The 72,089-nt window shown below is 35.8% G+C and overlaps 2 protein-coding genes across 6 annotated transcripts; one reads left to right on the top strand and one right to left on the bottom strand.

Moving 5' to 3' along the window:
- The first annotated feature begins 21,156 nt into the window (after positions 1 to 21,156).
- LOC110869470 (zinc finger protein ZAT4) lies at positions 21,157 to 23,335 on the top strand. The gene has a single exon (XM_022118723.2). It carries the CDS (start codon positions 21,981 to 21,983, stop codon positions 23,154 to 23,156), a length of 1,176 nt encoding a protein of 391 aa, XP_021974415.1. The 5' UTR covers positions 21,157 to 21,980; the 3' UTR covers positions 23,157 to 23,335.
- A 30,740-nt stretch (positions 23,336 to 54,075) lies between these two features.
- On the bottom strand, positions 54,076 to 61,920 carry LOC110871889 (probable WRKY transcription factor 57). Of its 5 annotated transcripts, none has more exons than XR_004864601.1 (5): positions 61,437 to 61,920; positions 60,372 to 60,515; positions 59,650 to 60,039; positions 55,010 to 55,074; positions 54,076 to 54,404 (listed from the first exon to the last, which is right to left on the bottom strand). XR_004864601.1 is itself a non-coding variant. In XM_022120642.2 (4 exons), the coding sequence occupies exons 1-3, from the start codon at positions 61,820 to 61,822 to the stop codon at positions 59,664 to 59,666; spliced, it is 906 nt and encodes a 301-aa protein (XP_021976334.1). In that variant the 5' UTR covers positions 61,823 to 61,920; the 3' UTR covers positions 54,670 to 55,074; positions 59,650 to 59,663. The 5 variants fall into 5 exon arrangements, 2 of the variants coding, with proteins under 2 accessions (XP_021976334.1, XP_021976335.1); XR_004864602.1 differs by lacking the exon at positions 54,076 to 54,404 and adding an exon at positions 55,364 to 55,601 and having other exon boundaries at positions 54,670 to 55,074; XR_004864603.1 differs by lacking the exon at positions 54,076 to 54,404 and adding an exon at positions 55,364 to 55,592 and having other exon boundaries at positions 54,670 to 55,074.
- Positions 61,921 to 72,089: the final 10,169 nt, after the last annotated feature.

Raw genomic sequence — 72,089 nt, 5'->3', positions numbered from 1 at the left:
TTTGGATGAAAATGGCAAAATATCCCAAAAGTGAATAACTATATGGTACCAAAAAGTTGTTTTGGATGAAAATGGTAAACATACCCAAACCTCAGGGATAATTTTGGCAATTTACTCTAAAATTAAATAAAACAAGTTTATCACAATTATAATACAAGGAACTAAGAAAAACAGTAAATTACAGTACAAATACAACTGAAATAAAAGAAAATACAAGAATAGTAGATGAAAAAGAATGGGTAAATGACTAAGGGTTTAGTTTGACACACGACCCTTAAAAAAGTTCTGAGTCTTCACTAAGAACTCGTTTTTTTCTCTCAAAGTACAACAACCAGAGCAGTAGTACTGGTGGAATTGGCTCAAGGACCTGAATAATACCTTGAAACAAGTAGCAGAAAGAAAGATCAGAGAGAAGAAGATAGTGTTTTGCATGTGCTGTTGGTTTTTCTGGTGTGTCTTGCAACTAGGTCTCACCTGGTATTTATACAGTAGGTTGAGTTGAAACAACAAAAGCTAATTAAAGGAAAAAAATAAACTACATTGAACGCCTTCAATGCATTTTAACTCATCATTTCATTCTCAGTCAATGCTCTTGACTCGTCTATTTTAGTTGTAGATTCGAAAATACTGATGTCTGCAAAGTTGCTGAAAGACACGCACGCCTAGAACTAGTGTGCTAGTCTGCAGGTGTCCGCCACTCAAGTACGCACACGCCACACAGTTGCGCCATATGGACTCCTCTTCATACGCTACGTGTGTGCCACCTATCTGTACTTTAGAAACCACCACACAGACAAGATACTACCTTGTTATGCATCATGTACTCGCGCCACCTAGTCCACACAGCCTCTGTACTGTACCACGCGCATGCGGTTAAAAATACAAAGGCGGAGTGTGCGAAGTGCGAAGTGCAAAGTGCGCCCATCGCCCATGCCACTGTCGTGTGCGGGTGCGAAGCACCCTTCGAGGCTACACTGGTGTGTACTTTCATGGAACAATAAGGAAGGAGAGTTACCACTTATATATCACCCAAAGTTTTGTCTCTACTCCTATGTGTGACAAGATGTCACTTTCTAATTCCACTTCAATATTTCAACATTGTTTGTTTCAATATCTCATTCATCTTAGCTCCGTTTTGGACGCGTTTTGGCTCGTTGCGAAGCTCTCTCAACATAGAATACAAACCCACAAAGAAATATGTATATTAACCTCTGTTTCTTATATATATTTATAGTCCAAAATTAGGAAAAATGCATTTTATATATTTATGAAAATATCATTTTCACAAATTTCCAACAAACAATGATAAATACTAAATAATTTTAAATATTTTTAAATATTTTTTATTTTTTCTTAGCTAAAAGACTAGAATTTGTATATTGTATTTTGTCGCTTTTATTATCGTATTTTGTAAAAGGGACAAGACACAGTGATTAATTTATGGCGGGAAACACCGTTTCACATGGTTTGATCATGGCTAAGTGATGAATTGGCGTGTACACCATCACACTTAGATACAGAAAAATGGAGAAGTAAATGTGGAGGAATTTATTGGGAAGTGTCAAGTGATCAAGTGATGGCGTGAAACACCTCCCCAACCCATCTGATCACTTGAACCCATGATTCAAGGAGATGGGGTGGCATAGCTTGATTTGTTGGTGCCAAGTGATCAAGTGATGGTTTCGGGGAGTGCTTTGCCCCCTAACACCGTAAGTAAATTAAATATCAATCATGGGAAGGAAAAATGTGGGATTCATAAGGAATAATCTGGCTCAAATACCACTAACGTGTTTTGAGTACAATGGTTGCAAAGAAGATGCAAACTCCACAGTATGCTCTCGTTTCCACCCAATCAACCAAAAACAAATACGTGAGCTCAATAAGCAAACCAAACAATATTAATGATAGGAGAGTCCGGATGTTACATATCTTGTCATGTTATATGACAAACGATAGAGTATCATTCGTTAGAGCATTCACATTTGATCCTCTATAATTATGTGAGTATGTCCTCTATATATATAGAGTGGTGGTTATAAGTGGTTGGAAGTGGAGAAAAAGAGAAAATGTTACTGTTCATGAGTAAATTTAGAGAAAACATTGTTAACTCTCTATAATTTTTTAATATTTTTGAAAGTGGTTGTGAGTAGAGAAGAGAGAAAATGTAATGATAAAAGTATTAAAAAACTCTTATTTATTTGAAAATAGGAGGAAAAAGATAATGATTTTTAGTATAATTATAAAGATAAAGATAAAGAATCAATTGTGAATACTCTTAGCGATGTGTAATTAATTACTTGATTCTTTATAAGAACCGTTGAACCAAAATCCACCAATTGATATTCTACATTTTTTAGCAGCTCTTTAATGTATATTTTATTATTATTGAGTTTTCCTTTATATCTAGAAACAACTATTATTCCCTGTGGTAATCTACTCGCAAAAAGTTACTTTTTGGATGCTATAGAATATTTCATATTGTTTGAACATATATAAAACATGATTTCATACACCTTTTAGAAAATTATATTTTTTGAAAGATAATGTTACTGAGTTTTGAATCTCTGATCTCCCACTTAACACTTTTGCAATCGGACTTTTAGAAGATGGACCAGGATCATTTTAGAACCATAAATATTCACAGAACTCGCAGAACTCCTAATAAACAATCTTTTTATTTATATATTTTTATGTTTAGGATAATTTTATCATTTATTATGTGTATTTTTACAATTAAATACATGTTAAGAGTAAGTTTATCATTTTTTATATGTAATTTTATCATTACACATTTGTAAACTAGTTTTTTACATATATGTAATTAGTTATGACACATATATTGGTAATTAAACATATGTGAACTACTTTTAACATTTATGTAATCAAAGAAATACATATAATAGATGATAAAAAGATCATAAATACAAAAACTTATATATAAAATAATTGTTTATTAGGAGTTCTAAAAGTTCTGTAGTTATTTAGAGTTCTGAAATGAACTCAACCCTTTAGAAGATTATATAATCAAGTGTGTGGTTATTATAGTAGTATACCTTGAAAGAATTACCAAAATATGCACTTAATTAAGTATATATCAAATTTGATCCAAGTTTTCTCTAAATTGGCCACCTTAATTTTAAAAAGTGCATCTAGATTAGTTATCCTCTCCTAAAATTTTGCCTTTTCTGAGATTTTCTAAAACTTGCACCAAATCCGTAACATGCTTTTGACCATTTTAGGATGTTACATATTATTCATGTTAATATAATTCTCATAAACAACACCATTGAACCCATCATAAAAATCTAATCTGGCTGCAAAAGCTCGACAACGGACAACCACCACCACCATTAGTCGTTGAAGTGATGACCATGCTACTCACACCTGCGGCAGATGGTGACAACGTTGAATATTAGGCTTCCAACAATCACATCAAAGTTTCATGATGAGGTTGATTTTGAAATAAGACGTACTTCGAACACAAAAATGTAGACTAGATAATCATGAAAGTAGTAAAAACATGTCATAAATTTCTTACATGTTACCAATAACTTAAAAAAGGTGCAAGTCAAAGTACTTGTTGAATTTAGATCAGCAGTTTGAAACCTTAATAAAATGAGTTATTTGGTACGATGGCTTGATCAAAATTGTTATATTCCGATTTTCTTTATTACTTTTCACCATCACACAGGATTGATATTATATATTTACTATATTATAAGACAAAATTACAGAAAACGTCGTTTATGCTTGCCTCAACTTTCAAGTTTTAGCCTTTAGGTTTAAAAAACACATGAGCATCCTTTATGTTTATTTTTTGTTGCAAGTTACATCCTTTAACACCAACTTATTATTTTTGTTGTTAAATCATGCAATGTGCATAACATGTGAGATTGTGAGGGCAAAAATATCCTTTTAATAAGAAATCATCATCTTCCCTATAATCCAAAACTTGACCGACGATTGTAGGCATCAAAGACGGCACCACGATGAAGGCTGTTAAAACGAGGGAGGATGGACTTTTAGGGTTGTTTAAATCGATGGACTTGTTCCACACAAAATCACTAACGCAACACTTTTCACCACTTATAGAACACAACCGACACCACCCTTTTCCTTGAGTTCCACCATTATTGTGCCGACAATTTAATAACTTCAGATGGTGTCGGTAGTTATTTTTTTCTTTTCACAATTGTAGGTATAGATAACAATTCACCTTATCGTTAGTAAACTTTTCAAGTTATCAGAACTCCACTTCATTAGAAGATTCACGAACCACTTATCAAGTGCAGTATTAGAATGAGAACAAGCTTCATTAAATATCGAATTCTTCATCCTAAATCCACCATCTCTATCTTCAAAATTTGTTATTCTATCTCCTTTTGCTAACTTCATCTACTTCGCCTTCATAGATATAGGGTCTCAGATGTTATCTTTGGTTGGAGTTGTTCCAATCTCCTCAATTTTCCGATCAAAAGCACAGGCTTGAGTGGGGCTTTAATCTCTCCTTCTTAAATTTAAGATCTAAACCTCGCATGAAGTCTTTAGCTCAAATTGTAAATAAATTAAAAATCCACTCTAGTTGACGAAACCCTGGAAACTCATTGAAAATAAAAATGTTTTTTTGTGAAAAAAATTAACACGTGTAATATACATGCTTTTAAGCATTTAAACAAAAAAAAGTGCATAGCATCTTTTGTTTAAAACAAAATACGTATGTTAGTATGTTACACATGTAACATCATAGTTACATAAACAACAGGAATTTTTACACAGGTAACGGAAAAAAGTTTATTTATTAAAAAAGTATTAGGAGCTTTTTTATTTAGTTTTTTTGCTTCAAATTTTAAAAACATATATATTATATGTGTTAATTTTTTTATTAAAAAAAATATTTTTTGTGTGTAACAAAAAGTTTTCATCATTACCTTAGCTTAATGGATTTCCTATTTATAATTCACACACTCACATATATGATCTGGTTTAAATGAGAACCCCTCGAGTTGTGAGAACCAAAAGAACTCCCCGACAAACACGACCTTCCATGCAACTTTTTAAACATTTTTCCAAAACATGTATCAATGATTAACTAAGAAATATGTAAGAAAAGTGACGTAAGATAAATCTCCGTCAGTTCGCACATAAGTTACACATGTGTAATTCTTCTTTTACACTGCTGTAATTTTTAGCATACAATTTTTTTTTAATTTTTGTAACAATGAGATAATTCTAAGATATTATGTCATTTTCTTAAAAAGAATTGTTACATGGAGTTCTTATCGACTATTATGCTATATTGCTATGACTTCTAAATTACAAGGCAATTGACTTTTGTCAAATTGACCAGTCAATTGAATGTTATGATCCTAAAACATGATCCTCAAATAGACTACAATGCAATTGAATGCTATCATCTTCAAATACATTATGTGTGCAATTGACTAATGTATAGTTGCCTATCAAACTTCCTAACATTAAACATCAAAATTCCTAATATACTATGTATGCAATTGATTATGCGGTTGACTACTGTTTAGTCAAACATTAAACTTCTTAACATCAAACACTCAATGTCATTCAGTATTATCATCCTACAATAAATTTTTATGCTATGACTTCTAAATTGACTATGCAACATGATCTTGCCACTAATACGGTCAAACATCAAACATCCTAATGCATATAGAGGATCATAACAGTCAATGCCACTATGTACATCAAATAGTTAATACATATAGAGAATCATAACAGTCAAACATCAAACATAAAGGATCAAACACTATGTATATTGCAACTATGTATATATAGAGAATCATAACAGTCCTGCACTATGATCCTAATGCCACTATGTACATCAAATATCCTGCCTGCCACTACACAATAACATTGCAACTACACTATGATCATGCACATTAGCATTATAACAATCACTATGATCCTACACATTAGCATTATAACAGTCACTATGATCCTACCACTATAATTCAAACAAAACCGTATGTACATATAGAGAATCATAACACTCCCGCACTAAGATCCTAATGCCACTATGTACATCAAATACTATGATCCTGTCACTACACAGTAGCATTGCAACTACAATATGATCATGCACATTAGCATTATAACAATCACTATGATCCTACACATTAGCATTATAACAGACACTATGATCCTACCACTATAATTCAAACAGAACCATTAATTTACATCAGTTAAGCAGATCCATTAAAACAGAGCCATTTAAACATGAACAAAACTACAATTCCAACACCCAATATACCGCCAAATTCAAACAGATGTGAAACATAACTCAAACAATCATCCATTAAATACCATTCTTACTTAATGGTTAGCTACATACAACATATGGGTCACCTTGATCATCAATGATTAATCCCAAAAAATGATCAAGCAAAAAAACACATTACATCGTTCTAGTTAGATTATACTTAGGCATCACTAATATTTACGAAAATCAAGTTCAAGCTAATTTATATGATCATTGTCCCAACCCATGTAGAACCTCAGCTCCACGTTGGCATTTCCCAGGAACCATATCACCATACGATTGTGGATCAGGAGACGCCAGGAGGTGGCTTGCAGCCTGAATCTGACTACAATTTCACGTAAAACCAACCACATTTCAAAATTATTACAAGAGCCGTATCACATTCACATGGTATTTAAGTAAAATTGAACTAATGTGGTACATGTAACATGTTCGTTATCAATGATCGTGCCAAACTACAACATTTTCAGTTGATCGGAGGTGGGCTTTGAATGACGGAGTTGATCGGAGGTGCGTTTTGAACGACGACGGTGGGTTTTATGGTGAACAGAGATGAATAAGATTCTTAATGAAGAAGAATGGGGGATTATAATGGTGTGTAGGTGTGACTTTTGGGTGAAGCGACAAAAAAAAAACTTCACACCATTATCTATTTAAATGGTTGGGTAACGGACGTTAGGCTGAGGGACTTGATTGATTCAAATTAACCACCATATGGACTTGATTAGTCAAATTAGAGCAGCAGGAATTGGTGCTGCCATTTGGTGTCAACCACATGAACTCAAATTGTATATAACGAACGAAATTCCAACTTAAAAACAAGAAAAAAAAAAAACAAATCGTCGAATCATAACCAACTTCCAGAACATTCATTTTTAGTAAGTAGTAGTAATTTTTTTAATTTTGTCTTGTAACTGCATTTTCTCATTATTTGATTAGGGCCGACTTTGAGGGAGGGTCGGGTGGACGACGACGAAAGGCCCAGATTTTTAATTTTTTTTTTATGTCAAGTACATATATAATTCCAAATAATATAAGGTCTAACTAGTTTAAACAATTTAACCGCGTACTCAAACTTTTAACCTGTTAAAACTCATTACAATTTATAATAATTATTTTGCTGTATTAGAGTTATTTTTTTTTTATTTCTGCTGTACTAGAGTTATTTTTATATATATATTTATTGAGTTTATATTATAGGGCACACTTGTTTTTACTCGTTCCGCACCTAAAACATTTTTAGTATTCTTGGTGACGACATAGATTACGCATATACATCATCATTACTGCGTATGGCCCATACTATAAAATTGTTAAATGTTTATAATATTTTTTAACAATAGTTCAATAGGGTGGGGTTCTAAAGTGAACACTAGTGTATTTGTGAACTGAGTGAACAAATCCTGGCCATTGATCTACACATGTGTATGGCCAGGATCTCATCATCAAATCGTAAAATACACTAGTGTATTTCAACATCAAATCCTGGCCATTGATCTACACACGTGTATGGCCAGGATTAGTTCACTCAGTTCACAAGCTATACTAGTGTTCACTCTTAAACCTAAACTTAGTTGAATATACTTTTAATTCCACAATCATTGATCACAACATAAGTTGGGTGCTTGACCTATATGACGAAGCATCATTGTTACATATTATTACCGCTAGGCCAAAACCTATGGTGAATGTTTTTGTAAATAACAATTTAAATTCGAATTCAAACAGATACAATAATCAAATGATTTAAAATATAAATTGTTTTCTAAGATATATATTATCAATCTAAATTCTCATTTTAATATTTTAATTGGTAGAAATTCTTTGGTTTGTTTGATTGCAAAATGTGAACAGTGTTTGCCGAATGCCCGAATCATCATGTTTTAGTCAAAAGCTACATATCTTACCACATAGTCTTTGACCTTTCTGTTTAAGAGAAAAATAAAAAATACAACCATCTTTGTGGGGCAGTCCAAAAAAAAAAAGAAAAGAAATATTTTATCTTTATAATAAGTATTTTTCTCAAGTTCACTTTTCTATTTTTTAGTCATCACTACTTGATATTCGTAACTTTAATGCTCAAAATTGCATTTACTTTAATAAAATTCGTAGTTACATAATGGGAAAAGTCTAATAACAAAATTTCTAATGTATTCTACCAAAGTTATATATATTTTTTAAACCTTTCAACTTTTTTTAGAATTGTTGTAGTGTCTTTGTGTTGCCGAGGGTCCTTGTTTTGAGGTCCGTTCGTGCTTTTTTGAATGAAATTTACCTTAAAAAAAAAAATCTTTTCGTAGAAAACCAATCTAAATGAAACATATATAAATTCTAGTTGGTATTTAGTGATTATTGTTTTCAAATTAACTTGAACTATGTTGTAACAGTAAATAAAATAAAAATCATTTATATACTTTCATAAGTGTCCAATCTAAGTTAAATTAAAAAAAAAACAGTAAATATTATTAATTAACCAAATTTCATATACATTTGATTTAGGTCACTTAATTTTATTTTTTTAACATTTAAAAAAATAATTACAAGATTAAAACACCTATTGAAAATTGTATGAATTTGTAATAACCTAAACTTTTTAAAAAACTTTAGTAAAACAATTTAAAAAAGTAGTTACTTTTTTAACAATAAATTTCTTTTAATCCCTGTCATTTGTTATACTTGAACCCAAGACCTCTCCTTCCAAAGTCAGGTGTTTAAAGACTTTATTTTTACCAATAAACTACCACCTCATTTGTATTATAATAATAATAATAATAATAATAATAATAATAATAATAATAATAATAATAATAATAAATAGTTACTTGTTGAGACACTCACTTGTAAAAGTAATATAATCTTATTTAATACGATGTTCACTTGTAAAAATTATATAATCTTATTTAATACAAAAAAGGTCGTCGTGAATGGAAAACTCATACAAATAACAATGGGATTTTCAGTAGACCAAAGAGTAGGGGTGTAAATTTCCGACACGACCTGAAAATACGACACGAACCTAATACGAAATTCATGGGTTTAGGTTTGGAATAAACGGGTTCGGGTCAGTTTCAGGTTGAACCCGCGAACCCGTTTAGCTAAACGGGTCGGATTCGAGTCAACCCGGTCGGGTTGGCGGGTTAACTCGTTTAACCTTTTTATATTACATTATAATTTTTTTTTACAATATATTTTATGAAATACATTAAATTGGGTATCTATTTTATGTCATAATTATAACTTAAAAAGAGAAATTCACATAAAATTTTATAATTTAAATGTAACTAGAATTAAGACCCGCCGCAATGCGGCGGGGATTCTTTAGTGATAACTATGTAACACTCTAGTTATTATTTTAAAGGTTTTCGTATAAATTACGAATACAGACATGTATTTAGTGTTAAGTATCCTTAGAAAATACGAGTTAATTAAAACTTTCACAATTTCCAAGTACACCGCCTAATGTGACAAAATTCGTCGTTTAAAAATATCGATTTACAATGTGCGGAAGCGTGAATCTTTATAGTGTTCGGTTCTTCGATGATGCTTGATCGTCTTCCGGCATCCAAAATGTACCTACATTTCATAAACATGAAATGCTTTAGTCATACAGGACTTAAAACGCGTCTAAACGAGTTCGAGAAACAATTGATAACAAAAACAAAGTTTTCAACCTGACCTCCACCGTAAATTACGGTGGCACCGTAATTTACGGTGGCCACTGGTAGTACAGGCCCCTACCGTAAACCAGGAGGGATCCACCGTAGCATTTTTCAACTCCACCGTAAATTACGGTGGACACCGTAATTTACGGTGGCCCCTGCATCAGCAGGTCTGCAGCTTAGTTCAGCTATGCTAGTTTTTACGGAAACGGCCATAACTTCTTCGTTATTGATCCGTTTTACCCGATTCCTTTTCCCACGCGTCCGTAATTTAATCCTCCATCTTATGAGGTTAAAATCCGACATTCGACTTAACAAATTTTAAGACTTCTAAGTCTTCGGCTTATTTCCCCTTTTTGCCAATTTTGACTCGTTTGTGATTTCACCATCAAACATGTTTATTTGGTCCTTATATCACATATACTTCTTAGACTTAATGTTGCCTATCATATTAGATTTTAATCGCCGGTTTAATTACTCAAATTAAACCCATTTTTACTCGGATGTTTATTTTGACCCGTTAAGGGTATTTAAGCATTTTCAAGCCTAAAAACGCTTTCGATTTCTTCTAGTATTCCATCACCACATTTCTTACCCTATAATACCCCACCTCGACTGCATTTAAGGTGAGTTTGTTATGGTGATCTTATATAACCCAAATTTTACCTCTAAAATCAATGTTTTACGGCAAAACTCAATAGTGCCGTTTAACTAAAAACAATACCTCCTTCAACTTCTATACTTATTCTAAGTATTTATCTTATCGCAAAACTCGTTTCCAAACAACCTTTAAAGGTTGTTTGTTCAATTTAGCCTACAAGGGCATTTTGGTCGATTTTGGTCCTTCTTTTACAATGAAGGGCTATCACCAATTATTCGACCAAATTAGTATTTTTACATACATCATAAATAAGCGTACCTGACTCGGGTCAACAAATAGACCCGATCTTAATACCTTGCTTTATATTCGCTAATTAAGAACGGTGCGAATATCCATTGGATATCTATTCCTGTAAGCATATGACTCGACAAAAGAATCATTAGTCTATATAGTCAAAAGGTGTTATCTACACCTTTTGACCCGTTTGGCCGAATTGACCATTTATCTTTGATTTTCTTGTTCCGTTCGATTATACGACGGAACATCATATTTCAATTGTTTAGACACCTCATTCATAATTTATATGATAAGAAAAACATTCCACAATTTAAGACTAGTGTAAGTTATACTTACCTTTCATCCGAATTATGCTTTTCCGCCATTCTTGCTTCGTTTGACCCGCTTCCTTTCCAAGCCTCCACCTAGCTTGTCAAGCGTCAAACTATCATCATAATTCGTAAGACGGTTATATTAGTCATCATTAATTATGACTATTCCATCTTACATATTTTCTATCACAATTATCATTCGATCTTATTAATGGTCGGTTTGACCATTAAAAGTCAAATCACCAATTAACACATATGATTGCACTATCAAGTTCACAAGACTCAATTAGGCACATTATCAACGCTTAGTTCTCATTTAGGCATTTTAACAAACACCTAATGTGCATGATTTTACATATTTACTAACTAGTTCCTAACTAGTTATTATTATTATTTTTTTTACCAAGATTAACATCCAAAATTCATCACTATCACTTATGATCAATTACTCAAACTTGCAAGTTGTTCAAGTATCTTGCATCAACTATCAACTATGATGATTTCTTGCATAAACATATCATCATCTTCGCTACACAATCAAAACCCACTTAGCACATAAGAGGGTAATTATCAAATTCCTAGTTTTAGTACTAATTCTTCAAGTTTTCAACTAGGGTTTGTTTCTAAGCATGAATCTCATCCTAGTTTCACCCAAACACCAATCATTCAAGCTTCAATTTCGATCTTCACAAGTTCATCAAAAATCTTAACTTCATAAACATCAAAAATTTGACATACCTTACGATCCCCACGACTAGGTGATCGTTTCTACATATTCATGCATCGATTTTGACCTTGAATCAGGCTTCAATTTGATGATTTGTTGAGTTCTAGGGTTTTGGCTCCCTTTTCCTTTCCCCTGGTCGCCCCACGCACACACACACACACTAAGTGTGTGTTGTGTTTTATTTATTTGATTTTATTAAACCTAGTTTGCTCACTTGACAACTTTGGCCCCTTGTGTTTGGTTAGTTATTAATTAGGTCACAACCTAATTATTTTCAATAATATTCCCACTTATTAACTCGTTTTAATATTCCTAGTTAACTTAACGGGTTCGGGAGGTCATAACCCGTTTTTATTTTAAGTCCCGTTACTCGGACTTTTACAAATTTCATTTCATTAAAAGCTTTTACTCACTTCTTATTTAATATTAGGATTAATTATTTAAAATCCTAATATTTACCGGGTAAGTTTTACCGCTAACGGTATTTTATCCGTCTTTTAGTGCTAACAGGGTTTGATTACCAAACCCGTTTTCGGGGTGTTACAAGTCTACCCCCCTTAAAGAGGTTTCGTCCTCGAAACCTTTTCTTACATAATTTATCGAGTTTAACTCCATGCATTTGCTCTCGATAATCAATTAAGCATTTCTCCTATCTTAACCGATTGTTAGTATTACCAGAAAAGTATGGTAATACTCTTTTGGTTATTAATCATCTATGTATCTTACATGACATAATGCGACTGGGAATAACGTAATCTCGTTATTTCCACTAGTTTAATTAACTTAGCGATATTCCTTGCTTTCATATCCTATCGAATTCTTTGTGAATCCGTTACTTTGACCCGTTTAAAGGTCTTTAGTGAAATATTTCACTTTTAGCAACAAATTCTTTTGTTTTCAAATTTATCTATTCGGTTCAGCTATACCGATCCCATCGTTTTCGAGCAAACCAAATTTCTTGACTTGAATTGTTGACCTTAACTGGTCTCACTAACTAGGCTTATTTGTCCAGTTCCTTTTTACCGCTTGCTTGGTCATATTGTGATTTTACTTCACATTACATTTCTTGACCGTGATTGTGTTACATCATGTTTAATTTATATCAACCTTTCATTTTTGAGAATATCACCTTTCGAATATATCATCTTGCGCCTATCAGTGTCAAGACTTGTATCTTTCATGCTTACTATTTAAATTCCTATCAGAATTTATGTTTGTAAGAACATTATTTCTTACTAAAACCGAAGTTTTAGTTTTAGGATCTTTTCTTTATCTTGTGTCAATCATCCATACCGGGATATTGACAGTCCGTAATTTAATCCTTTACAGTCTTAGTTTTTTTTTATGCGGGGATTCTTAACTGATTTCCTTGCTTTATTCCATCTAACCCGTAGGTTTATCACTTAGCCTTATGGGCTATTATATATATTATTTTTTTTTATTAGACATTCACCTCTTTAAGGCGAAGTCCTTATAACTTCTTTCCAATCATGACCCGTGGGTCGTTTTGGCCCCGTAGACCTTTTGCTCTAATTAATACCTCGTAGGTTATGATGATCCCGTAGATCATCTTTTATTCGAGTCTTCCTTCAAATGTGTATACATTTATATACGCATACGGCGTTAAGGCACCATGTTTTTGCTTAACATCATTTATTATCGTTTTGATATTATCTTTAACCTTGACCGTAGTCTAAGGCTACATTCGTTTCTTTTTGGGCACATTTTCCGACTTTATGATTTCTCACGTCATTTATGCGTCGGTTTATCTTATGCTCACCATTATCCAGTTTACATACATTCGTGTTTGATTATGTCCCATTGCTGGGCTCATTATTCTCTTGCATTTAACACTACCTTTATCTGGCTAGTGCTCATTTGTGCCATTCGGCGTTATATTGTATTCAACATGTTTGACCTATTAATGCGAAATCCATCACTTATAAACAATCAACTTTATTCTTTATTCGACCCATTCGACTTCGAATAGTTGAACATATTTACTCACAATTTCTATATACGAGATTTTATAGTCATAACTCGTAATCCACGTTACTTTGATCTTTCAACCCGCGTTCACGTCTCTTGGTTTACGCATGTGTTCAATTCTTACCCATCCACCGGGTGTTTTACCGAAATTGTTATTATTGCAACCCTCCCGGTATGCATTAAGACCTCGCTTCGGTTTTTATATTCTGACTTTATCTTTAAGTTCGACGTTTTACAAAAATGACCCGTTAAGGAACATATTTGCATTTTCCGGGTTCGAGTGTAAGTACACCCCCTCCCAATGCATATCTAACTCATCTTACATGTTTACATTCTCCGGGTTCTAGTGTAAGTATCACTCCCTCCCAATATTTGTCTAAATCGTTTTACATGCTTGATGTTTTCTGGGTTCGAGTGTAAATACACTCCCTCCCAATACTTGTCTAAATCATTTTACATGCTTGATGTTTTCTGGGTTCAAGTGTAAGTACACTCCCTCCCAATACTTGTCTAAATCATTTTACATGCTTGATGTTTTCTAGGTTCGAGTGTAAGTACACTCCCTCCCAATACTTGTCTAAATCATTTTACATGCTTGTTTGTCCCTTCACCCGGGCTCATTATCCTAATGTAATACGCTCCCGTCACTTGGTTGTGCGTTTACATTATTATCAAATATTTTGCTTATCTGATTCATTTGGGTACTTTTTAATTAGTCCCATTCACCCTGCCCTTACTACATCGGATGTAAACGTGTCCGCCATAAGAAGTTCATGGTATCATATGCTGCTACTTACTTGGCCAGAGTAAGCGATTAACACATGACACGCATGACCTTTTTACAGTTTTCACATCACGCCCTATGTAAGTAATACCTCTATCTGTTTTTTTTTTTTTTTTTTTTTTTTTTTTTTTTTTGGAAACAATATCCCGGATAGGTTTTCTATTCAGGTCTTTCCAAGTTTTCAATCTACATATGCAACTTTCAATCTCTACATATCTGTTGCATATTACTATTTATGCAATGATTTAAAACGTGCACCTGATAATGCTTGCCCTAACGGGCTTCTCTTGCCATTAGCCTTGTTCGCGGTCGTTACGCGATTTAGTCCTTGATGGGCATGTTCCTCTTGTCATGCCTCGGACTGTTCCTCTATCACATCTTGCATTTGTTTAACCTTTGCCATCTTTAAATGTAAGTGTCCTTCAATCAAGACATTCACAAAGTTAGTAATGTCAACTTTACTAAATGCCCGTATCATAGTACAAGGCTTTTGTACTATATGTGTCAACGCACGAAATGTTGTTAACCATATCTATCATTTAATTTGGGGTAACGTGTATTTCACGATAACCCTATGTGTTGTTTACAACACTTTAATACGCTAAACGATTAACATACATACACTTACCGGATTTGCGATCAAGCCTCGAACCGAACACACCTTACTCTTTAACCATGAGCTCTGATTACCAACTTGTAACACTCTAGTTATTATTTTAAAGGTTTTCGTATAAATTACAAATACAGACATGTATTTAGTGTTAAGTATCCTTAGAAAATACGAGTTAATTAAAACTTTCACAATTTCTAAGTACACCGCCTAATGTGACAAAATTCGTCGTTTAAAAATATCGATTTACAATGTGCGGAAGCGTGAATCTTTATAGTGTTCGGTTCTTCGATGATGCTTGATCGTCTTCCGGCATCCAAAATGTACCTACATTTCATAAACATGAAATGCTTTAGTCATACAGGACTTAAAACGCGTCTAAACGAGTTCGAGAAACAATTGATAACAAAAACAAAGTTTTCAACCTGACCTCCACCGTAAATTACGGTGGCACCGTAATTTACGGTGGCCACTGGTAGTACAGGCCCCTACCGTAAACCAGGAGGGATCCACCGTAGCATTTTTCAACTCCACCGTAAATTACGGTGGACACTGTAATTTACGGTGGCCCCTGCATCAGCAGGTCTGCAGCTTAGTTCAGCTATGCTAGTTTTTACGGAAACGGCCATAACTTCTTCGTTATTGATCCGTTTTACCCGATTCCTTTTCCTACGCGTCCGTAATTTAATCCTCCATCTTATGAGGTTAAAATCCGACATTCGACTTAACAAATTTTAAGACTTCTAAGTCTTCGGCTTATTTCCCCTTTTTGCCAATTTTGACCCGTTTGTGATTTCACCATCAAACATGTTTATTTGGTCCTTATATCACATATACTTCTTCGACTTAATGTTGCCTATCATATTAGATTTTAATCGCCGGTTTAATTACTCAAATTAAACCCATTTTTACTCGGATGTTTATTTTGACCCGTTAAGGGTATTTAAGCATTTTCAAGCCTAAAAACGCTTTCGATTTCTTCTAGTATTCCATCACCACATTTCTTACCCTATAATACCCCACCTCGACTGCATTTAAGGTGAGTTTATTATGGTGATCTTATATAACCCAAATTTTACCTCTAAAATCAATGTTTTACGGCAAAACTCAATAGTGCCGTTTGACTAAAAACAATACCTCCTTCAACTTCTATACTTATTCTAAGTATTTATCTTATCGCAAAACTCGTTTCCAGACAACCTTTAAAGGTTGTTTGTTCAATTTAGCCTACAAGGGCATTTTGGTCGATTTTGGTCCTTCTTTTACAATGAAGGGCTATCACCAATTATTCGACCAAATTAGTATTTTTACATACATCATAAATAAGCGTACCTGACTCGGGTCAACAAATAGACCCGATCTTAATACCTTGCTTTATATTCGCTAATTAAGAACGGTGCGAATATCCATTGGATATCTATTCCTGTAAGCATATGACTCGACAAAAGAATCATTAGTCTATATAGTCAAAAGGTGTTATCTACACCTTTTGACCCGTTTGGCCGAATTGACCATTTATCTTTGATTTTCTTGTTCCGTTCGATTATACGACGGAACATCATATTTCAATTGTTTAGACACCTCATTCATAATTTATATGATAAGAAAAACATTCCACAATTTAAGACTAGTGTAAGTTATACTTACCTTGCATCCGAATTATGCTTTTCCGCCATTCTTGCTTCGTTTGACCCGCTTCCTTTCCAAGCCTCCACCTAGCTTGTCAAGCGTCAAACTATCATCATAATTCGTAAGACGGTTATATTAGTCATCATTAATTATGACTATTCCATCTTACATATTTTCTATCACAATTATCATTCGATCTTATTAATGGTCGGTTTGACCATTAAAAGTCAAATCACCAATTAACACATATGATTGCACTATCAAGTTCACAAGACTCAATTAGGCACATTATCAACGCTTAGTTCTCATTTAGGCATTTTAACAAACACCTAATGTGCATGATTTTACATATTTACTAACTAGTTCCTAACTAGTTATTATTATTATTTTTTTTTACCAAGATTAACATCCAAAATTCACCACTATCACTTATGATCAATTACTCAAACTTGCAAGTTGTTCAAGTATCTTTCATCAACTATCAACTATGATGATTTCTTGCATAAACATATCATCATCTTCGCTACACAATCAAAACCCACTTAGCACATAAGAGGGTAATTATCAAATTCCTAGTTTTAGTACTAATTCTTCAAGTTTTCAACTAGGGTTTGTTTCTAAGCATGAATCTCATCCTAGTTTCACCCAAACACCAATCATTCAAGCTTCAATTTCGATCTTCACAAGTTCATCAAAAATCTCAACTTCATAAACATCAAAAATTTGACATACCTTACGATTCCCACGACTAGGTGATCGTTTCTACATATTCATGCATCGATTTTGACCTTGAATCAGGCTTCAATTTGATGATTTGTTGAGTTCTAGGGTTTTGGCTCCCTTTTCCTTTCCCCTGGTCGCCCCACGCACACACACACACACTAAGTGTGTGTTGTGTTTTATTTATTTGATTTTATTAAACCTAGTTTGCTCACTTGACAACTTTGGCCCCTTGTGTTTGGTTAGTTATTAATTAGGTCACAACCTAATTATTTTCAATAATATTCCCACTTATTAACTCGTTTTAATATTCCTAGTTAACTTAACGGGTTCGGGAGGTCATAACCCGCTTTTATTTTAAGTCCCGTTACTCGGACTTTTACAAATTTCATTTCATTAAAAGCTTTTACTCACTTCTTATTTAATATTAGGATTAATTATTTAAAATCCTAATATTTACCGGGTAAGTTTTACCGCTAACGGTATTTTATCTGTCTTTTAGTGCTAACGGGGTTTGATTACCAAACCCGTTTTCGGGGTGTTACAAACTAAGTCGATTTTGTGCGCGCACGTTTTGTTGAACCTATCAAACAGGAAAAAATAGACGATGTAAAAACGTTCACCCGCAAAATTTAGAACGAAACGTAAAAACGTTAAACCAAAGACGCACGTTGTGGTGTGTTAAGTCACAAAATTTTGAACGAATGATAAAGCTAAAAATTTGCAGAAAATGAAAAATATAAAGGACCAAAGTTGAAAGTAAAAAAAGTTGTGAGGATAAATTACAACAGATTAAAAGTTTTGTGTTAAAAGTAAAAAAAAAAAACAAATAGTTTTGGGTTAAAAGTAATTTATAAAATACTTTTGGGTGAAAAGTAAAACATCAATTTTTTTTTTGAAAAACCTCCAAAGCCAAGGTTACAACAACCATATGCATAACCATTTTTTCTTTGAAAAACCCCCAAAGCCAATATTACAACACATAAGTAAAAGAAAATCAAAGTGGTTAAATCGCAAAAGATGGAAACTTTTGAATTAGGAGTGAAAAAATCAAATTAATCAAAGGGGTTAAATTACCAAAGATTAAAACTTTAAACTTAAATTGTCAAAGATTAAAACTTTAGGGTTAAAAAGGAAACAAAGATTAAAATTTGAAACTTAAATTGCCAAATATTAAAACTTTAGGGTAAATTGTCAAAGATTAAAACCTTAGGGTTTAAAAGGAAACAAAAATTAAAACTTTAAACTTAAATTATCAAAAAATTAAAAGTTTAGGGTTAGAAAGGAAAATTTCCATTTTTTTTGAAAGCCTCCCAAAGCTAAAGTTACAACATATATATGCACATATAAGTTGCTTCTTTATAAGGTTTTAATTGTATTATATACGTTTGTGTTTTTTTAAGTAAATTTTAAATTGAATATATTAATTTATGGAAAAAATTAAAAAAAATAAAAAGATTCGGGTTGAACGGGTCGTGTTCGGGTCAACCCACGAATATTCGGGTTGGGTTCGGGTTCATATGTAAGACACAATTTTCGGGTTCGTGTCGAGTTTGGGTTCGTATAAAATTTTCGGGTTTGGGTCGGGTTAAACCCGCCAACCCGCGAACACGACCCGTTAGCACCCCTACCAAAGAGGGTGAAAACAAGCCTATATTTAATATTTGGTCAACTCAAAAAAATTGTTTAAAAATGAAAAGGAATTACAAATATTTAATAGAGGATTTGAAAATTTGTAACACATAAATATTAATATTTAATCTAAATGTTTATATAAAGAGGAGGATAAACTCTATATACATTTACACAATGGGAGGTTCCATAGGGTACATTTAAAAAAAAGGAAACTAGAGAACAGTGCATTTTAAATGTTAAATATATCATAGAAAATTAATTTAAAATATTAAAAGTTATATTTTAAAAAAATCAGAGATTTTGCATATAAAAATATGTAGAAGCTATTTCAATAAAAAAATTTATTTTTGTAACTCTTTTTTTACCTTTTAACTGTTTTTGAGCATTTTTATTTATTTTTTTTATTTTTGAATTTTTTTATTAAAAAGGCTTTTATATGTATTTATATGTAAAAGCTTCAAAAAAATTATAAAAAAATATTTTCAACATGTTAAATTGATTTTATGAAATATTTAACATGTTAAAATGTTAAACACACTGTTTCTTGGTTACCCATTTTTTGGTGTTCCTCATTGAATCCAACCACATAAAATACATAAACTATTTAAGAAAAAATAAAAGAGTTGACACCGAACTTGAAAACTACTCCCAAGCCAAACTCTAACTTTAAAAATAGAGCTTAAAAAGAGCCAAAAACAAACCTAATCAAGCTTTGCTCAACTCAATTTAACTCGTTCTCACCTTAACACAAAGATAGTTAATTCTCATTGGCTTTTAATACGTGGCATACCACGTTATATGGCCATTTATATTACAAATATTACATAAGATAACGTAATTTTTCTAATGTTAGTATTGAAATTTACTTATCTAAGTTGTAATTTATTATCGAACATATCTTGTGATATTTAAATATCAACTCAAGTAATTTGATTATTTTAGTCCCTAATGTTTAGTTCAAAGTGCTATTTTAGTTCAAATAGTTTTTTTTCTTCTATAAGTTACTCCTAATCAAGCCTTACACAACTCAATTTAACTCGTTCACACCTTAACACAAAGATAGTTAATTCTCATTGGCTTTTAATACGTGGCATACCACGTTATATGGCCATTTATATTACAAATATTACATAAGATAACGTAATTTTTCTAATGTTGTATTGAAATTTACTTATCTAAGTTGTAATTTATTATCGAACATATCTTGTCATATTTAAATATCAACTCAAGTAATTTGATTATTTTAGTCCCTGATGTTTGATCCAAATTGCTATTTTAGTTCAAATAGTTTTTTTTCTTCTATGGGTTACTGACTTTTCCATTTTCTTGTCATTTTAATCACATTGTCTAACTCAGTCTAAAAATCTGGTTATAACCAGGGGTATTTTTGACATAACTGTTGTGTAGTGATAACCAGGGGTAGTTTATAAACCTCATAATAATTTAACCCGAAAATACCCCTGATTATAACCTGGTTATTAAACTAAGTTAGGCAATGTGATCAAAATGACAAAAAAAAAGGAAAAATCAGGAACCCAGAAGAGGAAAAAAAAACTATTTTGACTAAAATGACAATTTGGACAAAAACTCAGGTACTAAAATGGCAATTTACTGTTTGTTTTATAAAATCCGAAATACAAATATTTGAAATATGATAGGATTTAGTATATTATTAACCATAATAATAATAAAGATTAAATTAATCTAAACAACCATTCATCCACCACATTAAAGCGGATTAACTTTAACAATGTGAAGTATATCTAAAAAAGAACCAAATAAATAAATGATAAATCAACATTCTTGAAAGGTGAAACATGCGTTACATCATATTATTTATTATTAAGATTAATTCACAATAATAATAAAGTGGAATAATTCATTAATTTGTTCTTCAATCTTCACTCAACAAATCCTCTGTTCTGCAAAAACCAACCTTATGAAACCCTGGATCCTCCAATTTCGATCCAACTCAATTACCGACCGTCAGATCAGTTCAACGAGCTTCTCTCTCTTGATTACACGTGCCACCCCCTCTCTCTCTCTCCTCTTCTTTTAGTACTTTGCTTCCATGCATGAAATTCTCCCCTACAACTCATATATAGAGAGAGAAACAACAACACACATATGAAACAGTCATGGAGTCTTTTTTCAGTTTTTCATCTGTTAATTGCTTAAAAATTTAATCTTTTTCACAAAGTTTTGATTTTTATTTTCTGGGTATTCAATTTTCATTAATTTTTACCAATTTTGAGTGTTACAAGAAGCATAGTGTTGTGTTTTTTGTGTTTTTCATTCCATTTGTGTATATGTGTTTTGAAGTTTTGGTACCAGATTTGTTAAAGTTATGTGTTGCTTTCTTTCTTTCTTGATTTTTCTTTTTTTGGGTTGATCTTGAAGTTCCCCCAAATTGAAATAAATAAAAAAAAAAGGTTTGATCTTTTTGTTTCTGACACATGATCTGCTTTGAGAAGTTCAAAAGTTGCTGAATTTGATGACCTTTTGATCTGTTTTAAAGGTGTGTGTTCTTGGGATTTGTGCCCTAAAGATGTTGGTTCAGGTTCAGGTTCAGGTTCAAGAATCAGCAAATGTAGTAACCTTCAACAGTTGAACAGCTGAATTACATCTTTTTTTTTTTTTTTTTTTTTTTTTTTTTTTTTTTTTTTTTTTTTTTACAATTTGGGTATTTCTAAAAATCTGATCTTGCAACAAGAAGTTGAATAAAGATGGAAGAAGATCATGATGGAAATGATAATGTGAATTCAAGTTCATATGGGTTGAGAGAGAACCCTAAAAAGAGTTGGAGAGCATCTTCATCTTCAACTGCAACTGCAGCTTTACCTTTCGAAAATGCGAAAATTTGCAAACAATGTGGCAAAGGGTTTAAATCTTTGAAAGCTTTATGTGGTCACATGGCTTTTCATTCCGAAAAAGATAGGGGTTTGAAGGGTTATGATGATTCATGGACAAGTGAAAGTGATTCCGATACCGATGATACCGATGATGATACCGATGAAAACGAGCTGCAAGATCCGGTTTGTGTGACAAGATCCGAATCGAAAAGGTACAAGAAGGTAGTAACTATACCATCTTCTTTGTCTTTAACCAATACTAATAGTACTAATAGCAATTACAATTATGGGTCTTCGTCGGTTTCCGAAATTGATGAGTTTGAACAAGAAGATGTAGCAATGTGGTTGATGATGTTATCGAAGGATAGTTCGAACTGGGGTGGTGTTAATCCGGTTGAGGAGTCGTCGGACAACACCTCGGGTGAATTCGAGGCCAAACTGTCTTCGGTTGAGATGAAAAACCGTCGAAAGGAGTGGAATTTGGCGAAGAATGATGTTGATAGTTTCGCGATTGAGAATTCGAATTCTGGGTCATGTAGGAATGGAATCAAGAAAGTGGAATCAAGAAACTGCAGAGACTTGTCTTATGAGGAAAAACAAGAAATTCGACGAAACTTGTTTAGGGAATTCGGGTATGATAGTTCTTTAAACAAAAGAATTAGTTCGTGTCGAGATGATGATTCGTATAAGAAGAGAAACAAATATGAATGTGTGAACTGCAACAGAACTTTTAGTTCATTTCAAGGGCTTGGAGGACATAGACCATGTCACAAAAAGAATAACGCGTTTATCGCAGGTGGAAACCGCTCAGACGCCAAATACGCACGCAACCAAAAGACTAAACTTGAGCGACCGAAAAAGAACAAAGGGCACGAATGTCCGATTTGTTTCAGGATGTTCAAGTCAGGGCAAGCGTTAGGGGGTCACAAACGGTCTCATTTCATCAACGGTTCTGAAGATAGGACCGATCATGTGGCAGCAATCGAACAAGTGGAAGCGACTTATACTGACATGATTGATCTTAATCTCCCTGCTCCGGAAGAGGATTAGGGTCATTAATAATGCAAATAGGACTTGTTTTTGGTTGTTTCAAAGAGGACATTAGAGAGGTGAGAGTTCTGTCTTTCATCTTACTGTTTAGACTGTTTTTAACTTTTGAACATTTTCTATAATTCATTCAAGACCATTAAAGTTAAATTTCCAGTTTTGTTTAAGCTGTTTTCAAGATCTTATGATGCTTCTTTTGTCAATTTTGTATAAATTTTTATTATATGCCTTTAGTTTTCAAAAAAGTTCAGAGCTAACTTCCCAGTTTTGTTTTAGTTGTTTCAAGATATAGTCATGCTTCTTCATCTTCATTGTAGCCAGTGTTGTAAGAATCGGTAGGCGCTAGTCGGTCGGTGAGGTACAGACTAGCTATTAATCTGGATTAATCAGATTAGGATTTTTATATGTAATTTTAGTTTTATATACACACACATTTTATATGTAACTTTTTAAATAGACATGTTTTAACCTCTCGTCGGGCGCTTTTTTAAGTAATTGGAGAGAATTTCTAAGGTTTGGCCGAAATAGGACCAGCGTTGACCGCCTAGCGATTACTCAGCCATTACTCAGTAAACCTCCGATTAGTGATTAATTGGCACCTAATCGGAGCCTAGACGAGATTTTTTCAACCGTGACTGTAGCTATGGTAACTTCTGTCTCCAATCATCAAGATCTTGAATTTATGCTTTAATTTCAAGAAATTAAGATGTTTTGGTGTTGACTGTTGGTATGGTTTATTGACTTGTTCTTATTGGAATTTGGTAGCATATTGTGTTAGTGGGAAGTGCTATGAATAATGGTGATTTACTTTTTGAAAATTCACCATGATTCCATGTTTTGATGTACATTATGTGTGTCTTTAAATGGTGCTATTTGTGTGTTTTAGTGTGTGTGTGTTTGTGTGGTAGGCAGCCAAAGGAAGGACTTTCTTGAAGCTGTTTTGGAACATAGCAACCAAATGGGTCCTACAGAATTGCTTTTACTTAACTAAAAAATGCTTGGTAATTATGTGAAATCTTGTTGAGTAAACTATCAAAATGGTCTCTAAGGTTTGTTCATTTTTGCCACTTTAGTCAACAACTAATTTTTCTTTTTAATCTGAGTCTATGTGGTTTCAATTTTGTTGCAATTTTCATCCAAAATCAAAATATGGTTGGATTTTTCAGTTAACATCCATTTTTTTTGGTCTTTTTCTTTCTTTTAATGAAGGACAAATTGTTTTTTAACGTTTTATTATAACAAATTAAGAAAATCCGACTATTTTGCCTTTCATTAAAATAGAGGAAAAAGATAAAAAAGTTGGATGTTAATTGAAAAATCTGACTAGATTTTGCTTTTGTATGAAAATGACAACAAAATTGAAACCACATAGACCTAGATTCAAAATGTTTGAGTTTTGTACTAAAGTGGTAAAAGTGATCAAACCTTAGGGAACATTTTAGCAGTTTACTCAATCTTGTTCTAAATAGTTTACTTTGGTTTTTTTATGATATATAAATTAAAGGATTATTAAAATGGTTTTAACTTTTAAGTTTTAACCATTTTTTTTTTTTTTTTGAAAGGAGAACTTCATTAAACACGCCAAAACCCCAAGCATCGGCGGCAAACAAAACAACAACGAATTACATATTCACAAAACTACACCACTCTCTCCAACTTACATTATAATTCTTAGATCTAGAGTTAAGCCAAAACAGACCAACCGATTTCAAATCCGTGATAATCCCCGCCAAGTTCACAGAAATATTGTTAAATCTAGCATCATTTCTAGCCTTCCAAATACACCAACATCCAATTCTAATGATACCTTGAATAACTTCTTTTTTCCTTCCTTTGAGCCCGATGTTCTCATGCGTCTCCAGAAGATCCTTCACAGAAAAGGCCATTATCGGCGGGATTTTGCACCAACTACTAACGATCGACCAAAGGGACGAAGCCAGATAACACGAAGTAAAGAGATGACTGACCGATTCGTCCTCCTCACCACAAAGCACGCAACTCTGATTCCCAAACTCTATATTCCTTTTCTTAAGCGCATCCATAGTAGCAAGTTTATCCATACCGAGCCTCCAGATAAAGATATTACATTTACGGGGAATCCATTTGCATCTAGACGGGATGTACTGCCCCTGAAGACCCAGATTTTTAGACAAAAGACTCTTCACCAAACCCACACTGAATTGCCCATCGACCGATCCCATCCAGGCCCATTTATCCGAGTTATCGTTTAATTCAAAATTGATCAGTAAACTACTTAACTCAATCAGATCGTCGATTTCCTGACCAACGCTCAGATGACGCGTCCACTGCCACCTGAATCTTGAGAATCCTTCGACAAGACCAAACCTATCGGCAATCTTGCAATCTTTTTTATTCTCCAATTGAAACAATGCAGGGAACCTAAGAAACAAAGGGCCGATACTCAACCAAGGGTCAAGCCAGAACTGAATTAACTCCCCCGATCCCACTTTGCCAACAATATACTGTTTCAGCGGTTTGTTTTCGAGCGACACCTTGTCCAGCAGATTAATGATATTACACCACACACCCCCTATCGTTTTTCTGACCGGAAAGCTATCCATTCTATTTTTTGTCGAATGCACCGCTTCGATGACTTTAACCCATAGTTTCTCCTTGTCCACCTTGAACCTCCAACCCCACTTGGCCAATAAAGATATGTTTATATTTTTGAGTCTGCTCAGGCCCAAACCCCCTTTATCAGTAGGACAAGCCACTCGGTCCCAAGCCGCCCAGTGAATTTTTCTATTATTCTGATCTCCTCCCCACAGAAAATTCCTAATTTTTGCTTCGATATCCTTGATGACCTGAACCGGGGCCTTATAAAGAGAAAAGAAGTAGGTCGGAAGGCTCTCTAAAACCGACTTAATCAGCGTAACTCTACCTCCCAAAGATAACATAGCCGCTTTCCACTTCGCGAGTCTAGCATCAACTATATCATAAACGGGTTTCCAGTTAGCCGGCCTATTCATATTCGCTCCAACCGTAAGACCAAGATATCTGAATGGAAAAGACTTTGCTTGACAACCAATGATTTCCGCCATGCTATCCAACTCCCCAATATCGATACCGACTCCAAACAAATTAGATTTTGCAAGGTTTATTTTTAATCCGGAACAAAGATGAAAAATCCTCAAAATTCTAACCACATTTTCTATGTTATCCTTAGACCACTCTCCCAAAATAATTGCATCGTCTGCGTAAAATAAATGGGAAATAACCGGACCGTTCATTGGAGTTTGAATACCAACCACATCCCCGGCACTCTTAGCCCTACCAATCAAATGCGAAAGAGCCTCCATTACTATTATGAATAAAAACGGAGAAATCGGGTCCCCTTGCCTTATACCTTTAGAGCACTTGAATTCAAACGTAGGCGAACCGTTAACTAACACGGACGATCTAGCCGACTCAATAACTCCTCTAATCCATCCGCACCATCTCGACGGGAAATCCATTTGATGTAAAATGGACAAAAGGAAGCTCCAATTTACATTATCGTAAGCTTTTTCGAAGTCAATCTTTAGAAAAAAGAACTTTTTCCTAAACTTCTTTCCCCAGTTGTATAACTCATTTAAAATCAAAGGGCCATCCAAGATAAAATTACCTTTTATAAAAGCCGATTGAGATTCTGATATAACCGATCCAATAACCTTTTTCAATCTATTGGCGAGCACCATTGATAACAATTTATTAACTACCCCAATGAGATTAATAGGTCTGTAGTTTTTTAATTCAACCGGATCTTTAATCTTGGGAATGAGAGTGATGAAAGACGAGTTGCAGCCCATACTAAAGTTCCCATGCTCGAAAAAATGATCAAAAAATTTCATGAAATCTTCTTCGAATAAGTGCCAAAATGCTTTAATAAATCTAAAGTTCAACCCGTCCGGTCCCGGCGCTTTATCGTCCCCACAATCCTTTAGAGCGTTCTTCACTTCCAATAAAGAAAACGGTTCCACGAGCCCCAACTTTTCCAGCTCCGACAACTTACTAATATCCACACACTCCAAAGCCGGTCTATTAACCACCTCTTCCGTGAATCTCGATCTAAAGTATTTCATTACCTCCCGTTTAACGACCGACGGTTTGTTGACCCAAGTAGAATCCAAATGATGCCCGGAATACCATTAACCGCCTTACGGGCATTGACATGGGCATGAAAAAAGCTGGAATTTTCATCCCCATCCAACGCCCATTTCGTTCTAGACTTCTGTCTCAAATCCATCACTTTATTTTTTTCAATCTCCAACAAAACTTTTTTATTCTCCACAAAGGCCCATTCTTCCTCTTCTGTAATGTCTCTAGTTTCCATGATAACTTCCAAACCCTCCATTTCTTCTAGAGCTCTACTGGCTGTTTCTCCCTCTTTTTTAACCATCTCATCTTTCCATTTTTTGATTCCTTTTCTAATAGCAGCAAACTTTTGAATAAGCACCACATCCGGAGGACCCGAGCAATTGAAACCCTCCAAAGAAGCTTCTACCGCATCTTTAAAACCATTTTTCTCTATCCAGGAATTAAAAACTCTAAATGGTTTCGCTCCGAAGTTCTTTACTTGAGAAGTAAGCAAGATAGGCCCATGATCCGAATAACTAACCAGAAGAGCCCTGAAAGTTGCATCAGGCCACCGGTTGAAATATTCTGAACAAACTAAAAACCTGTCGATTTTACTTAATTTCCTGCCATTATTTCTGATACAGGTGTAACTCATACCTTTCAAATCGTATTCCAACAGCCCCGAGTTGAAGATAAAATCATTGAAGTTCGACGCGCAAGCGTTGTTAAATCTAGAATTTTTCCTCTCGCTGGGAGCCCTAACCGCGTTGAAGTCCCCCCCTACTACCCACATGCCAGCCGTATTCTCCATATTCGAAGAAAGCTCATCCCAAACCTCTTTTTTATCCCTGACTGACTGGGGGGCGTACACATTAACCACATTTAAAGCCCAACCGCTACCTTTAAGTTTTCCACCCACGATCAGAAAGTTGTTGTTCTTAACCACACTCGTAGCCTCAAACATAGTTGGATTCCACAAACAAAGTAAACCGCCTGACATACCTGTTGAGCTAACATACTCCATCTTATACTCCTTATTGCCCCAAAAATTTGCAACATTTACCCGCATAAAATCGTCTTTCTTTGTCTCTTGAATTAAAATAAAATCAATATCATTATCGTGTTTAAGCCCCCTGATCCAGTTCTCTTTCACTCCCCCCCCCCCCTAAACCACAAACATTGATAGATAAAAAATTCATGGGTACAAGACATTAATACCTTCCTTAACAATCGATTCCATCACTAGATGACTATGATTATTTAAATCCACCCCAATTCTGTTTCCCAATCTAACCGTCGCCTCCACCTCTTCTCGAAAATCACTGCCCTCTACCGTTTCTTCTCGAACCTCTCTGCTTTCTTCAACCTTATCATCAATGCCCGATTCTTCCCTGCCAACCATCGATTGCGACTTCGGACTGTTAACTTCTTCCGATCCCCCGCCCCCAGCTGAAGGACATCCGTTTAAATTCAGGTCAAAACCTTGGCCACCTGGGTCTTCCTCTGGAAACATCGATCCTGCTTCCCCAGGAACCTTTTCTTCTAAGGGCCGGCCCATTAGATTAAAATTACTAAAATCCTCCTCAAAAACTATTCGGGATCTTTTATTGGGCCTCTCTAACATGACCGGGCTACTACCTTTGGGCTTTGACTTATGTTTATCCTTAGTCAAATTGAATGGTTTTTTTTTTGCACTTATTCTTCTCTCCAGTATACGAGGAGACAACATTAAATCCGCCGGCTTTGACATGAGTGACATCATTAATGTTCACATTCCCATAATCATTACAATTCCCATCTTCCTTGGGAATCCCGTCAACCACCGAATGGACACGCAACTCTTCGGTTTCTTCAGGCAAACTTTCCGTCTTCTCCTGTTCCGGCGACTGGATATCCGTCTTGTCCTCATCTCCCCCGTTATTCACCGGCCAATCCTCCTCCGACAAACAATCAGGGATCCAATTGTCACGTTCTTCGGTTATCCAAACTTTGTATTTTCTGTTCCTCCACTTCAATATGACCGAATCCGAAATTCTCTCACCATGATCAACTAAAATGCCTACGTAATTCACCGACAAGTCTTTATCTGAAAGAGAGAGTTGTGATTTATGAATAACCTTACCGAACAGACCAGCCGTGTCATCAAACACTTTATTTTCTGCTAGATGAAGAGGTAAACCATGAAACTTAAGCCATGCAATACGTTCATACTGCATCGACTGTCCAGTCCACATATCCAAGGACGTAAACCACTTGTTCCATAGATTAACTTCCAAAAGAAATTCGGCTGCCGTTGTGTCATCATCAAAAGAGATTAGAATGCTTAATCCCCCAAGATAATGAATCTTGAAATCAGAAACACCGGCTTCCAAGAGCGACGCTCTCAACTTAGTGAGAGAGGGGATATCGAAAGCCCTACCCACCAGAGCTCTTCCTTGCAGATCGAAAAACGCCGCTGTTTCACTATGCACCTCAACTTCCTTCCTTCTTACCTCCTCTCCTTCACTATCTCCTCCCTTCTTCAACATATCTTTGAACGAAACTCCTTCCTTGATCCAACCCTTGTTGAAATCCCAGCTATTGACTGCTCCTGCTCCACCTTGGAACCCCTTATCTGAATCTACCACATATTTTCCTTCCTTTTTTCTTTGATTATCTTCTACCCATCTCTCCGCATTTTCTGCCGCAAACTTGGCGATGTTTACCTTGAGACTAAATCCCCCCATTTTTAAACCATTAAGAACCTTTTCCGTAGCTTTGGCATCTTTAACATTTCTGAGACATAAAAAACCGAACTTTCTTCCTTCCTTGTCCAATTTCTTTGCAATAAACATACCAGCCACATCACCGCATCCTCTCACAAAATCGGCCACATCCTAGGGTCGGCAACCGAAAGGTAGATTCGTGATGAAGAATTTCGTGATATTATTTCTGGACACCCCACCATCCATCTTTCCTTTACCCTTCTTTCTCAAATGATGTGGATCCACCCAAGGACCTTCCTCCTCCATGGATAATGAACAAACGACCAGTAGCCACTCGGCCCAGGAGGTGTTAATGGGATTCGAACCAATCTAGCTTAACTATACTCAGATAGCCGCGATCGGTATCAGACCCGCTAAGCCCTCCGGAAGACCGGGAAACCACTGTGGGAAAGAAGTCCAGGAGGGAGGAACGACGAGTGAGGCAAGAATAATACGACCTGAACAGCGAAAGTAAGAAGCCCCGAACCAAGATAGGGAGAACGGTGCACACAGATAATCGCGGGGGATTGATCCGGACCCTTCACGCTATTCCGGCAGGGATTTCCGACTTCCGGCTGCATACAACAATAGGAGTTTTAACCATTGGTGTATCTTTTTTGAGGGTTTGTTATGATACATAAATGATTTTGAGGAGAGGGGTCATGTTAAACTACCCTAACCAAAAAGGTATTCTTTTCAATTGGTCCTTCAAAATGTACTAGTATTTAAGCATGAAGTACAAAGTGTGATGCAAGAAGGGTCCACAACGAGGGTCCATGGATCTTGACTTATGAACTTTAGCTTTTCTTGCATTGCAATAGAAGTTTATGAGTGAATGAGGGGTTAACAAATGGAAGTAACATTCAAATTGACCAACAAAATGATTAGTTTTATAGAATATCTACACAAAGACTTGGAAGCACTTTTGATCATTATAACTCAACCAAGCATATATTTTTTTGTACATTCTTATAACTAGTTTTTGTTACTATCGCCGTGTTGCGGCGAACGTCTTTTGTTGTTTAGTCTGTGTTTACATGTGTTTTGAAATCACTACGAACGTGTTGCGCATGGAAACCACTGATAAGAATAAAAAGAAAATATAGAAAAAAACACTAAAAGACAAAAGAAAATCAACCAAAAAGTTGTATGGTAAAAATGTTGTTCATATGAAATCTATGGTCAGAGATGAGCAAATGATACTAGGTACCGGTACCGAATTTCCCGAACCGAAAGATCTTAAGTACCAATTCGGTATGACTTTTGGCGTTCCTGGTACCGGTTCACTACCGTTTTTTACCTTCATATACCGGTACCGTAACTGGTATTTTCAGTACCAGTACCGATTTGATATTGGTTGGCACCGAGCTCATCCCTACCCTTGAAACTAAAAAAAATCATTAAAAGTTGAAGAAAATCAACAAAAAAAAAAGTTGCACGATACCGTTGTTGTTCGTACGGCACCCGTGATCAGGGATGAGCAAATGGTACCGGGTAGTAGTACCGAATTTACCGAACTAAAAGATTTTCAAATCAATTCGATACCGACTTTGGTGTTTTCTGACCAGGCTGGTGTCGTTTTTAACTTCATGTACCGATAACCATACTGGTATTTTCGATACCAGTACCGGTTGACACAAACTTATCTAACTTAAAAAGTAAAGACGATAACAAAAGTATTAAAAAATAACTATATATATTATTATTATAATCTTTTCTACTTTTACTGTTCAAAACATCCTTTTATTAATATATAGGAGAATTTGGTTTCTTATTTGTTCATCTTTTGATCACGTTTAGTGGGATGATTTATAAGAAGCCTACCACGCTATTCGAATTTTTTTTTCACTAAACCACACACATATTAAACTTATTTATTCGGTCACCTAAATATGTATCGAGTGTCCCCAAGGTGACATAAAGGTTGCTAAGTGGTGTGCTCATAACCAAAAGGTTGTGAATTTAAATCCGTGTGTAATTATGGTGTATCTATATATATTCAAAAGTTTAGTTATATGTTCTATTTTAAAACCAAAATTTATGGTTGTTTTAAATGCACCAATACTATATTATAAAGCATTTCCTCAATGACTTCTTAAAAATTAAGAGGTACAAGAAGAAATGCTTAGTATACAACATACAAATGCATATATTAATTACATTTTGGGGGTGAATTTGTCTTTCTAACACCATCATGAATTAAATACACTTTAATATTAAAAATAAAAATGAAATAATATTAAAAAAATAATTAAATGAGAATATAATCACAATTAATTATAATAATGAAATAATAAGTTCGGTACTTAAAAGAAATTGAAAACTTGAAATGCAATTAATAAAAGAAACCTACTGGAATAAACCACAAAAGCACTCCAAAGGTCCGATTTCAATCAATATGTAATAAATTTGATCGATTAAGGAATCTCCCATCATTACTATAAATTCACCATTTCACTCAACATCAACTCCTTTGTCTGCTATTGTGCGACTTAGAACCGAAAAGAAAGAGATAAGTTGATATGAAATTGATTTATCTTGGTGGAGAGACACTTCATACTTCAGCAAGGTACCCTCGCATGACTATAATATCTGGAACCATTTACCAATGTATTGTTTAATTGTTCATAAATTTATAGTATTTTTCCTTTTTGCAGCTTCATGTATATGGAGGTGTAAAGGGGTGGGTACGAGAAAAGTTATCCATTTGGAGATAAGTCTTTATTTGACCTATTGGTATTTCCTTTTTTAATTTCTAATTGAATATTTTTTTAACATATGATGCTTTTGTGTGATTTAATTGATACTAGGAAATATTTGAGGATGTATTGTTTGACAGGATTGGGCAGCAAACTTTAAGGGCTCCGATGTTTTCAACACGCACAAGAGATTTAAATTGATTGCGTTTATCTATACAATCATATAAAACATTTCACAAGGGTTCCAACCAAATTTAAATAATTGCAACATTTTATGTTTATAGTACAACAACTCAATGAAGTTAGTAAAGGGACAAATTAGTCTTTCTACATGAGTATAAATTGATAAATACAATTAAATTGATAACTTTATAAATTAAGTATTGTTAAATACTTGATAAAGAATTAAATCATTTGACTTAATTAAACATCATCACCTTCCTCATATTTACATTGCTTTTCCGTTTCAACTTTTCCGTAACCGATGAGTTGATTGAATTTTATAATTAAACTAAATAATAAGGGTACATCAAAATATTGGGTTGTAAACGAATATGTGCTTTACTTATAAATTACTAACGGCATATGTGTGTGTATATATGGTGGATCCCAAATTTAAAATTAATATAACTCTTGAAATGAGAATTATAGGAAACGTTGATAACAAAAATAAAATAAGTAAATCAATATAATTTGTGCTAAACATCATACAAATAAGGTTACAACCTTTTTGCAATTTTATCACATAGTTGATGAACATCATATGAAATAATAATAATAATAATAATAATAATAATAATAATAATAATAATAATAATAATAATAATAATAATAATAATAATCAAAATATAAACAAACTTAATCAACGTTATTATGAATTTAATTATAACTATAAATGGTTTTAAAACTTTAAAGATGCTAATCAACTTGAAACGACAATTACTAAAAGGTAATGGTTTTAAAACTCAAAAGATGCTAACCAATTTGAAACGAAAATTACTAAAAGGTAATTTCATATGGTATTATCTATAATACCTAATAATTGCAACAATAATGATTAAATAATGAACTTAGTTAGAGATGGTTTAAAACTCAAAAAAATCTTCCTGCATCTTACCCCAAGTCTCATGGAATAAGGTTAAAATGATAACCATTGCATAATTAAGAACCACTTTTTAGCCCTTGGATCATATTTTGATGGTTGAGATTTTCTTGGCTTATGGTGTGGATTGAGAAGGGAATGTTGACCCGAAACACTTTCTTATCCCAACATTTTAATCTTTTATATGTAGATGATTAGCGTAAAATACAATTACAAAAGGTATTTAACTTCTATAATCATCTAATTTTTAAATTAAATAATTGAAGGTGCACGTTGGAAAAATTTTGACCCGTTTCCTATTTAATCTACCTCTTTTTTTAGTTGTAAGCGTTCATTTTGAGTATCCCGAGGCGTAAAATAATGGACGAGACACAAGAAAACATGAGAACATCCGCCTTCCCGAGTACCCACGTGAAGGTAGAACCGTAATAGTAAAACCCATAATTGCTGGGATTTTTTTTTTTTTTACTTTTTTTATGAAGAATTTTGTTTGTATGTTCATTCTACATGAAAAATGGTCAAAGAACCTTTATATTGCATCCATGTGTTATGGTCGAACCGTATGCAGACTCATGTTGGTAACAGAGGCTACATTTTACTGAAAACCCCCACTAACAACTATGTTTTTGTATTCATATGTAACGGGTCAAATCAAATAATTTAAGATAAAAGCGAATTGGTTATTAAAAGTTAGCTAAAGTGTAATTTAAAAGTGTTTAAAGTCCTACATTGTTTATTTGTAAAAGGTAGCTTATTAATGTATTCATATTTGTTACAATGGGTACAAATGTTTGTCGGTCAACTTGACCCGACCCGTTTCAACCAGTTCTAAAACAACACAACTGTGCTTTCCAATGACTGTTAAAGATTTTACGGGCTGTCAGAATTTGATGGGAAGAAGTGGAGCTGTCGCCAGAGGCTTTCTGACCACAATGCCCGTCGCCGAAAGCCACAAAAAGAAAAAGAAACTATCCACTTTAACTCAAGAAGTAACCGTATGCAGACTCATGCTGGTAACAGAGGCTACATTTTACTGAAAACCCCCACTAACAACTATGTTTTTGTATTCATATGTAACGGGTCAAATCAAATAATTTAAGATAAAAGCGAATTGGTTATTAAAAGTTAGCTAAAGTGTAATTTAAAAGTGTTTAAAGTCCTACACTGTTTATTTGTAAAAGGTAGCTTATTAATGTATTCATATTTGTTACAATGGGTACAAATGTTTGTCGGTCAACCTGACCCGACCCGTTTCAACCAGTTCTAAAACAACACAACTGTGCTTTCCAATGACTGTTAAAGATTTTACGGGCTGTCAGAATTTGATGGGAAGAAGTGGAGCTGTCGCCAAAGGCTTTCTGACCACAATGCCCGTCGCCGAAAGCCACAAAAAGAAAAAGAAACTATCCACTTTAACTCAAGAAGTCAATCTTCATCATTTTATGGTATTCAAATTATTCAGGAGCCAATTTCTTATCATAACTTATTCTCAGTTCTTTTATAACTTATTATGCTTTTGTATTTGCAGATGGGCAACATCAAATACGTTTTGTGCCTAACAATGTTCCTGATCTGGTTCAAACCGAACCTGCTTTGAACTCTATTTGGGAAACCACACGCAATTCCCAGCACACAGCCGGTGTTTTTCATCAAGGTTTGTTTTCCTAATTACTCTACAAATAGTAGTTTTGATAAATTATCGTACAGTTAGTTAAAACCTTAAAACCGAGGAGTTTCAAGGCCACAAGGAATGGCTGGTACGAATTTTTTCCATTTTTAGTAATTTTTTTATTCGGGATTGGCTAAACGTACCCTGTAGACGATGTGACTAAAAAGGCCACAAGCTTTTACTTAGCCTTAGGCCACCAAAATGGTTGAGCTGGCCCTGACCACCGCGGTGGCGGCCACAGGCTTCACTATTCCCTTCAAGAAATCCCCCAGCCACTCCCAATCCATAGTTAAGTTCGGTCCAGTTATACCCGCACATAAATAAAAGGTTCTGTCTCACATGTCATTCTCACATATATAATGAGAGAAATGATAAGTTATAAGGAGCCGTGTATATCAATAAGTAAACAAATGCCAATCATTAAAGTATATTAGATAACTAAAAAAGCCGATGGCGTCTTAGGTTAGTGGTATCACGTGTTTTTATTCTTATTAAAGTGGTACGGGTTCAAGTCTAACAAAAAAGGCAATAGTGTCCGTCTTATTGAGTCATTTTGATTTTAAATTTCAATGTTCATATGATTTCAATGGTTTGGTTTCATATAGTTACTGCTATTGAAATTTCCAATAATTAATGTTCATGGACTGATTATTCTCAGTGATCCATATGAGACTTTGGTCCCTACATATTTATACAACGTAATTTCTTTTTGTTTCTCTCACCGGCTTATTGGTTTTCTTATGCTTTATATGGGATTGGAATTCATGGGCTTTACATGAATGTTTTTTTAAAATCAATTATAAAAGTTGGTGTTTGCAGCTGTGTATTTTTCTGATAGATCTGAAGTCCAATGTCTGCATCGCTGGAAAAAGGTTCTTAATTCAGAACTTATTAAAGGTCCATAGACTCATGAGGTTTTCACCACATCCCCTCCTACTCTTTGACACGTTTGATCAAAACAGCTTTTATGGTCTCTTTTTATTATTATTATTATTATTATTATTATTATTATTATTATTATTATTATTATTATTATTATTATTATTATTATTATTTTCGCTGTAAGAGGATGAAAAAGTCCTTGAGCTGGTGAAAACATATGGATGGGCCCACAAAATGGTCTCTCATAACACAGTCTCTTCTCAGTCGTATTGGTAAGCAGTGTCGTGAAAGGTACACGATTTGTGTATAAATCTAAAATCTTGCGAGATGTGGATTAACTATTAAAGGGATTAATAGTTTGTCTAGCAAACTTCTTCAATTGGAAAAAAACAAACATTCTACATTAGTAATGCAATATGAGCGATCTAAATGTGTGATTATTTAGGAGTTGGAGAGCTTAAAGAAGGTGTTATGATAGAGCGAGTTAAACGGTTCTCCTACTCTATTAGTTATTTTATATATGTATTAACAAATAAAAATAAAGGAACTTTCTATCAAAAGGTTCACCAACGGTTTGTTGGATGTTTGATTTGTACATATATATACTCACTATTATTGTTTATAGATGTACTCACGGTTTGTTGGATGTTTGGTTTGTTAACAACGGCTTTGATGTTTTAGCGACACATGTTAGGATCAAGACCAATGCACGAAGATGGCCTTCACATGTCCGGACATGTAAAACAAGCCGTTCTTGCAAGAACTTAAAACATATACGAAAGCTGTTGTTCGATCCTTCTTTTTGTATGTGTGGATCTCTATTCAGACATCTGAATAACATGCACATGTGTTTTGGGATAGAAAAGAGCACAACTTTTGTAGTAGTTTTGATTATCAATATAAAAGAACTGGAAAATGGAACAATTATAGCATCAACTATATTAGTTTCTACATTTGAAAGGGGAAGTTTGACACGAAAAGTCGTAACTATTTTTCAAATTTAGGTTAGTGAAGAGTGTAGAATAAAACGATTGGTGAACTAACACTAACAGAGAACGAGCAGAATGGTGTAAATTGTCGACTCCGACGTAATGCTCTGCTACAAATAAACATCGTCTACAAAGAAACTTTTAACAACCTGAACCCAGCGGGTCACCCGGAGTAAACGGTTCATAGGTTAAATTATATTCTTCCCCTGTACAGAAACTTTTAGGACAAGCTGGCGATAGATGTTTCAAGTCGGATCGTTATACTTACGCATGGAATACTCTGTTTACTAATATAATTAAATAACGCGCTGCTCAGGTTAGTAGTCATCTCGCAGGTTAGTTTGTCAAGCACTGTCAAACGTCTTATCACGAACAAACAATAGCTATTATGCATGCCGTGCATCGCACGGGCTTTTTCCCTAATTTATCTTAAAAACTTAGGAGTTGTTGTTCGAGAAAATATGTGTTAAATTTTATTTATACCTGGCCAAGAACGTGATTAATGAAAAAGATTTTTTATTTTTTAGTTTATATTTTACCATATGATAATTATCTGGAAATAATTAACAGAAATATTTTTTTTATTTTGTTTTGTGTTTTTTTTTTTTAAATTTTCAAAGTTATATTTTATCATCATCCAAATAAGTTTTATGATTGAACTATTTTTTCCAGTCCGCACACCACACTACACAGTAGTAGTACCACACCATTCGCCTGATTAAAATTGGACGGGGTAAATGAATGGGCCTTTTTATAAATGAAAATGGACCTTACGAACATAATGTTTCATTTGAATAATTAAAAATTACTTGGGCTTAATATATGTCCATTTAAGCTGCCATCGGCCATTGGTTTATAATACTTCATACTCCATTATTTCCATTTCCAAATACAATTATTTATATACGAGAAAAAAAAAATTAACTTTTTTCAGGATTACTTTTTTTATATCCAAACTAATACAACATTAAAATGCTTCTTAGGATGGAAGATACACTTTTTACTTTATCACATTCATCACGCCATCACACCTAATCACCATTTGACACATCATTCGATCACATTTTTACTATCACACTTGGAACACTCATCACATTCCATCACATCACCACGATCATTAACCCACACCCAATTGTAACCCTTGAATCAAGTTCCACAATCGTGATATACATCACGATCTTCCTCTTCATCGTCGTGAAACACCAGCTTGCGGCAGTGTTTCACATTCATCACACCTGTGATGTGGGGTTTCATAGGGGCGCAACGATGTAACACCCCAAAATACCAATTTTGACTATCGTCTTTATTTTGATACTTTAGCATGAAGTATTGTTACTAGAAGTACTAAACTAGTTAATGTTTGTTGTCTATAAGAAATAAGCAAGGGGTGTTCAAACAAAATAACTAACATTCTAACAAAACATAAGGGGCTGAAAGTGAACATGTTAGAAAGTTGGTTAAATAAAAAGAAGAAAAACGAAAAGAAAATTGCATGAGATGTGTGTGTGTCGAGATTAGACAGGGAAAGAGAGAGTGTTATCTCTTTAACAAGAACACAAATATCCGCAAGATCACAAGGAAAATTAGGGCGAAATCCCTGCATGTTTGAGGATTCTAAACCATTAACATCATCAAAAACTAAGGTATGTTGTATTGTTGTGGAATCTTATTTGATGGGTTTTCTAGAGAGTTCTTAAATAATGAAAGTCTAGATAAATTCTAGCAATTAAATGTAAATTGATGTAGTAGTAGTGTTTAGAATCACCATATTAACTAGCATGTGTGGAGTATTTTAGTAATTTAGAGAATTGGGTAAATGTTCATATATATTATGAAGTGTGTTATTTTTACCATAGAGATGAAACCTCAATTCTTGTATGGTCATTTGATGTAATGACCTTTATAACTTGAAATTTGTATTAATTAGATGCTAGAGAATGTATGAAATTGTTGATTAGATGCTAGAGAATGTATGAAATTGTTGATTAGTAATAATATGGTGATTTGATGTAATGATTTTAACAACCCCGTATGCTTACAAGTCCCCATCTTTTTATTCATGTTTTTTTTAGATAAAATGATGACTATTATTTTTTAATCAAATTTCATGAAAGTAGTATTTAGTTCCAAAAATTGAATATAGGATTTTTAAAGATATGAAGGGGTCTTACACCCGACCACCCTCATAAAGGTCAATTTGCATCATACAAAGAGGCAAGATGTAACCATAAAATAGTTAACTTTGTTGTAACTAGAGGCGTCTAAAGATGTAAAAGCTCAATATCTTGCCACTTAGGCTTTGGTCTAGTGGTCAAAAGAAATTATCACTTATGGGAAGACCAAAGTTCAATTCTTGGGAGGTGCAACATCTTCTTGGGTAAACGATAAACTCAAGTTATTATTATAAAATTTGTTGTATAGAATTGGTGATAATTTATTAAATACAATTAAATGATTACACCTTTTTTTTCTTTTCTTTTTTTCGTTAGAGATTTCATAAATCCATACCAATCAACCAATAGGTATATGAGTCGAATTTGTTAACTCTATGGAAGATGTCCAAGACAAGCAAAACAAAGTACTTAACTTGAACATTTTTTTTTTGTCCCCCATCGAAGGGATTCAACAACTAATTAGGAAACTAGTCAAAGTATATATATTTTTTTATACTTAGACTCAAATGTGTTACGTTGTGTTGAGGCACCAAAGCCTCCACGTCACACCAAACCAGTGCCAAAATACCGCTCCCCTTTGCCAATTGGCAGCGCCAAAGGAGCTCTACGTCATTGCAATGGCGGGCGTGAACAGTGTTTCAAATATCGGTTTTTATAATGCACCAGGTTAGGTTCAGAAACGATTCAATTGCTTGTATTGGGTTGTATCGGACGGTTCAACCGGATGACTAGTCAAGCTTATAATTCCATAATTATACAACTCCAACCCTAAAAATAATCCAAAACTACATAATTCCATAATCATAAATCATTTTTCCAACAAAGTCTTTTTAAACGCAAGTCTACAATAGGTTTATGGCATTGGAGTGTTAAATGCATTAAGTTCATGAGCGCTTAAAAGACAAAATTCACCATCATCGCTTAGATTAAAACTTAAAATTGAACATTGGTATAAACCGGTTCACCAGTATGCACCGGTAATACTGATTTGCCGGTGATCCGAGAACTAAATCAGTATCCTGATTAGACCGGGCTCTATCGTACTAGTGATGTCTCCGGTAGCCAGTTGAATCGGTAATATCAATTCGTTTGAATCAGTTTTTAAAACATTGGACATGAGATTCGAAAAAATGTCAAACACAAAAAATAAAGAAAATATATTGATGGTAAATTTAAGCATGTGTAATAGATGGATTAACGCAAATTCTCATTGTAAAACCAATTGAATTATTTAATTCTAAGTATTAGAAGTTGTTCACATATCATTTACCACATCATCATCTTTTTTTATAATTAAATACCTTTAGGGTTGTTTATGAATCAAACCGAATCCAAGCTCGTTCGTACTTAGTTTGTTTGTACACCGAGCCGCTTAGTTCAGTTCGGATTTATAGAATCTAGCAAAGTTTTAATGCTTGAACTCAGTTCGGTTCGAAACCGAGCAACTCGGTTCATATCGTTTTTGCTCGGTCTATATTAGGTATTGACCTGAACTTCGAGCTAAAAATAACTAAATGGTGGGCTAAAACATTAAATGGAATAAACGACAAAAATGATTTTTTCAAATCCTCCACACATGTTTTTTTTTCAAGCGTGCCAACGAACGAGCTCATCATGAATCGATTTTTTTAATGAAACTGCTCGTTTTGGCTCAAAAATGATCTTATTTAGTATTTGAAAGAAGACAAACTAAAAAAAAAAAATCCCAAATACCTAGCTTGGTTGGAACTAATTTGGCTTAAAAATGCATACTATTTTTCTTGAATTACAATGCTTACTAATTTCTAATTTACACCAAATTAATCCTAAACTACTCTTTATTTGGAATTAAACCCAAGACCTCTTAAAAGACAAGAGTCTTACTAAATGTGTTAGTCTCACATTAGCGCCTCCAATTTTTAACAAGGATTGAGCTTGATTTGTTTGGGTTGGTGCCACTTTAGACTATATTAAATAAGCTTCAACTAAGGTTTTATTTGATTTTGAAAAGCTAACAAATACACCCCCAATCAAAACCATTTTATATGCCTTTTAAGTACGATCATGAGCTTAACCGCGTTTTTTTTTATGATAAATCTATCAACTTTTAGCTAATATAATAATAATATAATATAAGAGTGTCAATCGTGTTAGTTTGGCGGGTTAGCCGGGTTGACAGGTTAGCGGGTTGAAATGTGCAACTCGAACCCGACCCTTATTTATTATTCATGTCAAAGATTTCAACCAGAACCCGCGCACACATAAATTCGGGCCAACCCAAACACAATCTCTTTAACACGTTTTTAAGTGAGTTTTAAACAGGTTATTAATAACGTGTTTAATGATGATATGACTTATGAGTATGGCAAGTAAATCTTATAGTATGCAAAAACTAACATTAATATGATTAATCATATAAAATGCGAAACAGTAAAAACAAAAACAAAAATATAAAGCTTTCTTTTCTAAATACTTAAAAAGGTTAACAGTCAATCCGCTTTTTTATACAGGTTAATCCAAACCCGACCCATTTAAATTTATATATGCATTTAAAGCAATCAAGTAAATAATTAATAAGCATCAACAAATCAAATGCATAGGATTAAAATTAAAACAACCTAAAAATCGAACTTAAATTTGATTAAATTAAAACCTTGATGTGTTCGGGTTTTTCATATGGCGCTTCTATCTAAATGGTGTTGAAAATTAATTTGTCCAAGTCTAATCTTTATGGAGTGGGGGTGGAAGGAGTGGAGGTGGAGGTTAAGGCGGCCAGTGTCGGGTGCAAAGCGGATATTCTTCCGTTTTGTTATTTGGGGATTACGGTTGGAGCCAACATGAGTAATGTTAATAGCTGGAAACTGGTGTATGATGTTTTTCAAGTTAGATTGTCGAAATGGAAGGCGGAGACTTTGTCCATTGGGGGAAGGTTAGTGCTTATTAAGTCCGTGCTTGAAAGTCTTCCCTCATGTTATTTTTCGCTCTACAAGGCGCCTTGCAAAGTTATTAATGATTTAGGTGGTTTTTGTTTTTTGGCCAGAAGTACTTCTGGCCACTTATGTCTGCGCCGCGCAGACTTGCGCATATGTTTGAACTCTACAGCTTGTTTGTTTTCTGGAAGATCTGCGGACCAAAAACGTCTGCCTCACCTTTTCCCCACGCAAAGATGGCGTTAAGTCTGCGGACCTCTTCTCACCTCTTCTCCTGCCCACAGACCTTCATCACCTCCACCACCACACATCTCCGCCACCATCTCCGCCACCACCTCCACCACTACCGCCACCACATGCACCCCCCCCCCCCAAACAAACACCACCCAAAACCCCCAAATCGAAACCACCACGTCTCCGCCACCACCTCCACCATCTCCGCCACCACCTCCACCTTCTTCCCTGCCACCGCCGCCGGTGTGGCTCCCAAAACCCCCAAATCGAAACCCAAATCGAACCCAGAGGGAGAGAGAAAGAGTGAGAGAGATACCGTAGAGAGAGAGAGAGAGAGAGAGAGAGAGAGAGAGAGAGAGAGAGATTGGAGACCGGTGGTGGTGGTTGAACGACGAAAACCCCCAAATCGAACCCAGATCGGAGATCGGTGGTGGTGGTTGAACCCAGAAAACCCCCAAATCGAACCAAACAAGCTGGTGAGATGGCGGAGATCGGTGGTGGTGGTGGTTGAACCCAGATCGGAGATGATGGCGGTGGTGTGAAGGCGGAGGTGGTGCGGCGGTGGTGATCTGCAGATTGTAGAGAGAGAGTAGAGAGAGATCAGTGTGTGACTGTGTGTTGTGTGTGTGTTTTAAACCTTAGAAGAGGTTTTATATATATAAAAAAAACAAACCCTCTTCTCCTTGCAGACTGTAGACATTTGGTCCACCTCTTCTCCTGCAGATGTGGTCCGCAGACTGCAGACCTTTTCCCGCAGAAAAAACAAACAGCACCTTAGAATGTATGATAAGAAGGTTTCTATAGGGGAGTTCCAGTGAGGTTAAAAAAATTCACTGGGTGGCATGGATAGTGTCTCCTCTCCAAAAGATTGTGGTGGCCTTGGTTTAAGTATGCTTAAAGATATCAATTTGGCGCTTCTATCTAAATGGTGTTGGCGGTACAAGTCTGATGAAAAAAGTTTATGGAGGAAAGTTGTGTCATCGATTCATTGTGGGGTTCGTAACTGGGACTTCCTTCCGTCCAAAAACAATTGGGGAAGTCCTTGGAGTAAAATCGTGAAATGGATTGCAAAATCGAAGGTGGGAGATTTACCGTTGCGAAGTTTTTTTAAGGGGGTCTCGGGTAGGGGAGATTCTATATCCTTCTGCCTGGATCCTTGGGCTGCCATTGAGCCGCTGAAAGATCTGTTTCCGAGTTTATTTCTTATTGAATCTGATAAGAAATGCAGAATTAGCGAGAGAATTTCCAATGGTTCAGACCAGGAGAGTTTTCTTTGGCAGTGGAAGAGACCGCCTGATCAAGGAACTGAACCGGAGGATTTGCAGCAATTGCAAAGGTTGTTGGAATCGGTTGCGGTGTCAGATAGTGCGGACAAATGGATTTGGCTTGGGGAAGGAGGGGAGGATTTCAGTGTTGCTGCTGTTAAAAGATCTATTCTGAAGGGTAGGGGATCGAGCTCCGAATCGACATTCAAGTGGTGTAAATGGGTTCCCGCTAAGTGTAATATGTTCGCCTGGCGGGCGGACCTTAACAGGATTCCTACGGTTGAAGCGTTGCGGAGAAGAAATATCATCATTCAGAATTCGAACAGTGGTTATTGCAACGAAGGAGAAGATGAGGTGACTCACCTTTTTACGGGATGCATTGCGGCCAATGTGGTATGGAACTATGTTAGTAAGTGGTGTTGTGTCCCACAAATTTTCGCGTTTTCCTTTCAAGATCTGTTGGAGTCTCATGTGACGTGTGGTTTAAAAGAGCTGGAGAAGCTTATATTCCAAGGTGTGATAATCATTGCGTGTTGGAGTCTTTGGAAGGCGAGAAATGAAGCGAGGTTCAGGAATAGCACTTTTAGAATAGAGAAGGTTATTAGTGAAGTGAAATCGATGGGGTTTCTATGGGTTAAGAATAGAACGAAGTTTAAGAGTCTTTCATAGGAAAATTGGTGTAAATTTGTAATTATGTAATTTTGTTGCGATTTTGGTGCCTGGTTGAGGTGGTGTTTCTCTAATGAAGTTTACATTTAAAACAAAAAAAACCTTGATGTGTTTTCGTTGTGACTAAAACCTACGAAGAAAGAGAGGGAAAGTTAAACGAAATTGTCGGCAATGCAATGCATAATTAAAAGGGTAAAAGCAAAGGAGAAAATGGAGAATAAATACTGTCGGCTGACACATTTGTGAAGCAACATAGAAATCCACCCGATATTGACACTTATGCCAATCATTTCATGGAATTATTTTAACCCCATACAACAACCAACCCTAGCTACCATCTTTTTCTTTTAGTTATGAACTAAAATATTGATTTATAAATAGAAAGAAATCATATATACTCAAAGCAATTCAAAAGTAGGTTTTTTTTCCTCTTTTTCTGGAATATAAGAGCATTAACAATTTTTTTTTTGAACGGCCAACATAAATATTATTAATAACCAACTAGCAAGGAGCTAGACACCAAATTTACAAAGCAAATCAATCACCAAATCAACCAGATCGAGCTAGCATAATCTAATTACATCATATCACCAACGAAAAACTACGCCATTCCTCCCAGTTCCAATGTAGTGATCTCGACCGATTCTTTATCCAATGATAAGCCATGGCTTTTGCTTCCTCTACTACCTTCGAAATGCTTGGAGAGTCGCGGCCAAATAACACCTCATTCCGCATCCTCCAAATACTCCACAAGACCACTTGAACGATAGCATTAAAAACTTATTTCTTCTTTTTACAACCTGGCATCACATTATGATGACCCAAAACGTCCTTCAAGCTAAAGGCAAACATAGGCGGGATTTTGCACCATTGTTCGATCACGAGCCACACCGTTTGGGCAAAATGGCAGCCGACGAAAAGGTGCTCACTTGTCTCTTCATACTCACCGCACAATAAACATAAAGTGTCTCCAATATTTACGTTCCTAGCGGCCAGAGCAGCCCTCGTTGGTAGCTTTTCCGAAATTGCCCTCCACGGAACAACCCCAACCTTTTTTGGGACGAAATTGTTCCAGAAGAACATGTAATTCGGGACTGACCTTACTGCAACCGCCGATGCAATTTTGATACTAGCGACCGAGAAGGATTCCGAGCGATCATGCTTCCAGCTCCAGCAGTCCGGACCACCGCCACCAGTGAAATCACACAGCTTTAGTGTCAGATCCAATAACTCATCCTCCTCTTGATCGCTCATCCCAACACGGTTCCATTCCCACAAAAAGCAAACCATATCAGCCCCCCATTGAACCCGATCAGATACAAAGCATCTTTTATTTTTTTCGAGAGCGAAAAGAAGAGGATAATGGAGGTATAATGGCTGAACACCCAACCAAATATCGAACCAAAATTCAGCCTTTGTACCACATCCCACTTTACACCAAATTGACTCACTAAGATTAATACCGAGTTGCTCAAGGGGCTCATGAATACTGACTATATGTTTCCACGGGCTTGCCAATGAAGCTTTCGCCGGAATAGGAGCCCACGATCTATTGTTATGATGGATTGACCAAATAACTCTCCTCCAAAGCCCATCCTTATCAGTTTTAAACCTCCACCACCACTTAGATAGCATGGCGAGGTTAGCGTCCCGAAGTGAACCGAAGCCTAATCCCCCGTATTCAATAGGTGCAATAACTTTTTCCCATGCCATCCAGCTCATGTAGGAGTTGTCATCCGATCCCCCCCAAAAGAAACTCCGCCTTAACCTTTCTAATATTTCTATGACTTTCATCGGGGCTTTGTACAAGGAGAAAAAATACGTAGGTAACGAGTTCAAAACAGATTTCACTAAGGTAATTCTCCCACCATAAGAAAGATGTTTCGCTTTCCACAACGATAATCGGGTTTTGAATATGTCAATGACGGGCTTCCAGTTTCTCACAAGGTTCATGTTAGCCCCGACTACTAAGCCCAAGTGTTTGAACGGAAGTAAGCCTGCTTTACAGCCCAAAAGATCTGCCATGGACTGTACCCCAGCCTCATCTATCCCGATCCCATACAATGAACACTTTGCGAGATTGACCTTCAAGCCTGAGACCATATGGAAGCATCTCAAAATCCTTCGTAAATTGATTACATTCTCACGATACCACTCCCCGATGAAAACGACGTCATCCGCATAAATAAGATGAGATACCAAAGGGCCAATATTCGTACACCTCAATCCTTCGAAAACTCCGTTTGACTCGGCTTTCTTCATCATCCCCGTAAGGGCCTCCATAGCTATTACGAATAGGAAAGGAGATAGGGGATCTCCTTGGCGTAAACCACGTGAGCATTCAAACTCCATCGTTGGGGACCCATTTACCAATACCGACGCCTTCGAAGAGGTAAGCGTAGCCATAATCCAACCTCTCCATCGTTGTGGAAAATTCATATGGGACATGACCGAGTCTAGGAAGTTCCAGTTAAGAGAATCGTAGGCTTTATTAATGTCAATTTTGAGGATCATACCCGATTTCTTAGCTTTTTTCATCCACGCTATCATTTCGTTTAGAATTAACGGACCATCCGAGATATTCCTTCCGGACAAGAAAACGGATTGAACCTCAGACACGAGGTTGCCAATCACTCTCCTGAGTCTATTCACCAGCACCTTCGAGATAGCTTTATTGATAACCCCGATCAAACTAATAGGACGGTAGTTTGATGGAGTCGTAGGATCCTTGATTTTCGGTATAAGGGCTATGAATGAAGATGAACAACACCGGTTAATGGAGCCATTTGAATGGAATTCATTAAATAACCGGATAAAATCTCCTTGAAAGCTATCCCAATTACGTTTGATGAACTTAAAGTTGAATCCATCCGGGCCCGGAGCCCGATCCCCCACACATTCCCAGATTGCTTCTTTAATCTCGTTGACCGAAAAAGGCTGTATAATGGCGTCCGCTTCCGCAGCCGAGAGGGAGAAGAGCCCAAGACTATTAATGGACGGCCGAACATTTAAAGGTTCCGAGAATTGTTTCGAGAAAAATTCGAAGAACGCTTCTTTTATAATCACCGGGTCCGAGTTCCATACTCCATCATCGATCATAAGACCATTAATGCGATTGTTGCTAAGATTAGAGTTAATAATATTGTGGAAGAATGCAGAGTTTTCATCTCCGTCCAAAGCCCACCTTGCTCGGGATTTCTGTCTACTATCTAAGAGTTTCCTCCGATCCACTTCCAAAACATTGTTGATACACTCAGCCCTTTTGGTTAACTCCTCCTCGTCCAAGGCACGATTTTCAGCCACCTTTTCCAAAGCACTGATGCGATTTTTATTGCTCGAGTATGCCCCTTCCGTTCGCACTCGTTCAACCTTTAACCATGCTTTTATCCTATGCTTCAGCCACCTAAGCTTAACCGAAAGAGCCAGATCCGCTGGTCCATTAAACGAGAATTCAAGGCACCATTTTTTCACCAGGTCAAGAAAACCGGGGATCTCCATCCAAGAGTTAAAACACCGGAAAGGTATATGACCAAAATCCGAAGGGGTGGTGGTTAGCATTAGGGGCCTATGATCCGAAATTTCACGGTTGAGAGCCAGTACCGATGCAGTCGGCCATTTCTCCATAAAACCAAGGCACACAAGATACCGGTCTAACTTACTTAACTTATCACCACGATCGGAAATGTAAGTAAATCTCCCCCCCTCCCATTTGATACTCCGTTAGACCCGCAGCCAGAATAAATTGATTGAATGACTCAGCATTTGAAACCGAAAATTCAGAATTAAATCTCTCCCCCTCCTCCCGAACTTCATTAAAATCTCCCATGAAGACCCACAGTCCCTGGATCGAATTTTTAATCCCGAGCAACCTATCCCATAGCATCCTCCTAACTGTAGCTTCATTTGACGCATAAACATTTACCAGATTTATTTTGACCCCTAAATGAGGTAACGTCCCAGATAAGACTAAGAACTGTCGATCCTTAATAACATTTTCACATACAAACATACCCGGGTTCCAAAGACATGCAAGACCCCCGGATCTCCCTTCCGCATTCACAGTTTCCAGGTTGAAGGCCGACCGTCCCCAAAAGCTATCGAACATGAAATTCGCCGAAGGACCTAACTTTGTTTCTTGAATCGCCAGAAAGTGAACACCGTATGAAGTTAAAATACCCCTAACCCAGTCCACTTTACGGGAATCCCGTACCCCCCTGAGATTTACCGATAAACAATTCATCTTAAACCATTGACAACACCTTCACCTTGGACGATACTTTTAGCCACTTCTTCGAAACCCTGTAAGTTCACCCCTACTTTAGATCCGATGTCAACCGTTGCCTGGACTTCCTCCCATATTTCCTGATCTGAATCATGCCGGCCCTGGCTACTTCCATCTCCAACTTCCGGCGGCCCATTCGCTCTACCATCTGATACTCCACTGCCCGGAACTGCCCTGTTTTGCCCTGGATTAACCCCATCCATTAAAACCCCATTTGGATACACGAATTCTTCATTTGGCCTGTTTAGGTCAAAACAGAAGTTACTGGAAGATGGTCCATGAGAGAATCCCCTAGTAGGTGGGCCTTGCATAGAGCCCGAGGAAGGTGGGCTCCTATTCTCTCGGTTCCTTTTCCTAAGCCCAGAAATTGGAGTTGGGCCGTCCTGATCCATAATGTCAAGTTTCCCTTTTCCACGATTATTATTAACCTTGGGCCCACAACCAAATTCACCAGCCGCCTCTACTTCCGGACCCACAGGCACATTAAATGATTCCTTAGGAATGGAAGATTCCCCATGCACCTCATGCAGGAACTCAACGGGCTCCGCCCCTTCCTCTTCCAAAGACTTTTCCGCTACCTGATCACACGTCGGACCTGATCTTGACCGGTTAGCTACTGCCGGCGACTGATTGACTATTGCCGGAGATCTAACTTCTCCTTCTTCGGTCTCATTATCCTCATAACCATCGTCGTCATCATGATCCAGGTCAGCCGACGAACTTAGCCCTACCATCTCAGGCTTCCAAGCGCTAACTTCTTCAGCGACCCAAACTACAAAACTTCTGTTTTCCCAATTCACCACCACTGTTTCTTCTATTCTCCTCCCAAGTGGAACCAGTACCAACACCGAACCTTCTGTATTGACATTGTCTTCCCATGAGAATGAAGACTCCTGAACTACTCTACCAAACAGGCCCCCTATCTGGTCATACACAGAGCTGTCTCTCAAAGTAACTGGGACCCCGGAAACCCGTAATATTACAATTCTCTCCGATGGCATGTCTTCTCCTCTCCACACGTGGTATTTACTAAACACTCTTGACAAACATTCCGGATTTTTGGTCATACATTCCTGAACTCTTCCTTCATTGCCCAATGTAAGGAGGACACTAAGACCCCCGACGTATGATAATCCGAACCCTCTTATCCCTTCATTTGCTAGAATGTGGTGAAGGTTATTCAACGTGTTTATGTCCTTAACAACACCATGGATTGATCGATTTCTGCAATGCAGAGGGTATATCGAACCCCTGCCCCGGATGGAAATTACTTTCGAGCCTGCATTATTACCTTCACCGTCACCTCTAAATAAGCTAGCATAAGACCTTCCTTCCTGGATTGTAGCACCCCGGGATCTTCCATCATTTCCTACCGGAGGAGCCCCAACAGCTGGTTCCTTCGGTCTCCAAATCTTTTCTCCCACTATCTTTGAAGTGTAGATAAACCTCTTGTGATTCTTGTCAAATTTGGCCAATGAAGCCGACACCTTAGCCTCAAAGATTTTGACTTTATTCATCTCCACCAGTGTAACTTCAACATTTTCGACTCCAACATACCTTACAAATCCAAAACAGTTACCTCTTTTGTCTTTCTTTCGGGCCACGTATGCATCCGAGACATAGCCAAATGGTTGAAAAGCCTTCCACAGATCCATCTTCGACGTCCGGTCAGGCAAGTTTTGGATAAAGAACGTCATCTCCACCCCGTTACCTCGACTCTTCCTTTGTTTCCGATTGTTCACCTCATTCCATGGCCCATCTCCGCCTATATCATTACCACACCAACCTGTATCAAACTCCATTGCAATTACTTCCGATTCACAACAGGAACCCTCCCCAAACCCCTCCAAAACTCAAGCAAACGAAGCAATGACCACTGGACCCTAAGGGTGTTAATGGGATTCGAATCGATCTAGCTGCACTATACTCAGATAGCCGCGACCAATATCAGACCCGCTAAGCTCCGAAGAGATCCAGAAACCACTGCGGGAAGTGAGGGAGAGGAGGATTTGATCAAATACCGCGAAAAGAACGAAACGGCCAAGAGGGGAGACGCTGGGTCAAGATAGAGGGGAAGGTACGACCGATACTTCAGACGAAGAATCGGGACCTCACTCGCTATTTCGACGAGACAATCTCCGGTTAACCTCCGGCGACTCTTTGCCTACTCGAGAGAGAAAAGTTTCAACGGGTGGAAAGATTTGAGTTTTTTCCAAAATTTGGTGTAGTACTCTCCCTTAGAGCATTAACAATTTCTCCCGTAAATTCTGTGAAAGAGCTTTTTATATTATGAAAAATAATTATAGGTAGTTGGAAGTGGTTGTGAGTAGAGGAGAGAGAAACTATTACTTTTCATCTCTAAATTTGGAAGACACTGTTCATCATCTATAATTTTTTAATATATTTTGAAAGTATAAAAATATATTATTAATTGAAAGGAGAGAAAGAAAATGTAGTTGTTTTTTTTGGTAAATTTTAGGGTGAAAGAACGGATGTGAATGCTCTTAAGTCCTTAACAACCATAGATTCTAACACTGAATAATGGAGAGATTGAAGATACAACGACCAAAGTGTACTGACCGTACTCGACTATTGCAAAGAGGAGTCATAAATGGTATTTATAAACCACCAAAACCTATTGAATACTCAACCCGAAGTAAATTGAACCGGTGGCAAAACTTGAACATTCAAATTTTGGGGGCTGAAAATATATGTTTATTTGGGGCTTTTGGATCAGCAGGAATCCAACAAAAGAAAATATTAAATAAACTTAATTTTTACCAATTGGCCGATAACACACTCCCAACTTTCGATTTGTACACCAGCACTCTCAACTTTCAACGTATTGGCCTAACACTCCCTAACTAACCGAACTCTAACCTAGTTAGCTGATATTAGCTGCCACGTCATCACAAAATACCACGTCAGTTGCCACAACAACTGCCACGTCAGTTGCCACATCAGCCGCCACGTTGTAAAAAATGACACATCAGCTCCCACGTTATATTCCACATCAGCAAAAGGGCCATATCAGATGCCACATCAGCAAAAACTAACTAGGTTAGAGTTTAGTTAAGAGTGTTATCGGCCAATAAGTTGAAAGTTGGGAGTGCTGGTGTACAAATCGAAACTTGAGAGTGTTATCGACCAATCGGTGAAAGTTGTGGTTATTTAAATCCAATATCACACTAAAAAAGTTCAAAGCTAATGAGCAAAAATATACATTTCTAACAATAAAATTAGAGAAGGCCGCGCAAGCCCCTTTTGGCCCTAAGGAAGCTCTGCTCCTGAATTGAACGGTTTAATGTTTAATAAAGTCTGACTCATAGTTCTGTTAGTTAAACGATACGACGATAGATTGAAACTTGTAACAAGTTGATTAACTTCTCTCTCTGTCTTTTTTTTTCTAAACTTAGAACATGTAGTTAGTTATAGGATAAATTACACTTTTCGTCCTTTATGTTTGTACTAGATTGCAACGGATGACCTTTAACTTCAATAATTACAGTCACAGTCCTTTATTTGGAAAACTTGTTACATCTTTCGTCCTTTAGCACTAACAAAGTTAAAAAATTCAGTTAAGTTTATTTGTATAAGGGCACTTTGGTCTTTTCACCAATCAAATTAAAATTTTTATAAATAAAACAAAAATAAAATTAAAAACTTATAAAATATATACAATAATCATAATCTTTATCTCTCTCTCAAGAAACCCAGTTCCTCTCCCTCACCCTCCGCTCTCTGTCTCTCTCTCTCTCTCTCTACAAATCACTGCCTTTACATCACCACATATCAACTATCTCCATCTATCTAACTTCAATAGCTTACTGTTACTCATTCTAAACCATATTTATTTAAAAGTATGATTTTTCTTTCAGCACACTAATAAGAAGAGTGTGTGTATGTAGAAGATAAAAGACAAAACCTTTGCATAAAGAAAACCAAAGCCTTCACAATAATAGAGTGATCTAACAACCAACCATTTTCTGTTTTCTTCTTAACAAACCACCAAGAATAATCCCAATACAATACCCATTGTTGTTGATGAGAGAGAAAACCCAAACCCACATCACATTATTATCATCTCCTTGATCTACCCCTAAAGATTCCATCTTTTTTATACCCCATTTCCCATACCCTATAATTATCAATCTAGATCACATAAACAACAACCAAATGCGTGAATCTGACGGTAAATCAAGAACCGGTTTCACTGGTCTGCAAATCATGGTACTGTGCGGAGCTTACACCAGATCGGACCTCTTCATCGGAAACTGCTACTCGGTGGCGCCTCGTCAGGTCACCCAATTGCTGATTTTACCGGTGGTGGTAAATCAAGAACCGGTTTCACTGGTCTGCAAATCACCCGGATTGCTGATTTTAGCGGTGGCGGTGCTGTAGGGACCGCAGTGGCGCGGTTGTGGTAGGTGGTTATGGTGACAGGTGGTTTGGCTTAGTGGATGGATTTGGTGGTGATGGTGGGACTTGGATAACAGATGAACTTTAGAACCCTAATTTGAGAGAGAGGATGAAAGAGGGGTTTATAAAGTGGAAGGAACCTGGGGTAAAAGGACATAAATGCCCTCATATGTGAATCACGTGATACAACTTAACTGAAATTTTTAACTTTGTTAGTGCTAAAGGACGAAAAATGTAATGAGTTTTCCAAATAAAGGACTGTGACTGTAATTATTGAAGTTAAAGGTTATCCGTTGCAATCCTATACAAACATAAAGGACGAAAAGTGTAATTTACCCTTAGTTATATACATGTATTACATTGAATAACCATTATTTATTGTTAATTTTTTTAATCCTAAGTAACTATTTTTTCTTAAAAGGATTCAAACTGCCAAACTGACATACTGAGTTATATCTAGTTTTTTTTTTTGAACGGCTAACGAATCCTCCAAATGGGCTACTGGCGAAATTCACCACATCGGGATACACTCGCCTCCGAACCGGGGAAAACCCTCACCTAGGGCCGAAGCCCGTGAACACTCGCCCGAAGGCACGACAGTGCAGTGAGGTAAAACCCGCTTAGTTCAAGGATCGAACTAGCGATCTCCACCTATTCGCCTAGTCTCCCATCATCACCAGGTGCCGAAGAAAATAATGGGGAGGGCAGGAATCGAACTTGGGTCCCTTAGAACACCAAGTCTCTCCCTTACCACTCCACCACCACCTCATTGGCAAGTTATATCTAGTATTACATTGACTAATGAGGTGGTGGTCCATTGGTAAAGAAAAAGCATTTAAACATCTGAGTTTAGGAGAGGGAGGTCTTGGATTCAAGTTCAAACGATAGTGTAATTAAAAGAAATTCGCCGTTCAAAAAACATCGGTTGCCCCGATTGACGGCTCCATCTTTCCTACTCTATCTCCTCTTGTTTCACGAGTCTCACTCCATCTATCCTCCCTCTCACAAAACCCACCCTTCGAAGAAGGATTTCCCCTTCACAGGCCTTCATCTGATATATTGCAGCCCTTCCAAAAGGCCTCGCCACGTCACACAAGGGCGCCAAAGGGCCCTTGCGTTAAAGATGTTGTTATACAACTGTATATCAATTATACAAAATTATGGTTATGTGCATATGTATATCTATGAGTGTTGATGTGTACTAATACACCTACACAATACAAATATAATTCCAAAACATTTTGTGTGAATAACTTTAACAATATACACTAACGAGTTTATAAAATTCGACACCCAAACATAACAATATACACTAACGAGTTTATAAAAATCGACACCCAAACGTGTAGATATATCAATCAAACCAATAACGTGTGTGCAAACAAAAAGCCCACAGAATACAGATGAAAAAGATATTCTGAGATTTATATTAGATTTAACTTTTGTATCTTTTGATATTCTTCTAAGCAAGAGAACAAAATCAAGTGACAAAATCTACAAACACCAAAACTTTTCAGTGGAAAAATAAAAGTTAAAATACAATGAATAAAGCAAAGATATATATGAATGAAATCTTTAGCTAAATTTAGTTATCATAAAAGTGAAAAGTAGCACATGAAAGATGGTTGGGTTAGTAGCCACTTGATTCAAAGAAGAGAGAGAATAAACAATTATATAAGTAGACTAAAATCATTTTAACTAGTCAATGTGTCGACATTAAAAGTTACAGTTATAATTAATACCTGAGAACTGATATTCTTAAGTGGTTGATGACTTGGACTGCAAATTCAATCTAGTGATCTACCATCTGTGTAATAAAAACAAAAAATAACTTTCACTCATTAGATATGCTGCTTTTGTGTCAACTTATCTACCATACATTAAAAAAAAGTGATGGATTACATTCAATATAAATTTATTTTAAGTAAAGAACCGCAAGAATTGTACAAATACACGCATCGTATCAAACTATGCAAACGATTATGTTATGAATTAGTAATATACTATGTGTAAGATCACTCGTCATAAATTTGAAACTACACATCTTTAGAAGCGTAATTTGCTTTGCATATGTTGTAGCAACAAGTAGCACCCACCGTGAGCTACGCTGCTTAGAACAGTCACTTTGATAGTTCAGCTCCTGTTCCTAAGTTTCCTCCCTTATGGTTAGAGAGAACGTTCCTCCCGACATCACTCTACTAAAGAACACTAACCGTCCTGCTTCTAGTCACACGTTGGCAGACCGGGAAGGTTGCAGTTCTCCCGTACACATCTTTACAAGCGATATTAGCTTTGCGTCTAACAATCCTATCCTCAAACCCGAGCCTACATCAACTATATATCGTTAAACTAGGATTAAACCCGTGACACATTTTCCACAACACAAAAGAACTATATGTGTATCTAATACCAACACTTAGAATCACCATGAAAGCCCACACTAGATACAGCACACAACATAAATGGCCAATTTAATTAAAAAAAAATAAAATAAAAGGATTGACTAGAAGACAATCCAATTTCTGACTATACCTAGTGTCATAATCTATCATACAATCATGTTAATGTGTTTGTTATCTTACACATGATATTTTATATCAGAAGTGTACCAGGTTGATGTTTAACTGGTGAAAGAAGATAACATTGTTAAAGTGATGAGAGTTGCAGGACATTATTTCTATATATCATCATCCATGACAGTGCACTTACATGTATGTACTCGTTGTCCCTAGCCAGAAACCCCTCAAATGAAAAAAAAAAGATGAAAACACAAAGAAAAAGAAAAAAATAGTTAGGCTGATAACATGCCAAAAAAGTTTCTCTACAAGGCATCTAGCCCCAGTTTAGATGTGGCTACATGTAAGAGCACAAGCATGCATACAAACAAGAATAAACTCAATTATTACTAGACCTCAACGACAAACAATAATGATTCATATATCTTAGTATACTAACCTAGGATGATAAATTTATTGTTAATATTATATATTGTGGTATGCTTGATAATTCACAAACACACAAATACATGTGTAAATAGATTCGAGACACATCCGCACACGCAAATGGGTCTGGACGCATGATTTGTCGCCTATGCATTACGTCTTTGAAAAAACATTATTTAAAAAATATATAAATATAGTACACTAATTTACGATATGGTTCGTCTGTAAAGGACATTTTTCCTAAAAATGTGAGAAGTCTATATACGCATTATATTTTAACTTTTTCATGATGTTTTTAGATTCTTCTTACATGGTATTATATAGAAAAATACCAACGTAATAATTTAAAACACAATCAAATGTATTATAGGAATGAAATTTAAAACAAACTGATTAAATTTCTTCGCATGGGGTTTTAAATTTCATGCTGAGAATATATCATGTTTTAATTAAATTGTTGCTACCATGCAAGATGAATTTAAAACATCATGCTTAAATTTTAAAACACAATACCTATATAGACTCCTTATACTTTTTACTGCTTATACTTTTTAGTAAAAATTTCACAAACATTTACCTACTAATTCAAAATTATAAAGCAATCAAGTTAAGGGATTAAATAAAAGGCATTAGATAGAGTAAATGGTATTGGTGCTCTTCCACTATGATAAATTGAAAATGATTGTTCTAGAAAAGGGAATGTATCTTTGAAAATGATATCCTGATAGGTAGTACTAGAAAACTTAACATCTGGGTTCCTGACAGGTGAACCCTTTTGGGAGGTAAAGTAATTCAATTTACTTAAAAGCAACGCATGATAAAAGAGCAGATCAAAAAGTGTTAACAAAGCAACAATATTATATATAAAAATTTAAGCATGTTTTATGGCTAATACAACACATTCTCCTTGTTCAATATTTAACTCATAGATGACCTAAAGAAGGTTCTAACTTAAAGCGGTCATCTGATTGGTGAGAAAATTCCCTTAAAGTTTAAACTATACATATCATAAAATATAATAAAAGAAAGTCATTTGAATGACCTAGAATCAACCTAAGTGACACTTTAACTATTATAAAACCTCCAACCTTTTGACTAAATAAAGTGATTTTGAAACTCTTAAAACTATAGGAGACCAACATGTCATCGAAATAATGTGATTTTGGCTTTTAAAATCACATGATTTTTGCAGATTCAGAAAATATTATTATTCACATGAATGGTAAAAACCATTTAAATTTAAATGAAATCCTTGCTGAATTTGACCAATTCATCAATTTTCCTTTAAAGAATCTTCCTAATAATTACATTTACCTAGAATCAGATAATATTGATGTTGATCAGAATACTAGTTTGAACACACCCCTCCACCCCCTTATTTTACATTTAGTATTTTCTATGAAAATAAATAAATAAATAAATGCATGGTGGTATTGAGTATAGACAATCATTATCAATCAATTTCGTAGGACCAGAGGACCACACTGACTGTAGACAAAGGACCATCCATTTTGGTGGGCTTCTTGAAAGGTGCATGCAACTTGACTAAAATCAGAAGACAAGCTCTAGAGTATATTTAGCTGATAGAGATGTTAGATGCCTAAATCCAGGCCTCATTACCGAGCTTCCGAATCCTTAGCTACGGTTAACTAGCTTTAAGAAAGATTAGCCACACGAACTTTGGTCCAGACCTACCGACAACGTCCTACACCAAAAGATACAAATCCCTATCATTATTCAACATATATATACTTAATCTTAGACATACACAGTCAGTGGCGGACCTAGGATGTTTTTCACAAGGGGTGATGGTGTGTGTGTGTGTGTGGGGGGGGGGGGGGGTAATCAAACTTTTATGAGAGGCGATCGAGATTTAGCGTATAAATAACACTAAAGTTTTTTTTTTTTCATAGGGAACGGTTGCCCCCCGTGCACTAAAAGAAAAGCCTCCTTTAGCATCGACAAAAGTCAGGACTCAAAAGTACCAAAGTCGCCGCTAAAAGTAATAGCGGCGACAAGACGCTGCTAATGCTCAGGTTGCCACTAGTGCGTTAAGAGTATGATATAACAACAGTAGTTGGATCATACTGAAAAAGGACGATCAAATTATAAAGTAAACCCTGCGTCCGGATCATACACCTTTAGAGGCAACTTATAGCTGGTTGTCGCCGCTATTGCGGCTTTTTCTTGTAGTGATGGTTTCTCACTAGGTGCGCTAATGTATACACTACGTGACAAGACACTCCTTGTCGCTAAAATTTACAATATTTTTAGTAAATGATCTAAGATTTAGAAACCGCTATAGAACTCAACTCATCACCCTATAAATACTCTCCCTAAGGAAGAAGGATAGTTCAAGCGATGCGCTTTTACTCCACACAGTTTTATATTTATTCTATGTGTTCTAACGTAAGAGCTTGGTCAGTAGACGTAGTTAAGACATCCTAACCTACCAGCACAAGTTGCAGATCGGTCTTTATTCTTACAAATAAATAACTATTATGAAAGTAACAACTATTCCTATCATTTTTAATGTGAAAATTATGGCAAATGACTGTGCCTATGTGCTATATAGAAGGGGAATCTAGTATTTGCATTTCCTCTGACCCCTAGGGCTTACAGTTACTACACAGGGAGGCAAGCTTCTTGATACCCCAGTATTATTTTATTCGATTACTGTTTCTTCTTAAAGGTTGGGACCCTAACCATCACTTCAGGAGTAACTAAAAAACATCAAGGACTCACTATGCAGATTATTGCAGTATTTAATCCACGTTCACAAATATTCATTATCCCCACCCAACAACTAAATAGAGACCAACAATACATATCAAATCCGTGTAGAAAAGATGTATAGGGAAAATTACTTATTAATTAACCAACTAAATGATAACTGCATTTCAAAATTTTTATTTATAAAGATAATGGTTATTTAATCAATATAATGAAATGCCATATAATTTGGATAGCAAAACATAAATGTTAACTAATAGTAAGCAAACTTTCTTAACTATTATACTAATGTCAATTAAGTTTTTAGTTATAAGACCACTCAAGTGAACTAAATGAAACAATTAAAATTAGAAAACTAAATGAAACATATATTAAACTTGATTACTATTTAGTGATTATTTTCATTCTAGTGTACCCCGAATTAACAAGTAAATTTAAAAAAAATAAGCAATTAGTATAAAAGTAATCAAGTTTTATAATTGTAACATTTAGGTCATTCATTTTAACCATTCATGAGTATTTTAATAAATGAAAAATCAAAACTTGTTTCTATAGTAATATAAAAAGTTTGGTGATTTAAGTGATGAAATAATGAGACTTATTACTATTTTATGTTTTCATCTCAAAGAAATCTGGTTACATTAGATGATTAAAGAGTCAATGTTAATTAAACACAAAGTTTGAAAAGTTAGAGCATGTATACATACCATTATGAATATTATCAGTTCCTCATTATTGTAGGCACTATATCCCCAAGCAACCCTTGATCAACCCGAGGACGTTGGAAAGATGTTGAAGGTTGTTCATGGTGATCCCCAGCTTCACTAGATACTATTTGTGATTGTGACTGAGAAGCAACATGATCACTCAATTGCGGCACTCTTGATCTCAAGTAGTTAAACTGCTGTGAGGTTGAAGAAGGCGCCAATAATCTTGCGTAACCCCCTTCGTGATGACTCATTAGTCCTCTTGGGAACCCTACAGTGTGATGACAATGTTGGCCTTCATATGTGGTAATTACAGTTGTAGGATCGGCTGATGATCGCTCAACGCGCTTCTTCACTGTGCATTTGCTGTTTGTGCAACGGTAATAGCTCCTTCAAGATAATTGTTAACAAAAGGGAACACATTTAGAATGCAAGAGTGGATTGAATGAAATTTCATAATGAAGTTTTGATAAACTATTAACTTTGGGGGGGGGGGGTTATTTGCACGGACCTCCCATCCGCTGGAGCATTTCAACTCCACAGGTTAGCACACCACATAGCTGCATGGCGGTGAGTCCCCCAGCCGAGTGGACATCAGGTGCTGGATATGCTAACGACCGGAGTCGAACCTGAGTCCCCACGGTGTTTGCGGGGTGTGGTGGCCACTGGGCTGACACCCAGTGGTTATAAACTATTAACTTTTGTATACATAAACATACAACCTAGGAAAAGGGCTATTTTTAACGGCTTTCTGCCCGTATTTTCGCCATCTGTAACCGTCTTCAAGATGATCAATTTCACTCTTGGTAACGAATGCAAACCGTTGCTGGCGAATTCTTTTCGGCCCCTTCTTTTTAATCTTACCCCTGGAAATCATTTCAAGCAGCTTTTGTTAATTGTTATAAGACATGCACCATAACAGTTGAAAGAAAAACTACAAACAAATGCAAGATTATAATGATCAAGATGACATATGATTGTGATCTCATTGCATGGAGTATTGCAAGTCAAAGAAGAAAAAAGAATGCAAAAAGGTTTTCTTGATTATTACATATAATATTCATGTGAATGGATTTATAATAATTAAACAAATAATTAACCTTTTAAGCAGCAAAAAAATGTGAAAAATTCAAAGAAAAAAAAAGGAAGAAAAAGGTAACATGGAAACAGACACTTGACAAGTAGAAATATGCGTAATAGATCAAGCAGCTTTTGGCATGGGCGGTGACACTTCAAACAATTCACAATAATCCAAAAAGGCATAAAACTAAAAAACAATATAACATAAAGTATATAAATACTCCACATGTCTTCAACAACATGATCAAATCCATACTTAAATTATTAAAAAAAAAACATCAAACAACCATTTCATATACAAACAGATCAACTTATGTCATTTTATGCTAAAAGGACACACCACATACAGCACGCCAAACACTATACTCACGCCATTTCCGCCGCAATAGCGGCTGTATGTATAATTCGTTAATATTAATTAATAATAATAATAAACACTTTAAACTTTTTCAAAAATTCAGCGCTAAACGTTTCCCTTTGCACAAAATTGAACCTTATTGTAAAATTGTAACTTAACTAACTCCAAATTTCAGATTTTGAGAAAAAACATTATTAACTAACGATTAGCTCCGATTAGCTCCTTGTTGGACTCTATATTTATATATATAAATATTTTGCAGTTAAAAAAAATATATGTTTTAACTTTTTTTTTTTCAACATTCCAATATAAATTTTGTTAAAACACGGTTACATTATTATTAACTCACCCTGTCTCTGACGAAGACGGCGGCTGCGGTTTACCACAACAAACCGCCTCGCCAGACGCGGCAGAAGACTCCGGCCGATCATCCGACGAGCTAGAAGAGGCTAACGGATTCGGCGTAGACAAATCCTTTAAAATTTCACCGGATCCGGTTCGAGACTGAGCTGCAACCGCACTTGCGGTGGAATTAGAAGTAGTCTCCTGAACCACACGGCAACTAGCTCCGGAACCGATCCGGTCGAATTCCGGTGGTGAAGGATCGATGTTCCATCCGAACTCACTCAATATGTTGTTGTCTCTCGTGTCGCCGATTCCGAAGAAGGTGTAATCGGTGTTGAGTGTCCAGGTGGAGTCTGTGGAGAACGCTCCGGTGACCGGATCATCGTCCATAAGTAGAGATGATGATGAAGATGAAGATTGGAGAAGGTTTTTAGAGAGAGAAAGGTCTAGGGTTTTAAGAGAGAGAGAGAGTATAACGCGTAGAAAAAGGTTATCTGGCTTTTATGTGAAAGGTCAAGTGGATTGGAGGAAAAAGATGCGATAGATAAAAAAAGCAACCGTTCATGCTGGTTGTGTATAGTATGAAAATAATGAAAAATTACGCGCGTAAATTTAAGTTTTGTAACTTTGATAAAAAGAAATCACCAAAGTTATTATCTTTTTAAAAAATAAAAATAAAATGCATCATGATATAAGTTATTTGAAAAGAAAATATTAATTAGTATTATAATGTAGACTTTTGTTTTTTTAAACGGCAAGGAACGACGTGTCAACCATCGTGACACCGGGTGCTGTGGCCAAGGTCGACTACTCGACCGCCGCCAGCCCCTTGGCTCTCCTAGATGCGTGGAAACCCGACATTCACCCGCACGAAGGCACCACAATGGAATAATCAGTAAAACCTCGTCTCACATCCAAGACGAACCGGCGTCATCCGTATTCGTCATTCACCTGGATGCTGAGGAAAATAATGGGGAGAGTGGGAGTCGAACCTAGCTCACAAGGAACACCAAATTTTTCTCCAACCACTCCATCACTACCTCATTGGTGATGTAGACTTTTGTTAATCGTTTCGGATTGATGGTTAAAGAGTTTAAGTGTTATCGGTTCAATGTGTGTGCTTGAATATGATATGCATATTTATTTGTGTAAAAACACCAATTCATCAACTTTAACTCGAATGCAATTAACTCTTTTCATGTTACAATCTAGCTCGTTTACTAGCTTAAATTTAAAAACAATTGGTAAGTGATGTCCTTTTATTTGTATTTGTGGGGATTTATTATCTTTCATTTTCAATTAATAATTAAATTTGGATTTATACAGGTCGTGTTTTATTTTTGTCAATACAAAAAAGCACATGAGTATGTACATATAGTTACATTTACATTTACATTCTATAAATTAGGAACAATTTTTTGCATAAAGTGTTGTAATTCATGTTTTGAGAGGTTTTCAAAAAAAAAAAAAAAAAAAGTTAGATTTTTTAACTTTAACCCAAAAACATTTTATGTTTGGCAATTTTAACCCATATAAATTGTTTTTTTTTTTCACTTTTAACTCAAAAGTTCCATTGTTTTCAATTTAACCTCACAAAATTTGGTCCCTATACTTTTCATCTTTCGCAAGTTTTCGTTTTACGTCTCGTTCTAAAATTTGCGAGTTAAGACGGCGCGACGTGCGTGTGTCGTTTTACGTTTTTTTGTTTCATTCAAAATTATGTGAGTTAACACGACGCAACATGCATGTGTGGTTAAATGTTTTACATTTAATTTTTTTCGTTTGATAAGTTTGTCGCAACGTGCGGGTCCTGGATCGACTCAGTGTTGGTAGTCACTGACGGTGGTCTGACATTAGTGCTATTTGGCATAGTTCTACGCCCCCGCCGTACCGCTGGGGAAGCTTAAATCTAGTTATATTTAATTTTATATAAGTCATTTTTTGTTTATACATATATTATATTTGCTACGCTTTTTTAACCAAATACAATAAAAGAGAAAAACTAACACCGCTCCCCTTACATATATTACAACGCTCTTAAAATCTGATAGTGGGATTAGACCTATTGCAGTGGGTACTATATGGAGGCGTTTGGTTTCCAAGATTGCTATAAAAGGTGTTGGTAAAGAAATGACCAAGTACATTAATGATTTTCAGTTTGGGGTCGGCGTGTCGGTGGCGCTGAGGCCATTTTACACAGCGTCAATGGGGTTTTAAATGAACGTCACACTGATGGGTCTCTTGCAAAGCTTACTATTGCTTTTAACCAGGTCAATAGATCAGCCTTATTTCGTGAGGTCAGGATGAGGTGCCTTTCTATTTCTTTGTGGGTAGAATTTCTATACGGGCAACCAGCAAAATTGTATTTTGGAGATGGGTACATTTGATCTACCACGGGAGTTCAGCAAGGGGACCCATTGGAACCACTTCTTTTCGCTCTTGTTTTGCACCCCCTTATGCATCATATTAGAGACAAATGCAAGCTTTTTCTTCATGCTTGGTATCTTGACGATAAGACTATCATTGGAGATTCAGAAGAGGTGGCTAGAGTGTTGGACATCATTAAGGTGACGGGTCCAACATTGGGTGTTGAACTCAATATTAAGAAAACTGGGCTATTTTCGCCTTCTTGTGATGGTAGCAAGTTTTGTGAAAGGTTATTTCCTACGGACATCGGGAGGCCATTAGTGGGGATGAAGCTTCTGGGGGGGGGAGGCGTTAGTAGCGATGCAAGCTTTATTAGTGGGTTGGCAAAGAAAAGAATGCTAAGGCGGTAGATTTGATGTGTCTTCTACCCAAATTAGGTGACCCGCAGAGTGAACTACTCTTGCTTCGATCCTGTATGGGCATTGCCAAACTTTTTTTTTGATTGAGGACATGCCAAGTAACCTGTACACATGAAAGATGCAGCGTTGTTATTTGACAAAGGTTTGCGTGAGGTGATTGTGGAATTGGTGCTTTGTGGAGGTCATTTCTTTGGATACTTCCAGTGGCAACTTACTTCCTTACCTATTAGGTTTGGGGGTTTGGGGCTGTATTCGGTTGTAGAGGCTTTATCCTATGCTTTTGTGGCCTCGAGGGCCCAATTGTGGGTGCTAGAAGACCACATCTTAAGAGAGAGTGGCATATGTGGTATGGATTATGATTATGTTTGTGCTTTGGCTTGTCTTCGTGATACGATTCCAAGCTTTGACTTCAGTGGTTTCACTAATAAGGACGCTGCCTCCTAAAGCCCAACATACATTGGCAAGTGTTCTTTTTAGTAAAATTGTCCACGACATCGAAGTACAGTTTGACTTGACCGTTAGACAAAAAGCCGTTTTTTAGTGTTTACGAGCACCACATGCACAAGATTTTCTTCTTGCTATACCTATAGATGGGTTAAGCCAACATATGTCATTGGTGGAGTACCATACTATCTTTAAATATCACCTCATGATTCCTTTATTTCCTGTTGATGAGGTATGCCATATTTGTCAAAAGGCGTGCTTGAATTCTTTTGGGGAGCATGCACTTCACTGTAGAGAGCTCACGGGGTTCAAATACCAACATGATTTGGTTAGAGATGTCCTTTTATACATATTCAGGTGTGCTGGTATTTCTGCTAAGAAAGAGACACCCATTAATTTCTTAACTGGCCTGTTGGAAGAGATATCTACCCTTTGACCAACCGACATTCTGGTCTTTGGATAGGTAGGAGGAAAACATGCATGTGTTGATCTAACATGGGTTTCCCTACTTGTGGGCTTAGAGGGTAGTGCTTTCACGGTGGGTCAGGCTGCTTCGGGTAAAGTAACCAAACACAAGAAAGCGTGCCTTGACAACCAGCACATGTTTATCCCATTTGCTTTTGATGCTTCTGGTTTCCTGGCGCCAGAAGCTGTGGACCTTCTTAGTCGAGTTCAAAGGGTCATGCATAGTAATGTTATGACCCCGAGATCCATAAACGTAGTTTTTAAAAGACTTAGTTTTGCTATTTAAAAAGGGGTAGCGACACAACTTGTTGCCCGTTTACCATCTATCTCGATGTAAATATTATTATTATTATTTAGAGTAAAGTGTGATTTGTGTTCCTATATACGTTAACCTAATTCCTCATTTTCAAATTCTTGCTTCTTGAATTCTCGTGGTTGCACTGTTTGTACACTCTGAGTTCTCCCAGTTATCTACATGTTAAACGGACGTTAAAAAACTAGTAAAGTTACATCTTTACCTTCAGGCTTTAATTTTTATTTATTTTTTTATACCCCAACCATCTCTTAGTTTACCCACTATCTTAGAACCTTTAACTCATTTGAACATAAATCTTCAATAACCCTAAACCAAAATCAACGATCTGCAACACCACCTTTTCTTATGTAATTTGTCGTCTCTCTCATTTCCACCGCTTCTGAATCTCATCACCTATGGCTTCCATCGCTTCTGAATCTCATCGCCTAACCGAAGTCAACGATCTAAATCTTATTGAAGTTGGTTGGATGGCTTATGTTCTTATCTTCTTACATTTCAATTATTATTCACCATTTTTGTAAGACCCATACTTACATAACTAAGAATTTATAATAACTTTTGAATTTTAAAAAAAGAAATGCAATAAACGTTCATACAAAGTTTCGAGGTTTAATAAAAGTTCAAAAAAGTTAAAACATTTCAACATGTTATCATTGATTAGTTTCGTAAACAACTAATTGTAATGCGGAAATTTGAACTTTGATTGTGTTCGGTTCTAATTTGTTAAGCTTGATCGTCATCCGGTACTACAAATTATTACCTACATTTCGTAAATCATGAAATACGTTAGTTATATGGAGTTTATAACTAATTTAGTTAAGCCCAGTAGCTCAAAATAACGAAAACAACAAATTTCGCAAATACCCCGCCGTAAGCTATGGCTCTGCGCCGTAGATTACGGCCTGATGATTCTGCATTCAATAGCAGCTGGCAGTCGTAAGCTACGGCTGGCCACCGTAGCCTACGGTTGGCTGCTGCAACAATTCTCTTGTCTACCGTTTTTGTTATGAAAATTTCTGTAACTTGATCAATTCTCATCCGTTTCGCACGAAACTTTTTCCTACGTGTTCGTAAAATATTTGCCCACATTTCTAACTTGTGAACCTATGATCCGGATTCACCAAATGTATTTCACACTATTGATTACAATATATATATATATATATGTATATTAAATAATTGACTCGTTTGCATGTTTAAGTAAACGATCTCACAGATGTTACATCATTTTGCAAGAACATTATTTTTATGATTATACCCCATAACCCGGGGTATTATTCTTGTGTTATATGCGACCGCTCTCTGGTTCGCAGTTATGCTAATTGACTTGTTCGACCTTTCAAAGGCCGAACTTTGATTAATCATAATTCTTTTTAAGAATTCCTAACCTTTCAATCATGACTCGCTGACCTAGTCCGATTATTTAAAGTTCGCGTTCCCACTTTTGATTTTTATCCATATATCATCACAACTTTAAATGTGATGGATCGTGAATGGGAAAAATCATTATATTCCCATTCTACCCCCAAGTTAGACATTTTACAAAAATGACCCTATATGTAGTTTTAAGCCAAAATGGTTTAAGCCTTCCGTTTTATACTATCGTAAGGATCGATCAAATTATAGAATTCATATTTAAACTACCCTTAACGGTCGTTTGCCTGGTTTATCATTCGAGGGCGCTTTGGTCAACTTAGTCATTTTTACCACGAAGGACTTTTAAAAGCATATTTCGACCAAAGGAGCACCTTAAATCTTTGTTCTATTTAAATCAATGTATTCCTAAGAACATGATGTTCTCAAATTTTAAATTATTAGATATACCTCACTTTAGGTAATCCCAAGCCTACCCATGACTCGATTAACTCTCGTCGGACCTTAACTCCTCATTGAGAGTTTAACCCATTACACATACCTATCTCGGGTCTTAGCATTGACCCGTTTTAATACCTTGCACTATAATTGCTAATTAATAGCAACGCAAGCCATATGCTATCCTTCCTGTGGGCACAAAACTCGACAATCGATCAATAGTCATTATTGTAAAATGATGATAACATGACCATTTGACTCGTTTGGCCTAAATGACCATTTTATTATCGTGAGGTGGTAATTATTTGCCATCTCACTCATTTAGCCCGTTTTGGCTTGCACCCTATGATCATTTCATTTAAAAGTTGTTTCTTAATTCATTTTACCCATTATGGCTTACGCCATAGTGTATCTTTTTCAAAACTCATTATTTATCCGTTAACTCACGACCAAATTATTATTTTACCCTTTTTACCACCAAAAATGGTTTCTTACCATTTACACTTGTTCTGACCTGTATCATTCCGCGCCGGAACATCATATTTCAAATACTAATTTACCAATGTTCATAACCAATACAATAAGTAGGTGTTCTATTAGAAGGGTGTAAGCTTTACTTACCTTGCATCAAATTATGCTTTTCCGCGTATTTGATCCGTTTGACCCACTTCTTCCCAAGCTTCCACCTTGATTGCCAAGCGTCAAACTATTATTTATCATTCGCAAGATGGTTAGATTAGCTATCATTTATCACGACTATTCCACCTTACGCGTTTTACATCAAAATTACCATTTGATTTTGTTATAGGTCAGTATGACTTTTAAAAGTCAACTGCCTATTAACATATACAAACCCACAAATAAATTCGACAACTCATTTAGTCATTTTGTTAATTACCCGGTAGGTACTATTCCTAGGCCACCATTATAACCACGTTCCCCAACTAAGTTCACGCAATTGTTAACATCAAGTTAACATAGTTTTCGATTATAAATGCTAATTTATCCATTCATTAAGCTAGAACTAAGGGTTTTGATCTATATGTAAAACTCATTTCATTATATTAATAAGCATTCATCCGAATACCTAATATAATTAAGTTCTACATATAAACTAGTAGGCAACATGATTTCAAGCACCTATTAACATTAACACAACATCAATTTCATCATATCATACAAAACCCATTTCAAGTCATGTATGAACACTTAGTCGATTCTCTAATTTGTTCGAGTATCTTACGCATACATACAAGTATGATGATCATGAACGCTTATATATTATCAATTCCATCATATAATCAAAACCCATTTCAAAAATCTACTTGTTAATCACTTACAAGTAACCATATATCAAATGTTTCATACTTTCCTTATGTTTAACAAAATTAAGCGTACATCTATACCTAATTTCATCTTTGGATCTTCATCCAACAATCTAATTGCAAGTAATCTACTTGTCTCAAATCACAACTTTCACCAATCTAGGTTTTAAGACATACCTTATGATCCCCTTGTCTGGATGATCGATAATTCGTGTTCATGCACGAATTTGAGTCTCAATTCCTTCTTCAATTTGATGATTTTTGGATGAACAAGGGGTTTCCCCTTGTTTGTTCTCCTGGTGATTGACACACACACACACACACTATGTGTGTGTGTTGTGTTTTAGTTTTTACATATTAAAACCCATGTTTCCTTTTTAACACCTTTGGTCCTTTAGGTTTAGTTTTGTTTAAAACCCCCATAAAACACTACTAAGAATTAACCAATTCTCATAACTAGGTTTAAATGTTCCTAGTCTATTTACTAAATATGAGTTGTTACAACCCGATTCAACTTAAGTCCCGTTCACTCGGGCCCTTAGTACACTGTTTCTTATAAAGCACTTATTTACTTTTTATTTAACATTAGGTTTGCTTATTTAAACCTCAATGTTTACGGGTTAACTTTTACCACTAATGGTACTTTCCCCGCTCTTTAATATTAACGTGGTTTGATTACCAAACCCATTTCTAGGGTGTTACAATTTTAATTCACACACGCTCGTTATTTTGCTATAATCTTCTCTCATTGACGAATGTTGTTTCTATATTATTATTATTTCAAGATCAGTGAGGTTTAGATTTACGAGTGACGTAGTGAGAACTTGTGTTATTGTTTAAATGTTAAAGTGAGGCCCCGATTTGTATTGATACATTGATGAATGGTTTAATTTATTGTACAATAAAGTTTTCTTTGCAAATACATTATGAATATGACGTTCTAACACGAAGTTTTAATGTGTTGTTATGTGTGCCCACTGAATTTGGTGTAGGGAGGTCATGGTGTGGCGATGTTGATGCGAGTCGGTGGTTTACTGCTAGTGTGTCAATATGGTTGCATAAGGTGGTGGCAGGATGGAGGTGGTTTGGTGGTGAGCGGTGTTTATAGGAGGAGGGAAGGTGGTCGGAGTAGCAACGGGTGGTGATCATGCGGGTACAGTGGTAAACAGAGGCTATGGTGGTGTATATGGTCGGGAGATGGGTAAAGATGTAAGTTTACTGGTTTTCAACGTCAATTTGATATGGAGATTATGAGTCTGGGGGGACTTAGAGTGTTCAAAAAGTGCAACCATAGGGACTCACGAAGCAAGAATTAATTAAATGTTAAGTTGTCAATGTAGGTTAGCGTACTTGGTATTGACATTTACCTTTTAAAGGAAAGATCGCAAGTTTAAACCTGAGCGAAAGAAGTAATTTATATTAATTGGTGTAAAGTAAAAAAAAAAAAAAAAAAAAAAACTAGTATTAAGCCCCCCACGTTGCGGTGGGGCGTAAAACCATGACAAATAGCACCAAGGCCACAACACCGCTAGCGACCATTAACACTGAAGTTGCGATGTGTTAACACGGAGAAATTAGACTGAAACATAAAACATAGAAAATAATAACTAAGTCGATTTGGGACCCGTGCGTCACGATGAACCTATCAAACGGAAAAAAAATAGATGACCATAAAAATGTTGAACCGCACACGCACGTTGCGTAATATTAACTCGCAAAATTTAGAACGAATCGTAAAACAAAAGGTAAAAACGTTAAATCACACATAAACGTTGTGTCGTGTTAACCCGTAAAATTTAGAACAAAACGTAAAACGAATTTTTGCGAAATATGAAAAGTATAGGGTATCAAAGTTGAAAGTAAAAAAGTTCTTAGGTTAAATTGACAAATATAAAAAGCTTTGGGGTTAAAAGTAAAAAACTAAAATAGTTTAGTTTAAAAGTGTAATTATATCAATTATTTTTTTAAAATTTCACTAAGCATAAAGTACAACTACTCTATGTATCAACATGTTGATAATTTAATGGATAAATAAGATTTACCGTTAAAAAGAGTTAAGTGTTAAGGTCATTAAATATAGACTGTTTAATCGTTTCAATATGATCAATGTAAATCAGTGGCGGATTTAGAAGAGAAATTCAGGGGTATCCTAAAAAATTTATTTTACCGCACATTCAGCGGCGGGGCCAGTCATGAGGATTCAAGTGCCCTGGGCAGGCCAAAAAGGCCCTTAGACCCTAACTAATTAAATTATATAAACTAGTTTTTATAATGTTGTTATTAGTTTTTAGGTTAATGGATCAATATTCATTTAACATTTGAGGTAGACTTTATGGACCAATATTGGCAATATGTTTTTAGATTTTAGATTAGGCTAGGTTTATTTTTAATTTTTAAACCCAATTAATTGATATCAACCCAATTAATCTTTTGCAAAATAATCAATCATAGCTTGTTAAAATTTGTAAATGACCGAATCTTGCATCAACCTATTATAGATCCAATTTAAAGCAACAAACTCCATCTCTATTCTAAATGTCAAACATCCCATATCCCTTAGACCATGTGTAGTAGGGCGTTTTCTTTAAAAAAATTTAAAAAAAAAACGCCCTATAACGCCCAAAGCACCATTACACTAGGCGTTATTTTTAAAAAAAATTTCAAAAACGTGGTTTTGGCGTTATGAGGAAAACGCCGAATGATCCAATGTTTGTTTTTTCCAACTTTGACTATCCAATAGAATTGGCAGGTTGCTTTTTTTTTTTTTTTAATAATTGAAAGGGGCATTATTTGGGCATTATCCCCACTACACCACTTTATGCTATAATGCCCCATGCTGACTGGGTTGCCACGTGTCGGATAATGCCCCATGGTGGGGGCATTATAACAAGTTACCACTACACATGGTCTTACTAGCACCGGCCCACATGACAAGTTATATAATATAACCTAGGTGTTTCTTTGCCTCAATGAAAAATGCAGAGTATTTACGGAATTAAAAAGGTAAATTTAACTTAATTTTTGACTTTCTATATTATCTTCCCAAGACACCTCATTCCCAAGAAACACTTCTTCTCTATAATTCCAAGACCTGCAACTTTTTTTTTCCTATTTCACTTGCAACCCTAATCTAATTCATCTTTCTTCTTTCTTTTTCGTTTTCCATAGTAAACACCAAACCTAAATGAGGGGCATCCTAATATTTGCTGAGCAGTATCCCATACATGAATCCGAGAAGAAAAAAAAACTTTGCACTCATTTTACACTTCGTCAAGAAAGTTGAGGGGTAGCCTGTGCACCCCTCAACCATGTTTAAATCCGCCCCTGATGTAAATAGTTTATTACACATGTACACTTTAATACATTTTATTTTTATTGACTTTTTAGTCTAATAATAATTCATGTCATTAAATTGAAGTTGTACCGATGCAATGCAAATTATATTCTTTTATATATTCTTTTATATATTAGGAATTTTTTTAATTGTCACTATTAATATTTGACATACT

This window comes from Helianthus annuus, chromosome 8, assembly GCF_002127325.2.
Source record: "Helianthus annuus cultivar XRQ/B chromosome 8, HanXRQr2.0-SUNRISE, whole genome shotgun sequence".
NCBI classification, from domain to species: Eukaryota; Viridiplantae; Streptophyta; class Magnoliopsida; order Asterales; family Asteraceae; genus Helianthus; species Helianthus annuus.
This window is presented reverse-complemented; position numbering and strand designations above follow the sequence as displayed.

What these genes read in the sequence shown, in the direction of transcription:
- LOC110869470 (XM_022118723.2), top strand. Translation starts at nt 21,981, where the DNA reads ATGGAAGAAGATCATGATGGAAATGATAATGTGAATTCAAGTTCATAT.
- LOC110871889 (XM_022120642.2), bottom strand. Translation starts at nt 61,822, where the DNA reads ATGGACGATGATCCGGTCACCGGAGCGTTCTCCACAGACTCCACCTGG. An exon ending in CCGTCTTCGTCAGAGACAGG is followed by an intron (nt 60,516 to 61,436) that starts GTGAGTTAATAA and finishes AATGATTTCCAG; the next exon opens with GGGTAAGATTAAAAAGAAGG. An exon ending in AAAAATAGCCCTTTTCCTAG is followed by an intron (nt 60,040 to 60,371) that starts GTTGTATGTTTA and finishes ATTATCTTGAAG; the next exon opens with GAGCTATTACCGTTGCACAA.